Below are 70,444 nucleotides of genomic sequence, written 5' to 3'. Positions count from 1 at the left end.
CCTCATCTGTAAAATGAACTGGAGAAGGAAATGGCAAACCAATCCGGCATCTCTGCAAAGAAAACCCCAAATGGGGTCAAGAAGAATCAGACTCAAGTGAACGACAAACAATTGTCAAATGCCTACTACAGTCAAGGTAGATTACATTCTGCCAAAAGGTATAGCCCTCCTTAACCTTAGTGCCTATCCATCCATCCATCCATCCATCCCTTCTCTACTCTCCAATATCTATCTACCTATCAGCCATCTCTATCATCTACTTAACATCTTTCAACTGGCCTATCATCCATTTTCTGTACCTATATGTATATTATTTGGATATTGTCTCCTGATACCAGGCTCAAAAGTAAGCACTTAATAAATGCTTGTTGACTGATCGACTGACCTACTGACTGACTCTCATTGCCCACATTCTCTGGAAACTTCGTCTCAGTTCTTCCCCCTCTTATATATGCCAGCCTTATCACCAGCTTCTTCTCTGTGTCATCTCCAATTAAGTTGTCTCCCCAATTTTTAACCTCGTAAGACAAAAGCTAACATTGATAAAGCATTTTAAGGTTTGCAAAGCATTTCACATAGGTTATCTCTCCGGGCCTCACAACAACCCAACTAGTATTTCTCCCATTTCACAAATGGGGAAACTGAGGCTAAAGGTTCCCATGGGTAACATGGCTAGTGACTAAAACAGTATTTGAACTCATGTCTCCCTTCAAGTCCAGGACTTTGCATTTGCTATGCCTCGATCTTTAGATCTTTAGTGATTTTAAAGGCTGTCTTCTTCAACCCCTTCATTTTATAAATGAGAAAACTGAGGCTCATGGAGGTTGTGTTGAAGAAACATTTAAAACCTCTTTTTTTTTAATAAAGCTAAATATATATATGTGTGTATATATATATATATACATATATTTTATATATGTATATATTATAAATATATTATATATTATATTATATAAATATATTATATAAAATATGTCATATATTATAAAATATATATACATATATTTTAATTTCCCCTATAGCCTTTTCCAGAAGGTAGAGAAAGAACAAAAAGGTGTTTCCTCAGGGAAACAACTGTTCAGGGCAGTGAATATTTAAGCTTTTATCTAGGTAAAGTCTCTTCTGCTGGTTTGGGCCAGGGATACACCTAAGGGTAAGTAGCTTGCTTTTGCATTCAAGGTTTTAATACCTGCTTCTAGGACGAATTCTTTTCAATCATTTAGTGGAGTGAAACTAAGTGGTGAATATTCTCCAATGCTAAATCCAGACAATATTTTAATCATTTCCTTATCTTCTTGGGGCCCAGAGTCTAGTTGGAAGGCCTGGGGCTGGGGGGAGGGGACTGGGCCACTTTGGACCTACTGCTGCCTGGGGAAACAGTGACATTAAATACAACTTTTTTCGAACACTCTCATTTCAGTGACACAGTCCCATATCAGTATTCATTTTTCTGCAGTGATTTTCCCAATATGACACAGATCATATTAGCAAACAAGCATTTATTGAGTGCTTATGCTGAGGGTGCAAAGAAGGACAAAACCCAATTCTTGTCTCTGGGAGCTCGAAGTCTGATTTGGGAAGCTGTGTGTAAATAATTAAATACGTACAAGAGTTGTGCAAAAAACATGGAAGGAGGAAGGCTCTGGGGGGAGGGAGGGAGGGGAAACAGCAGTAACCACTGCAGCCAAGTGAACAAGTTGGGTCTGGAGCTTAGTCTCAAGGATTCCAACCCAGTTCTTATGCCTCTGGGGGAGCTAGGTGGCCAAGTATTGTTGGGAGTAACTGACTAGGAGGGCCAGGCTAGGCCAAGGGCAATGGACTTGAATATGAAAGGTCAGATTAAGTGGGAAAATTCCAGAGAACCAGGCTATAAATTTGAGTATGAAAGGCCAGGTTAAGTGGGGAGATTCTCAGGGAGTTCAGGGAGGTTCCCAGAGTCTGAACCCCATCACTACCAAGATCAGACTCTTCTGGTTCTCCGCTGCCCCACCCTCCAGTGTCCTGATCTTTTGGATGGCCTGTCCCCTCCCCACTTCTCTTTGTTTCCACCTCACCCCTCACTTCCTTCTCTGGGATGCTGGGATTCCCTCCTCCTCCCATTTCTTGGTTTTGTGGATTAGAATCCAGAACCACTGGGCGGGTGCTCATTAACCTAAGGACTCGACCATAAAGCTTTCTCTGGTCACAGGGGCGGGGGGCTGCCTTCACCTCAGATAAAAGCCACCTGGGAGTTCTTGGAAAGGAGACAAGAGGAAGAGACCTTCTCCTGGACCAGTCCTTCTGCCCTTTCTCCCTGTGGGGACTTCTGGCTCTCGACCACCTCTTATCTGCTTGTACTTCCTTCTTCATTCAGCCTCCACATCCTCTGTCCTGTTAGGGGCACTGTCTGTCTGCCTGTGGTACTCTGTCTATCTCACTCCATCGATTTCTGTATCTGCATTTCTGAATAGAATTGTTTCTGTTAGCCAATTTTTTTTTTAACTACTTGTCCTCGGACCTTCCCAACCCCAATTAGACAACTCTTAAGAAATGTTCTTTTTCTTCTTAACACTGCCTCTTCTGTGGGTCACTGGTAAGTGGTTAAGATGGCATGGTGCAGGAGGCTGTAGAGGGGTGGCAGTGGTGGAGAGGAGAGAAGGAGACATGAGGTGGGGTCCTTGTGAGGAAGAGGAGAATCTGGTGGATGTGTGTGTGTGGGGGGGGTAATATTTAGAAGGGAATAAGCATTCATTATCTACATTATAAACATAATATCTGTTATATCATAATAGATAATATTGTAAGCACCTACTATGTCCCAGATGATATACTAGGTGTTTTGTTAAACAAGTATTTCCTCATTTGATCTTCAAAGAAACCCTCTGAGGCATCTGGAGAGATTATGCGGGAATGTTTAGAACAAGGAAGTTCAGGAGGGGAGGACAAATGATTTCAGTTGTGCAAACTAGGGGGAGGGAGCTGTATGAGACTGATGAGGGGTGACAGGAAGGCAGATGAGCCAGTTGGTTTTAGGAGAATGTTGTAGAAAGATCCTTTCAGATGGGGGCCATCAAAGATTACAAGGATTGGATGTTCAAAGAGATTGTGCAGCGTTAGGAAGTCTCAGAAAGCAGATGAGTGATACAGGGGGCCGGGAGAATGGTGATAGGAGGGTGAGGACAGTTTTGTAGGAGTCTGGAATGGGGTGTGTGTGTTTGTGTGTTGGGGGGAGGAATGATAGGCGTTGTTAGAAGACACTGCAGTTAGGTGATTACAATCCAGGACAAGTCACTTAAACCTCACTAGGTCTCAGTTTTCTCCTGTAAAATGGGTTTACAAAAGGACCAAGTTATGGAAAGCTCTCTTCTAATCAAGGTTCCATTTAGTCATCAACCATAGTTTATGGAAAAGAAGTTATCAGGTCCACACGCTCATCCACACGCATGAGCAAGTGGACCAGAAGAGATTGGGACTCTGGAGTTTGAGAGATTACCTCCAATTCCCTGTCCCCACATACTTCCTTCTCTAGCCACAGCCAATGCAGAGAGGAATGAAGAAAAAATCATTGGTGGTTATACGTGTATTCCCAACTCCCAACCCTGGCAGGCGGCACTCTTAGCCAATCGGCAATTCCGCTGCGGGGGTGTCCTGCTGTCCAATCGTTGGGTCCTCACAGCAGCTCACTGTAACCACTGGTGAGTACTCTCCCTTCCCCCACTGCTAGGTTAGCATCTAACCTCGTGCCCCACCAGACTAGAAATTGGACCAGATCCTGACCTCTCTCAGCCCAGGCCAGCCCACTGACCTGGGTCTAGATAAAACTCAGTTCCAGGCTTGTACCAGAAAGATAGAAAATTGAGTGGAAAGAACTCTTAGGCTTGGGTCAGGATATCTGTAGTCTGAATCTTGGTTCTTCACCTTATTGGCTGCCTGGGCCTCAGTTTTCCCATCAGCCAGCTGAGAAGGGTTGGACTGGATTCTTCCTGAGGGTCTGTCCCTGTTAAGCTTCTCTATGGATTAGGCTATGGATAGCATAAGTGTGAAGAGTTGGTGGGGAGGGGGTTGAGAATTGGGATTGGGAGGGGCTAACTGGAGTGAGACTGAGGAGAACTTATCTCCTTCTACCAGGAACCTTCGAGTGGTCTTGGGAAAGCACAATATTAGACTCCTGGAGCCCTCTCAGCAGTCAGTTGGGGTGGAGCGTCGAGTTCCCCACCCCTCCTATAGCCCCAGAACCAGCAACAATGACCTCATGCTCCTCTATCTGGAGAAGCCAGTGAAGTTGACCAACCAAGTAAAACCCATTCAGCTGGCAAAAAATTGTGCCAATCCTGGCACAGACTGCCTGGTGTCCGGCTGGGGTACTGTGTCCAGTCCTTTCGGTAAGGGTACTAATAGGTCACATGTGGCAGGGACAGGGGGTGCATCAAATGGCTGGGTGGTGGAGGAGGAACAAAGCTCAGACTGGGTGTCAGAATGTCTGGTTAAAAGGGCTGGGTCTGAGCTGGTCCGCCTCTCCTTCTCTGACTATAGCCAGATATCCCAGCACCCTCCAGTGTCTAAAGATCAGTATCTTTTCTGAGGAAAGCTGCAAAAATGCTTACTACGGAAAAGCCATCACTCCTGGTATGGTGTGTGCTGGGGACAAGAAAGGTGGCAAGGATTCCTGCCAGGTAAGCCTCAGTCCCTGGGGCTGATGGGAGTGGGGGTGGACTCTGGGAGCCTCTGTCCTACTTGGGTTTGGAGTCCATTGGAGGTAGGGAGGTGGATTGGGTTGGAAAAATTCTTCCTCATGATTCTATTCTCTGAAATTGCTGTCTCCTCTTTCTCTTGCCTGTGTCTCTATTTGCTCCTTGTCCTCTCTGCCCTGGTCTCCATAGGGTGACTCTGGAGGCCCCTTGGTGTGCAATGGGGTCCTGCAGGGTCTGGTATCTTGGGGCATGGAACATTGCGCCCTGCCTGGGTATCCTGGTGTTTATACCAACTTGTGCCGTTACCGGACCTGGATCTTAAATGAAATGCAGAAGAATTGACGAGCTGCCTCAGCCCCACACCCCTACAAAGTAACCTCCCCCTCCCCCAAGGACAGGACTTAGCCCACCTGATTTCCCTACCATGGGCCTCTAGAAGACCCAGATTTCCTAGACCCATTTCTAGTCTAGATTTGGATGGATGGGAAGAGAATCAAAAGGATTTAGAGATGTAAAGGACTTTAAACCCTGAAATAGCAGGTCTGAAAAGGACCTTTTAGAAAAACCATATACTTGAACTTTTACAAATGGGGAAACTGAGGGTAAGAGTGACTTCCTAATGTCATATAGCTGGGGTGTAACAATTCAAGACTAGTGTTCTCTGCCTGATCCTGGGGTCTGAAGGCAGATCTATCCTCAACTTCCCAGGTATCCTGGCTCCTTTCATGAATCCGCTGCCTTGCTCAGGTATCGAGAGTGATAGGTAACTTAGCAGGTCCCTCTTGGTCACTCCTCCCCCAACAATTTTAGATTAATAAAACCTATGAGACTTTCGTGATTGGAATGTGCAGGTTTTTCCTTTGTAACTGGGGTGTCCTGTATGATTGGGGGGGGGGGAGGGTGAAGGAAGCAGGCTGGGAGAAGGGACAGCCCAGAGTCCCTTGGGCTAGGACCTGGAGAAGTAAGAGCCTGATCCCAACTGTCCAGGGAGGACTCCTCCCCGCCCAATCCCTGTGTCACTTTCCACTTCCCTATGACCTCTCCCAGCTTCTGTCCCTCTGTCCTCACTTCTGCATCACTGTCCCCCAGTCACCTTCATTTTGCTATCATGTCAATTTCACTGCTGTCCCCATTGGAATCTGGCCTTCGTTGTCCCCCATCTCGATCCTCCCTGTCATCGCCCCATTACCGAGTTTTCCAGCCACATCTCACCATGGCTTGTGTTGCTGTCCTCATTTCTTGACCTTCCCCTCCCTATCCCTGCAACTCTAGATACTCCAGGCCTCATGGGCCCATTCCCATGGTGTTCTGTCCCTTCAGCCTTCATGCTTAAATAATCTGCTAGATCTCAATCCCTGCTTCAGGTCCCCATGTTTTCAGAGCCTGCGCAGGAACAGGTGGTGTTTGTTTCTCTTGGTGTCTCTTGCTGTATCTCTTCCTACGTATAGGTTTCTGGTTTCCTGTCCGTTCTGAGCCTCAATGTATGTATCATGGTAACCTCCATTGGAATGCTGGCACTGGGAAAGGCCTAGGATTCAGATCCCGGCTGTAGTCCAAGCTGCCTGGGTACCCAAAGTCACAAGGGCTATAGAGCCCCTTCTAACTCTGCTCCCTCCCCATGTCTTGCCTCTCCAGGGCCCCAGGGGCTGAGAATGGGCAGACAGCAACACCCCCTACTGACCAGTCCTTCCAGTTGCTCAGAGAATGGGCTCTTAATTGTCGAGGAAATTAAAGAGGCCTCGTTAACCCCTGAAGGACTGTGGTGAGTGGGAAGGCCTTGGGCTCTCCAAGCTGAGCCAGGGGCCCAGAAGTTCTGGGCTCTGCCTCTCCTTGCCCTTGCTGACTTCATCCTAGTTTTAGTGATATCTGTCGATCCCTCCGGCTTCGGCCCTCCTCAGTCTTGCCAGCAGACAACTAGGATTTATCAAGCACTTACCATGGGCCAGGCTACATCCTAGGCAATGGGCATGCAAAGTAAGGCACAAATAGCCCCTTCCTCCAAGATTCTTACAGCCTAGTGGAGAGAGCGCAGAAACAGCCATGTACTTAGGAAAAAGGGGGTTTTCTTCATTTTCAGACACTCTGTGACCCCATTTGGAGTTTTCTTGGCAGAGATACAGGAAAGGTTCACCATTTCCTTCTCCAGCTTATTTTACAGAGGAGGAAACTGAGGCAAATGGGTAAAGTGACTCACCCAGGGTCACATAACTAGTAACTGTCTGAGGTCACATTTGAACTCCTGATTCCAGGACCAATCCTCTGCACTATGGTGTCACCTGGCTGTCCATGGAGGTTGCCTTAGAAGTAACCCACAGAGGGAAGGCACTGGCTTTGAGGGGCATCAGGAAAGGCAGGGGAGAGCTTTGCTAGCTGAGGGGACAAGAGAGGCAGGATCGTGTTGGTGGAACAGGAGGCTTGTATGGCTGGAACCAGTCCATGGGGCAGTGAGGGGAATACAAAGGCTTCGAATGCCAACAGAGGGTATCACATTCGATCCTGGAGGTGACAGAGGCCTCTAAGTATTGAGTAGGGTGTAACACTGTTGTCCCTATGCTTTAGGAAAATCACTTTGGTGGCTGATTGATGGGAGTGGGCAGAGACCCTGCACCCTCCCCAGCAGCTACTCATAAGTGAGGTGATACAGCCTGCATCAAGGGCTGTTGTCATATGTCCTTGGTTCTGGAAGAGGACCATGATGTCAGGGAGGTGATACCAGGACATGCAAGGACTTGGATTGAAATGAGTCAGGGCTGTGCAGTCACCAGCCTCACTTTCTCCTCCGGAGCCATCTGGGTTCTGTGGCCCAGATATGGATCGGGATAACTGATCCATGGCCCAGAATGCAGTGGGGGACCTTGTCCCTTTTAAGCTAAGGACTTTGTGAGGCAGAGAGGGCTGGGTCCCTGAAGGGACTGTCTCCACTTGGTTCCACAGTCTCCGTCTTTCATTACACCAACAGAGTGGAACGTCCTTCAGGTCAAGGACTATTTCTCTTATATTTGTAGTCTCAGCATCAGCTGTAGGGCCTGTGGCCATTAATAAAGGTCTGAATGAGTGGTTGCTCTAAATTCCTCCCTTTCACTCAGTAAACATTTGCTGTGCATGAGGCCACTAGGTGGTGCAGTGGGTAGAGCTGAGTCTGGAAGCTGGTCCATTTACTAGCTGTGTAACCTTGAGGAAATCACTTAAGCACTGCCTGATACAGTTTTCCTTCTCTGTAAAAAAGATGAAAAATAACACAGTCCCAGCTCTCGAGGAGTTTATAATCCATCACCACACAAGTGCGCATAGTGGGAATGGGGAAAGGGGGAATACAGGAAATTCAAAAAGCATTGGAGAAAATGGGGGTGTCAGGAGGATGTGGGAGAAGGAAGAATTCAGGAAGGTAGTGGTGCCTGAGCTGCACTATGAGGGAAGAGGAGGGGGATGCTTCCAATCAATCAGTGCCAGGCACTGCTAAGAGCTGGAGTCACCGAGTCCAAAGTGAAGCATCCCTTACCTCAAGGAGTTTATGTTCTAAATGGGAAGTTGGTATGAATATACATTTGTGGATACTGATAAGCATCTATTAAACTCCTGCTCTGAGCCAAGTACTGTGCTCAATGCTTTACACATGATCTCATTGTATTCCCAACAACCCTGGGACGTGCTGTCATGATCTCCATTTCATAGTTGAGAAAACTGAGGCAGGAAGGGTAAGTAACTTACCCAAGATCACACAGTGGTGGATGACTTTCGTCGGCTCTGCCTCACATCCAAGTCATAAGCAAGTCAAGACATCACACTGGTAATGGCATCTGTCCTCTTTGACGATGAAAAATGCACAGCAACAATAGCTAGGAAGGATCTGATGCTGAATTTGAACTCGGATCTACCTGACTTCAGTACTAGAGAGCTGGAGGGCCATGCATTAACAGCTGAGGATGATAGTAAGGATGTAGGATGATAATGGGGAATGGGGGAGTCATCTGCTATGGTGAGAGGCTCAGCAAAGGAAAGTTCTTCCTGGAGCCTCCATTTTGGCGAAGGGTCCCAGAGTATCCTTCATTCTCAGGATTTAGCTACCAAGTAGTGCAGAGGAACCTCTCCTTCTGAGGTCCCCTTTGTATACACTGGCCCTCCCCAGTGGAATGCAAGCTTCTTCAGGGCATGGACTAAACCTTTTTTGCTTGTATTTTTATTTCTGGCTCATAGCACTTGCTGACGCTTCTGACAAGTCTAGAGTGCCAGGTTGGAGCCAGACTGAATGCCAGGCAGAAGGGTTTTTATTTTATCTCAAAACAATAGGAAGAAGCTGGAATATTTTGCTCTGGGGAATGATACGGTCCTTAAATCCTCCATTCTGACCCTTCCTTTTACCCTGATTTTCAACAGCCCTTATATCCACCCCCGTCCCAGATGGAACACTACTCTTATCCAATCACATGCCAAGGATGGAGCCTTTTCTTACATACAGTTGGATAAGAGCAGATGTGATTTCATTGGTCTGGAGAACTCCTGACCACCGTCTCTACAACCGTCAAGGGTGATGAGAATTTAATGGCATGACCACAGGGCTTGGCAATATGTGTCAAAGGCAGGACCTGAACCCAGGTCTTCTGCATTCCACACTTCCCCATGCTGAGTCCTATACATTGGGTAATTGGACTTAAAGTGTAGCCGGCCACTTTTTTTCCCCACGAGGGGGCGCCAAATTCATATATAACTCGTCCTATATCCTCAGCTAAGTTCTTGAATCCCAGAGCTGCAAAGTTCCTGAAAGAGCATCTAATCCAACTCATCCCTGAACAGGAATCCCTTCCACAACTTTCTTGACTTCAGATGCATTCAAAGCCTCATCCTTAACCATTACCACTAACCTCAAGTCCAATTTTAGCTCTAAACTCATTCCCAAAGATCTCCCTGACTCCATAAGCTATGCTCAATCAACAGTATTGAAAAGATTCCACTTGGCAGGCTGTTGTAGTCCCATACTCATCCCCTTTCTTACTTCCTTCAAGTGGACCCTGGGGAATACCAAGAATGTCCTTGGGGAGGACAAAGACTAGGTGGTAAACAGGCATGGAGAAAGCAGTTGATATGGGGTGGGGGAAGGGCAGGTGGGCTGATGAAGGGCATGGGAAGGGAGGAGGAGGAAGCCGGAAAGGGTAGGGTAGGGGGAAGAAGGAAGAGGCGGGGGTTCTAGAGAAGAGTGGGTGGCTCTGGGGAAAGGGGATGGGTGGAGTTTGGAGTTCAAGTGTGGGGGTGGATGGGGCAGGATTCTGGTTGGGTAGGGCTGAGGTCAGGGCTCATGTTATGGGCAGCACTAGGGGTGGGATAGGGACCGGGTGACAATGGAGTGTGGGATTATGTTGTTGGGGTGGCTTGGGGTTGGAGAAAAGGTTAGAATTAAGGTAAATTAATTGGGATAAATTGGAGGTTGGACTAGATTCTGTTTGAGTCAATATCAAATTTGCAGTTAAATTTTGAGCTGATATTGTAGTTAGTAGAGTCAGTGAAGGGTGTGAAACTTAGGCATAGAGTTGATATTCATATGAGATCTGGGTTACTCTGGGTTGTGTATGGGGGATGTGAATGAAAATTAGCATTGAGGCTGAGATTGGAGCATGGGATGGGAAGGAATTGGTCATGGAACTTGGTATTGAGGCAGAATTAGGAAAGAAGGTGGGAATGGGGATGGAGTTGAGAATTAAAACAGGATTTGAGGATGGGTTGATGTTTGCAGTGGGAAAGGGGATATGAATATGAGGTTAGGAGTGTGGTTGTGGATGGAGGTAAGGATATGTGGTGAGTTCCCCATTCTCCAAATTTTCCCCCCTGGATCAGAATATCTTGGGGTTCACCCAGCCCAAGGGGCCCTCAGGCTGAGGCAGGACTCAAAACTGGATACCAGCAAGTATGGGAAACTCCACCCCCTGGGATGCCCAGCCCAGCCTGGGGGCCCTAGATGGGGTTGTCAATGTGGGGATTAGCAAGGGGGTGGAGGGGGAGGACAAGGATAAGGAAAAAGTTGCAAGCTCATGGGGGAGGGAAGTCATGGGTTAAAAGCTTCAGGACAAGGTAGCTGTCAGAGGAGACTCGAACTGAGGAGAACAAGGGAATCCTTAAGGTATTAGGGGCTGAGGAGAGGAGACGGGAGGGGAGAGAAGAAAAAGGAAAACGATAGGAAAGAAGAGAAAGGAAGAGAGAAGAGGACAGTAACAAGAGTCCAATAAATGGGGAGAAGGGAGAGAAGAGAAGACAGGAAGGAGGCAGGGGGAAGAGAAGAGAGGAAGAAACTGGAGGAAAAGGAACTTGTTTTGAGAGAGTGAAGAGAGGACCTGAGGAAAAAGAGGTTATACCCATGAAGGGAAGGAGAAGGAAAAAAGTGGAGCGAGAGGAAAGAGAGAATATGGGATGAGGTGGGGAGACTGAAGGAGCGACTCAGCCTGGCCTGGGGAGGGATAAGGAGAGAATGGATGGGTTGCAGCACTGAGAGAGCCCGTACACATTTCATGGAGCTGGGTAGGGTGGGGGGAAGGAGTTGGGAGGCTGGAGGGGGGTATCTGAAAAGAGATGGGTGGATGGAGATAGAGAAGGAGCTTCGGGGTGGCTTCTTACTCTATATTCCAGGAGGAGGAGCTGGGAATGGCAGGCAGCTAAGCTTCCCCCGTACCCTTCTCCCCCTACCTCCAGTTCCAACAGCGCCACCCTGGCCCAGCTTCTGCCCCTCCATGCCATGAGGCTGCTGCCTCTGGCCCTGGTCCTGGCCTTGTCACACGGTAAGAATGCAGCGGGGGCGAGGTCAATTCAGAGCCCGTGGGGCCAGGCCTGGGAGGGGGTGTGGGAATTAGGACCTCTGGTCCCTTTTCCCCTCTGCTGCCTGGGAGCTACTGGAGCGGGGACAAGAGGGGCGGGGGCTGGCTGAAGGTGCTCCAGCTCTCTGTGTGACCTGGTTTCTCTTCACCCCACCTACCTTCAAGTTCTGCTTGTGCCCTTTTCCTGACCCCCTGGTTCCTGCTCAGTCTCTCATTCTACCCTTAGTCCCCAGAGCCCCGTGTCAACCCCCAACTGTCCTCTTGAGACCCTGTCATATTCTCCCTTAGTATCTCAAGCCTCACCCTCATTCTCTAATGTAACCCCTTTCCTTCCAGACCCTTTGATCCCCCTAGGCTAAAGATGGACCCTCAAACATCCCTTAGTCTGATTCCCCAGAATCATTTGTTATCCCCACAAACCTCTTTTGATCTCCGGTCTCCTGGAATCTACAGTACTGTTCTGCCTACTCGCATTCATCCAGACTTCCTCTTTCACCTAAATTCTAACTTTCCTCCTTCGATCTCACAAATCCTCCCCGCCCCACCCACTCTGAGCCCCCTTCCATTCCTCTGATCTAATCCATCTCCCTTTGATTCCCAGGTTCTCCTTCCCTGACACCTCCCCCTAAACCTCAGATTTCATTGACATTCTTCCCCTGATGCCTTGATAATATATCATTGAATTCCAGACTTTCCCTTTCTAATCTTCTCTTCCCCCAACCCCTAACTCTCTCCTGCCTCCTGCCTTTAAAATGTATAATTAAAGAATTTATCAATCACCTACAGTATGAAAGATGCCATCAATCCTCCCCAGACCCCAAGATCTCTCTTCTTCTGACTCTACTGATGATCCTTTTATGAACCACCTCTCCCCGAACCAAACTCTCTCCAGAGGGATCTCTGGCCCCTAAATCTTTCTCCTCTCTCCCTCCCATCTTTTTCCACTACCCACTCCATCTTTGATCTATCCCTGACTGCTGTCTCCCTTGCTTCCCAGCCATCTCCCAGGAACTCCCCAAGATTATCAACAGCTCTCATGGCAAACAGGGTGCCCTTCCTGGAGTCAGGGAATGTGCCCCCCATTCCCAGCCCTGGCAGGTTGCTCTGCTTGTGAATCGACGGCTGCTCTGTGGGGGCATCCTTATCCACCCCAGCTGGGTGCTGACTGCAGCTCATTGCCTGAAGGAGTATGTGCCATGTGACTGGGGCTGGCTATGGGCTCGGGGACAACCCTTGGGTTGGGAATAAGACACAGACAAAGATGAGGATCGCTATAGGAATGGAATGGGAAGAGTATAGGGATATAGATAGGGTTGGAGAGACCAACGGGGAAGGGATAAAAAAGGCTATGGGTTGGGGAGCAGAATGGGGTGGGTATGGAAATGGAGATGGAGAATTGGTTGAATTTACCTCTTTAATCTGCTCCCTTTTGTCTTCAGCCAGTACACAGTGCTCCTGGGTAAACATGCCCTGGGGCCCAGAGAGGATGGAGAGCAAATCCGAAGGGTCTTCCGCTCTATCCCACACCCACTCTACCAGAGCAGCCCAACCCACCACAACCATGACCATGACATTATGCTCCTGTACCTTCAGAAGCCAGCCCAGCTGAATGACCATGTCCAGGTCCTCCAATTGCCCTCCCAGAACTGCCTGCCTCCTGGCACCTGCTGTGTAGTTTCCGGCTGGGGCACCACCACGAGCCCTCAGAGTATGCTTTCCTCCCATGGTTGATCAGAGAAAGCATCAGCCCAGCTCACAAAGGGTTAAAGTCATCAAAATGTGTGGCAAGGGGCAAGGATTAAGGCTCAATTATAGAGCGTTATCCCTTTATTCTTCTGTTTCCTTGTCTCTTTTCATCACTACCCCTATGCTTCAGCTTCACTCTGTCTGCATTATTCCTCATCTCTTCTAGACTTGCCTTTCCCATTTTCATCACATTCCCAACGAGGGGCAGCTAGGTGGTGCAGTGGATAGAGCACCAGTGTAGGAGTCAGGAGGACCTGAGTTCAAATCTCACCTCAGACATTAGATGCTCACTAGCTGTGTGACCTTGGGCAAGTCACTTAACCCCAATTGCCTCATCCTGGGTCATCTCCAGTCATCCTGATGAATATCTGGTCACTGGATTCAGATGGATCTGGAGGAGAAGTGAGGCTAGTGACCTGCACAGCCCTCCCTCACTCAAAACGAAGTCAAGTGCAAGTCATGTCATTATTTCTCTGATGGCATGGTCTTCTTGGGCATTGAAGGACGAACACACATTCCCAACTCCTGCCATCTCTTTCCATCACCCCAGTTCTCTAAATCTCTCTCCATCCTGTCCACATTTTCACACTTTCCATTTCTCCCTATCTGCATCTGACTTCCCTCAATCTTCTACCTCCTCCCCTTCTTTCCTCAATCCCAATTTCTCCATACCTCCCTTATCACTCCTTAATAAAAATCTGTCAGCTCTTTCTAAATCCCCTATTTCTCTCATCCAAAATGATCATTTTTGTCCAATTTCTATCAACTTCATCATTCTCCCTTTCTTTCTATCTCCCCTATCTCCTTTCCCCCAAACCTTTCTATTTCCCCCACCTCTTCTGTCTCCCTCTAGTTTCCTCCAATCTTCTCCACTTTCATTCTTTCCCATCTCTCTCCACCACCTTTCTCTCCCCTGTATTTGCCTTTCCTCTTCTCTTCTCTTCCTAATGTCTCCTCAGCTTCTACCTTTCCCCATCTCCTTCACCTCCCTCCCTTCTCCCACTACATGCCCCATGTTTCCATCTGAGCCAATTCTTTTAAAAATTTCATTTCTCCATTTCCTCCATCTCCCCATCTCTCCTACCTTTCCACATATACCTAATATCTTTCCATCTCCATCTATCCTTGATTTGCACATCTCTCTCCATCTTCACTTCTTTCCTCAATTTCTCCCTGTCCCTCCCATTTTCTCCCACCTTCCTTCCATCACCATTTCTTCCTATCTTCTTTCATTTCCCCATCTCCTTCCAGTCACCCCTACTATCCCTTCTTCCCACAGTTTCCCTATCTCTTTCCATCTTCACCATATCTCTAAACTCTTGTTTCCCCCTTCACCATTTCTCTCAATCTCTCTCCATATCCCCATCTTCATATGCCATCTTTCCTCATCAAATTCCTTCTCTCCCATCTCCCTTCATCTTTTTCACTGTTCTCCATTTCTCATGTTTCTCCATCTCCCACTTAACCTCTCTGTCTCCCTATTTCTTCCCATCTCTCTCTACCTCCCTATCTTTCCTTTTCCTATGTCTCTCCAGGATTTAACAACACCTCATCTCTCCTCATGTCCCCCACTTCTTTCTCTCTCTCCCATCTCTCCCCTTCTAGGTAGGGACATGACAGTTTTCTTCAAGGATTTAAAAGTCTGCCTGCTGGGAGAAGCCTTCTGTATATTCTATTTGGCCCTAGACAACAGAATTAGATGCAATGTATAGAAGCTATGAAGAGTTGACTTTGACTTGAGATAAGGAAAATTCAACAATGACAGCTGTCCAGACATGGAATAGGCAACCTCAGGAGGTGGTGGATTCCTCTTTCATAGAAGTCTATAACCAAAGACTGGGTGCCAATTGGTTGGGTAGGTTGTAGAGAAGATCATTGCCTGGGTACAAGTTAAGTTAGAGTTCTATCACATCTTCCCCATGTCCCCACCTCCCTATCTTTCTACATCTCCATATCACTACATCTCCTTTCTTCTATTTCCATCTGCCTCACCTTTCTTCTCTCATTGTCTTTTCTTACCCCCATCTCTCTTCCCTACTTGTCCTACTTCCCTCCATCTCCTGCTCTTTCTTATCTTTTCACACCTCTTCTCTCCCCTGTTCCTTATTCCCCCCCCCCCCATTTCTTCATGTTTCAGGAGATGCAGCCCTCACTTTTCTTATCTCCCAACAGTAAGTTACCCCAAAACCCTACAGTGTGCTGAAATTCAACTTAGTTCAGATGAGGAATGTCATCAAAGCTACCCCGGGAAGATTACACCCAACATGCTGTGTGCTGGATCCAAAGAAGGTGGCAAAGATTCTTGTGAGGTAAGACAGAGTCATGGGAAAAGCAGGCACAGAGTCCCAGAGGGCAGAGGGAGAGAAAGTCACGTGAAACTCATGAACTGTGTTTCTCATAGAACCTAGACAATTAGAGTCAAAATGAGATTTAGAAAAGACTTCATGCAACCCTTTTCTAATACAGATGGGGAAATTCAAGCCTTATTATGTGAAATGACTATCTCCTGTTCCAGGTCATATCAGTGGTGAGTGGAAGAGCTCCTTCTCTGCCTCGCACTTAAGAAAGAGGAATGGGATGGACACAGACATTTAAAGAGACAGAGAAGAGAGGCATTAAAGATGCAAAGTAGACATAAAGGAAATGATAATAACCATGCAGATATAGAGATTTACATGCAACTAGACATGGAAAGTCACAGAAGCAGGCACAGAGCCAGAGGAGAGGGTGAGATAGAAAGGCAGAAACAGGAGAGAGACACAGAGACAAAGAGACATTCATTTGGGCATAGAATGACATACAGGGAAAAGAGAGACAAAATAAGGGAAACATGGAGTCAAAGACTGAGATTTGCAGAAAATAGACACAATTTTTGAGAAAGACACAAAGAACTAGAGTGGTGGCCAAAAGAGAAGAGGAGGGACAGAAGACAGTGGTGAGATAAAGAGCAAGCCAGAAGGACAGAGAGAAAAGAGACAATATGAGAGTTGCAGAAAGAAATAGAAGTACACAGAGGGATAAAAAAAAAAAGAGAATGAGACATGAAAAGAAATACAGAGATCCCATTCCTAAGAGGTGGCCAAAGAAACACATTAAAAGGCAGAGATAGAAGAGATGTGAAGAGACAAAAAGAAATAGAAGAGGACGAGAGGTGCACTTGGCAGAATTATAAAGAGAAAGCAAAGAGAAAAAGAAAGACACAAATAAAGAGTGTTAATTGTAAAAAAAAAAAAAAAGTAATTGGGGACTTCCAGCATTGAAACTGAGAATAAGACATAGAAAAAATTCCCAAGACAAAGGAGACACATATAGAGGTGAGAAAAGAGACTAGAGAGTCAGAGGGACTCCCAAATAAAGGGTGAAGTGAGTTGCCCAAGGTCACAGAGTTAGTAAGTATCTGAGAATGAATTTGAATATAGGAAGATAAGTCTTTCTGACTCCAGGCCTGGTGCTCTGTGCACTATGGCACCACCTAGCAACCCCTGATTCAAGATACCACCCTTTAATTCCCTCTACCTTTCTTTTACCCCTTTCTGTGTACATCTCTGCCTCTGTTTCCACCACCATCTCTTTCTTCCTGGGCTGGATATGTCACTGAGCTTGTGTTTTCCTCTCTCTCCAGGGTGATTCAGGGGGCCCACTGGTCTGTAATGGGACCCTGCAAGGTGTGATCTCCTGGGGGGACTTCCCCTGTGGCCAACCCAACCGGCCAGGTGTCTACACTCGAGTCTCCCGTTATGTGAACTGGATCCAGAATACAATCCAGGCTGGGGATCCCCGCAGGAAGAAGGGGAAGGAATAAGGTCATAGTCTTGAGAGCAACTGAGCCACCCCTTTCCTCCCACAAGCTTTGCCAGTCTTTCCCTAGCAGTTCTCTGATACTCAAGCAAGCATCCTGAGCTCCTCCAAGACAATATTCTGGATTGTTCTGACTCTGTTCCAGGTCCTTCAAAATTCTGGTGTTCTGGGTTCATTCCTGACTGTCCAAAAGCCAAGGACAATTTTCTGTGTCAATCTATGAGATTCTGGTCCCTCAAGATGGAATTTTTCCTGCCTGTTCCTGACATTTTAGTCCCCTCAGATCTCCTTGTCCCTGGTCCTGATTTCTCGAGCCCCTAAGATTCTCCACTTACATCCACAAACATGCCATAAGAGGTAGCAACGGGCATCTCTAGCCTTGTGCCAAGAGGTGGGGCAGAGGCAGAATTTAGACAAGAAATGACCCCTGCCCTCATGGAGCTCAAGGTTTAGTGGAGAGGAAGAGAGGGGAGGGACAGGACACAAGTCCAAGAAGTCAAATCCATCCCCATTCATTGTGTGAGAGTCTGAATCCTGCCTCAAACACTAACTGGTTGTGTGACCTTAGGAACATCACTTAGTGTGTATGTCTCAGATTCCTCATCTGTAAAATGGGGATAATAATACCTCTTACCTCTCAGGATTTTGATGCAGATCAAATGAGATAATATATGTAAAAGTGTTTTACAAACCATAAAACATTATATAGATACTATTCTCCTTCATCATTATTATGGAGGCAGAAAGCAAGGGCTTTGTGAGTTACATCAAGAGAAAGCGTGTTCTAGGCCAGAAGTGGCTGAGAAAGCTTCCTGGAGAGGTGGGTAGGATCAAGCAGCGATTAGAAGGGCAGTCCAGGCACAGGCAACTGCCTGAGAAGAGGCTTGGAGGCAGGAATTTGTGTGAAGGGGACAGAGAGCAGACCAGCCCAGATGGAGTCTAGGGATCCAGGACCATATCCCTAAGGCTGGAAAGGCCCTCAGAGGACATCTGATGCACACCCTGCATATTACAGGTGAAGAAACTGAGGCCCTGGAATGTTAGTCACAGGTTACTAGTAAGCAATGGAGGTGGAACTTGAATTTAGGTCTTCAGGTTCTAAACTCAGTGCTTGCTCCATTCTGAATGATTTGCATGAGAAGAAAGGATATGATATAAGGCTTTGTATACAAAAGTTTTGGGGGTGGTAATACTGAATTGTTGAGAGCCTTGATTGCCAGGCAAAGGAGATGGACGTTACTTGGAGAACAATAGTGGTTTTGGAGCATGCATGAAGAAGAGGTGTGTGTTTTCTTCCTTATCCCATAGTCCTTCAATGTTCTGTGTCTGTAGGCAATGCCTTTGACAGGGCTGTATTTCTTAGGCTTGTAAATCCCAGGCTAGTTAGTGAGGTCCTTAAATTTCACCCCCAAGATTCCAAGGGATGACCGATCCAAAAGCACATTAACAACATTGGGTACATAGAATGATAGGAATGTGGAATGTGAGAGCTGGAAGAGACATCAGAGCAGAGAACACAGAATGTCAGAACCTGATGTGGCATTAGAATCTGGGAGGTCCCATAGGACAGAGGATGTAAGAGCTGGGAGGATCCTTGGAACAGGGAATGTCAGAATTTGGAGGGCCCTTAGAACAGGGGATGGCAGATTTTAAAATTTCCTTAGAGATCATCTAATCCAACCTTTCATTTTTCAAGGGAATAAACTTGGTCCCAAAGAGGATCAGGGACTTGTCCCAGATCTCACAGAAATGAATATAGTACAGCCTTGACAGCAGGATTCTGGACTCCCAATTCCAAGTGCTTCCCCCCATGAGATTGTATTTCTCTAGTCTAGAGCTTCTAGGCCTGGTTCAATTTTAATTTATTTTCCTCCTTAATTATTTGGCATAATGCATGACCCTAGCTGTATATGCATTGACTTAATAAAGGAGGCTCTTCTGATATGGAACAAAGTTGTAAATTTCCAAAGGTGAGCATTCCCATCCATATCAAAGCAGAAATCTCTTTTGCAGTGTCTTAACAAGTAGCCACCTGGAAAGTTTCCAGTGAGGGAGAACTCACTAGCTACCCCTAAGTCAGTCCATATGGAACAATTTCCCTCCCATTCAGCTGAAATAGTCCTCTGTATTGGCTCCGCTCATGCCCCTAGTTCTGCTCTTCAGGGTCAAACAGGACATATCTGACCCCTCTTCAAAATGTAGTTATTCAGTCATTTTTCAGTCATATCTGACTCTTCTTGACCCCATTTGGGGTTTTCTTGGCAGAGATACTAGAGTCATTTGCCCTTTCCTTCTCTAGCTCATTTTACAGATGAGGAAACTGAGGCAAACAAGTTAGGTGATTTGCCCAGGATCACACAGACAGTAAATGTCTGAGGTCAGATTTGAATTTAGATCTTCCTGACTCCAGGTCCAGAGTTCTATCTACTATACCATCTAGCCACCCATATAGAAAAGGATAAATTGGAGGGAATCTCAGAGGGAAGGCATTAAGATTAAGGCAGATTAGGAAAGTCTCTTGGAGAAGGTGAGATTTTAGCTGAGATTTGAAGGAAGTCATCGAGTTGGAGTTGAGGAGGGAAAGAGTTCCAGGTATAGAGAACAGCCAGGACAATTTCCCCAAATTTGGAGTGTCTTGTTCAAGAAAGAAGTCAAATACAAACAGAAAGAATAGATAGTGATAACTTTTCTTAGACTTTCCAATTATTTTACTAGTCCCATAGGATAGGAGTTGGGACTGAATGCCAGTAAGCCTAAGGAAATCCCTGCTATATCCCCCTTCATCTCAGTGGCATCTCCCTGAAGGATGAAGAGAAAAAAATTGCAAAATTCCCAAACAGAATGTCCTCTGTCTAGAAGGAATTTGCCACCCATAGGGCCTTGGGTACTAAGGCCCAAGCGATCCAATCAAGCCTTCTAGGTGCTTGAAGGACCTCCCAGCTAAGAGAAGGGAAAAAGATAGGCTTACCTTTGGATTAGAGGGAGTCTGATTCAGGGACTCTGCTCCACGTGGAGAGGGAGGTCAGAGTCTGAGACTCGAGCCCACCCAGGGACACCAAAAACAGAGTTAAGGATGTTTTCTCCTGCCATATCTGAGATGTCTCTGCCTTCTCCTTTATAGCAAATTTCTCTAATTAGAGCAAGTAGTCAGTAAAAGATACAAGTAAAATTCAGCTATGCGAAATTTTTTCTGTTTTCCATCTGAATGTGTCTTCATTCTCTATTTCAAACAACTGGGTAAATTAGTACCCAGGCTTGTCATCTGCCTGCCTTCATACTCAAGTGAAAAAAGTCTGTGCAACAAAGGTACAAACACATTATTAATCATTATGTACTAAGGCTGGGATACATGTGAGCTATTAAAATCTTTGTTAGATCTGAGCTATTCAGCCTAAAATTATATTTCTTTCTACAGTCTAAATAATTTGGTAAATGTGTATTTGGTCTAGTCAACTGCCTGTCACTAGATATATCTGTCTTTCTCCTCATATCTGGGGCCCTGCAGATTAAACTTGCCTGTCAGATTTGTATCTCTCAGACTACAGGCCAATTCACCTATAGTTAGCACCAAACAGTGGATATCAGCCTATACTCACCCATAATCTCCATCACATTTATGTGATCTGTTTTCCATTCCAGTCAATTTCTTTCCCCAGAACCACCAGGACAGGAACAGCTCCACACCTCTTTTCAGCCTGAAAAAGCTTCTGAAACAGAGACCTTCGTTCCTTTTTCCAAATGAATTTGGGTCCTAGCTCTCTGAGGGGAGAATGATGGAGCCCTAATAGAGCTCTCCTCAACCCTGATAGTCTAACTTCATTACAGGCCCACTGTACCTACCTTACCCCCACCCAATGCCCTATATACCTCACTACTCACTAGAACAACAGGTGCGTCTCTGAAACTCATAGCTCTTACAGAAACAGCAGGCTTGGGAACCCAGACGCTGCCTCTACCCAGCCATGACCCCCAGACCCATTCCCACAGAAATAGGTGTTTTCTTGTAGTCAGTCACAATCACATGATCCATCTAACCCAAGACAGGACCACAATACCTAACTATCTTAACCAGACAGGACCACAGTAGCTAGCCAACTGGAGGGCAGCATGGCTAGAATGTTTAACCACCAAACCGTAGATAGGACCCCTCCTCCATTACTTAATCTCTTAATAAACTCCTCCTGCCTTTTTAATATTAATCATATTCCTATATTCTATGTAAATTTCAGTTATCTAACTGCATCTTCACCTTGTAAAAATCCATCTTGCTTTCTCTGAAGTTGCTGGTTCCTCTTGGAACTTAGTCTGCTCTATGAGAGGTGTCAATCTCAATAAATGCCTGTACTTGAATTAGATGTGGTCTGACTCTGAATTCTTTGAGATGGTTCCACGCCAGTGTTTCTCAGGAAACCACAGCAGTTTTTGGCATCCCTGGATTTAAACTTCAACAGGTTTGGTGTCACCCTCTACACCTCAACAGTCAGATCTCTGTTTTTTGGAAGCTCACTTTGGCCGCAGAGTGGAGAACTGACTAAAGTTGGGGGAGCAGCTGGAAAGTTATTCTAATACCCCACTCAATGCCACCACCAGGTATGATGTGATAAAAGCCTGTACCAAAATGGTGGCAGTTTCAGAGTAGACATGATACAATGTACAAAGGAGATAATATGGCAACTGGTTCGATGGAGTTTGTGTGAGAGAGAACGAGGAGGTTAGGATGATACCAAAGTTGAAACTACTATTCAATTTGAATTCTTGATAAAACTCAGTGGGAAGAACTCCACTGATTTCTGGAGGAGAGAGATCCGGGACAAAGGGGGTTAGAGATATGGTTTTTCAGTTCTGGAGTATTAACCCAAACACCATTCTAAGATATCTTTTCCTTCTTCAAAATTGCTGTGTTATCTGAAATCTTGGGACAGAGGGCTATTTCAAAGAGCCTTCTTTATTCTGTTGGAGGGAAAATAGACTCTCATGCCATGGTCAGCTTTAGGATGGAGAAAACTTAAGGAATAGAGGTTAAGCTTTGATACATATACTAAGCTAAGAGTCTAGCAGTGAGGTGTAACAATAGGAATGAGTTAACAGTAACAACATTGCAAATTTGTCTAAAGATAAAAGTGTATTCATAGCAGGGTTTCATGACTGGGCCATGGTCCCTGCAGGTCCTTATTCAAGCTCAGGGACCACCAGTTCTGTGATTTAGCTGCAGCAGAGATCATCCAGAGGCTGAGTACCAAGCTCAGGGTATAGTCTGTTGGCTGGTTTTTATCCTTGGAAAATAAGGTGTCTCTTAATAATAAGAAAAGAGAGGAGTGGTCTTGGGGTGGAGACCCTGACAAAGCTATGCCCTGCATCTGGGTGGCATAGTAACTCATCCATCACTGAAACCATGTTCTGAATCAAACTTTAGAAAAGACCTCCAGAAAAAGAAATGACATTGAGGCCCAATAGCCCTGGAGTTATGGGCTTTCTTGGACAAGTATATTCCCTATACATGTACCTCATTATGTTTACATTATGTTAGTATTTCCAATTAATTCTCACCCTATCCTCATGAGTGCTGAGTGTATTTATGGGAAAGTGCAAACCTGATTTTGATAGAAGTGCTTTGTAACTAATGCTTTTGACACCATTTGAGTAAATGCCTTTGGCCTAAAAAATCAACTGAGTCTACTGACTAATTATTAAGGGAAGTACACCAATGGGGACTTTTATGTCCATGCTGTTATTTTCCCTACTTCCATTTCCTTCGTCTAGTATTTACACACCCCAATAATTTCTTCATTAACAGCAACAGGAAGAAGCCAGAGGAAACCAGTGACCAGAGGGCTGTGTGTGGGCTTCAGCTGGGAGGAGAGAGTTGGGGAAGAAGAAGGAGGGGAGGAGCTAGGAGTCAAGTCCTCATCTGAACACAATAGCGTCCTGGACAACTGCTGTTTCCAATGTTTCCCATACAGAAACTTTGTGAAGAAGGTAGTGGGAGTGATATTATACCCATTTAACAGATGAGGAAATAGAATATCAGAGAGGCAATGTGGCTTGTCCAATGTCATTCAGCAGGTCGACAGTGGGACTGGACTTCAAGCCCACATCTGATAGAATGTAATCTCTTAAAGCAAAAAAAAAAAAAGTGACTATATTTTGTCTATCCCCAGTTCCTTGCGCAATATTTTACCATTTTTTAAAATGATACCTGCCATTTTCATCAGGGTAAAGAGCTCCTATGAGAAACTTTTTCTACTAATCCAGAGTGGCAGCTTCTTTCAGAGAACTGTCTTCTGGCATTGAACAGTTGAGTGTCTTGCCCAGGGTCACACCCCCAGTATTTTTCAGAGACCAGCTGAGAGCCAAAGTCTTCCTTACTCTAAGGCTGGACCTGTTTCCACTCTACCACAATGTCTCTTGGACAAATAAATGCCCACTAAGTGGAAACAGATCTTGTGTCTCCAGGACTGGTACTCTTTCCAAATGTTTCTCATTCTAGATACAAAAGAGGGACAGATGTGAGTTGGGGCCGCAAGTGAGAACAAAGTCAGTTTTATCTCCACTTTAGCAAAATGCTTGACAAAATGTCCATGATGTTCTTATTGATAGGATGAAAAAAAATAATGATTGTTACTGCTAATAATAGCTAACACTTAAAGACACATAGTAGGTACTTAATAAATGTTCATTGACTTTTGCAAAGTTCACAAACATCTTATTTCACTGGATCTTGCCAGCAGTCCTGTGACATATGAGTACCAGTATTCTCTTTATTTTACAGATGAAGAAACTGAGTCTGAGAGTGGCCAGGTAGCTTCCCCAAGGTCCTACAATGAGTGAATATGTATGGCTGAATCGGGGCTCAGCTGTTTCTGGCTCCAGTGCAGATCTCCATTCACCATGTGACCCAGCTACCCTGAAGAGATTCTTATTGCAGGATAGCAGAAAGTGACGCAGTCTAAAAAGCCAATGGAACTTCAGGTGGTGAACTATGAGTATGGAATGTCACATTCGCAATCACATACAGTTAATATACTGATTTTTTTTTCTTAGAAGGGAATTTTTTTTTCTTCTTGGAAGTTTCTCCATTGGCAAGGAAAGAAAGGAAGGAGACTTATGCCGCATGAGTAAAAATTCAAGGAACTTGGGAGACTTAGCCTGGAAAAGGGAGGACTTGGGGCATATTCAAGTGTTTGAAGGGGAAATCATGTGAAAGAGAGAACAGACTTGTTCTTGTTGAAATGAAAGTGGTAAAGAGACCAAGTTCTCTTCATTGTCCAGGAGAATGTCCCAAGAATTGGAGCTAGCCTCAAATGACCTGGGCTGCCTGGGGAAGGGATGGGTTCCCCATTACTGGAGGCTGTTGGGTGGAGTTGCTGAGCCTTTGGCAGAAGGGACTCCTACTTAGATACAGGTTAGACTAGCTGGCCTCCTGGGCCCCTTCCTTCTCCAAATGAAATTCAGGATTCTATGATTCAGGGAAAGCTCCAAGGTTTGCCTTCTTCACCAAGGACAACTCCCTGCAGCGTTTCCTCATGCCTTTACCAACATGAAGCTGGGAGGGGTGATGTGAAGTCAGAGGAGTTTCAGAAGGCAAAGGGCTCAGACAGTCAGTCATAGGATCAGAGATCTGGAGACGGAAGGAACCTGGGAGGCTAGTGGGTTCAACCCATTTTTGATGGATGGGGAAACCAGGACATCGAGGTTAGGTGTCTTGCTCAGGGTCATTTAGTTAGTAAATATCTGGGGTGGAATTTGAACCCAGATTTAGTGGCTTCTCTATACCACAGTCATCTGGAGAGCTGGGAAGATGTTTGACGTGGAAAGGTTTGAGAATATTGGCTCTTCCCTCTCCCTGCCAGTCTCTGTCCCACCCTTTCTCTCTTCCCCCAAGATTTCCTGCTCATATATAATTTAAATTAATTCAAGAAGCATTTATTATGAACCCACAATAGCAATTGTTGATGTTTATAAAGCACTTTGAGGTTTGAACTCTATGTACATTTTCTCCTTTGAGCCCCTAGACATTCTCTTAGGTAGAAGGGTCAGATATCCCTGTCCCCCATTAAAAAACAAAGCAAAACAATTAAATTTGTAGTAATATCTTTGCTTACCACCTGTATTTCTCGGTGTGAAATTCCCTCTTTCTTTTCCCAGAGATCCACCTTGTATAATAAAGACTAAGAGGAGAAAAAACATTTTAGCAAAATTAATATAGTGAAAAAGACTGAGTGACTATCTCCATTTTACAGATGAATATACTGAGGCAAGAGAGTTGTTTAAGGGCATACACAATTAGTGGGGTATGAGTCAGCATTCAAATGTAGGCCTTCTGACTTCGGACTTTCTTTTTTTCCCTATACTAGGCAGCCCCTGAAACCTCTCATCTGTGATGTGCTCACTATGGAAATAAAGATGAAAACAGACACATTTTTCACTTCCTTTGCTTTCCCCAGGGCTTATATTCTAATGAAGGAATGTGGGGTATACACAAATAATTATGATACAAGATAGTATGTATAAAAGGAGAGATCAAGACAAAATCTTGGAGAAAATGTTGAAGGAGAAGAGATCACTTTCTTCTGGGAAATCTGATGAAATCCAGGAAGGCTTCTTGAAGGAGGTGTTGCCTGAGAGGAATGTCTAAGTTCCTTCAAACCACAGGCTAGATAGCACATACAGGATTCTCCCAGCTTACCCTATTGAAACTACCTTGAATTACTCTGACTTTGCTTACTTATGCTCATGGAGCATTCCTCCAAAGAAAGTAAATTATTTGTACGCAGGGACTCATTCATACTGGTCTCTGTATGTCCCCAGTACCTAACATAGGGCCCTGACACAGAGTAGGCTTGTATTCCATTCTTGCAGAATTGAAATAAAGTAAAGGCTGAGAGATGGGCCAGTTCTAGGCAAGGGGGATGGTGTGAACAGAAGGACAGTGTTAGCAAAAGAGAGGATGAAACCCGGGAACTGATGGTTGGCACTAGCTGAAGTGGGCTCAGTAAGTAGGATCGGGCTAGTGAGGTAGGCCTGGGATGCTGGGATCTGGAATTTGTCTATTTATCCATAGGCACTGGGGAGTCACAAGAGATTTTTTTTAAGCAGAGGGCTGCCATCCTCAGACCTGGGCATTAGGAAGGTCATTCAAATAATGGCACAAAGATGGCTTAGCAGGGGAAAGATTGGTTAGAAGGCTATTGACCTAATTCTAGTGAGAGGTGATAAGGACCAGGGGCTGTGCCAATGGGAACAGAGAGGAGATAGATGGTACTTTGCCACTGATGGCTCGAGGGATGCAAGAGAAGGAGTCAAAGATGACACATGTGTTCCCCTAGTCCCATGCTTTCTAACTTCCAAAGCACATTCTCATCTGGTATCTCATCTGATCCTCACAGCAACCTCAAGAGGTCAGCAGAACATGGATTGTTTTGCAAACTGAAGCCCAGAGTGGGCAGATTACATACTCAAGGTCATACTTCAAGCAAGAAACTGAACTAGGATTCATTTCTAGGTCCCTGGATAACTTGCTCAGGCCTTCACTCACTGGGCACACAAAGATCCTTCCTGACTCTGCCCAGCCCACTCCTTATCTATCTCTCTCCTTCCCCCCTCACACACATCCCTGTTTTCATCTTCTGTCACACTCAGCCTCTCTGCTCAGCCCTTCATCCAATGCACCCCTAATTCTCTTTACCTAGATTCCTGTTTCTGTGTGATAGGTAGCTAATAATTATAATAGCTAACATTTAATAAGAATAATAAATTAAATGGTAATAACATTTAATAATAGCTAACATCTAATAATAATAAATTAAATAGTAGCATTAAATAATAATTGTTAACATCTATATAGTGTCTACTATGTGTGTTTTACAATCTCACTTGATCCCCTTAACAACCCTATTATTTATACCCATTTTACAGATGCGTAAACTGAGACAAGCAGAATTTAAGTGATTTGCACAGGGTCACACAGCCAGTAAGTATCTGAGGCTGGATTTTTGAACTCAGGTCTTCCTGGTTCCAGGCCTGACACTCTACCCACTATGCCACCTCAATGGTGAAAGGGAAAAAATGACAGGAAAAACAACAACAGCTTAGGAATGAAACAATCTGAGTTTAAATCTCATCTCTGCCACTGACTGACACACTGAAGGACCTTGGGCAAGTCACCTTCCCTCACTGGGTCTCAGTTTCTCTATCTGTAAAACAGGGAGGTTGGATTGAACCATCTTAGAGGTTTTCTGACTCTGTGGGTTTTTAATCCAGAAATAGACTGAGAAATCAAAGTTAGAGAAATTCAGAGACTAGAGGATGTATGGAGAGATACTGGCCTTTCAGTAAAAGCAGTAACTTGGCCCTTTGGGTCTCCATCTCTGTCCTCTTGCTCTGACTTGGTCTCAGGGTACCTACCTCACTGCCTCCTTTGGGCTCTGTCTGGGGCTCTCTGTCAGGTTTCAGGTTTTTGCATTATGTCTATGTTTTTGCCTGGCTCCAGATTTTTCTTCTCCCCTCTCTTCTTTAATCTCTTTCTCCTTCCTCCTCTTTTTGTCTCTCCTTCCCATGCTTTCTGCCTTTTAGCAAGTGTGGGCTTCTCACTTTGTATTTTCTTTGTCAGTTTCTTTTCCTTCTAAGCCTTCAGTGAGAACAAGCCTTAAATGACTGCGCTCCATGCCTGGCCAAAGTCAGGATTAAAACTGGGATCCATTTCTTTCATCATTCACTGCCTCAGGAGAATCCAAAGGAAACAAAAGTAGGTGGTGTGTGTGTGTGGGGGGGGGGGGGGGTATGTGTATGTGTGTGTGAGAGAGAGAGAGAGAGAGAGAGAGAGAGAGAGAGAGAGGCAGGGAGGGAGAGAGAAAGAGACAGACAGATAGACAGATGGAAATGGGGCAGAGAGACAAAGATGCAGACACCTGGGTAGTCCAGGTAGAAGGAGGCTCTAGGTGGGGTAAGGGGAAAGTTCAAGTTTGGAATGTTAAACTGCACTTGGGCCCCTTACCCTCCCCTCTTTAGCCCTGAATTACAATTAACTGCTATTATCCAGGTGGAGCGTGGTAAGACTGGGGGGACCCCACCCCCATGCCACCACCGCCCTCACCAACTCCCACTGCCACCCAACTCGGAAATTCACCGACCTAGGGCAGTGAGAGTTAAAAGCCCAGGCTGAATGGGCTGAGGAGAGAGCAGAGAATGAAGTGATTCTAGGACAAAGGGTGACTGTCAAGATCAAATGTAGAGGTTTGAGCAGGGCTTGTGGCAGGAGACCAGAACGATAATTGTATAGAGTTATACAGAAAGGCAGAAACATAGGTGGCCAAAGGAACAGTTAGTCAGAGGGAAAATGAGTGGACAGAGACTTAGGTAGAGAGACAGGTGAACAAACAGACAGAGGAACAGATTAAGAGAGAGGGCTGTACAAAGGAGGCAGATAAAAGAAGAAATAGACCAGAGGGGGAAAAGAAAACCAGACTGAGGGACAGGTGGAAACAGAGACAAGTGAACCATCCCATTAGGGATGGGATGGGAAGGTTTGACACTGGGCTGAAGAGGAAGTTGGAGGACCAGAGTGTAAAGGGCTAAGGATAGCAATATATCCCTGAATTTTCTAATTTTCCTTCTCCTCAGACCTTGGTGCTAGATTCCAATGAAGCCCAGCATCCTTCTGCTCCTGGGTCTGCTAGGTAAGATTTTCCATTCCCTACCCACCTGAAGTGTAGAGTGGGAACTTTGAGCGGTGATGAGTGTCCTCAAAACCCATACATTATCTAATCTAGCTGAAAAAAAAAAGTTTCCCCGAAACCATGAATGTCTACCTGCCCTGCTCCTTCATTAGGTGCTGGATTTGCCTGGGGTCAATCACTGTCTTTGTGTCTGGTGCTTTCTCTTTTTGAAATTCTCTCCCTGTTTCTTTGTGTTCCTGATTGCCCAGGGTTCTCTCTCTGCCCATCCCTTTCTCCCTTTCTGGTATTCTTTATTTCTAATCATCCATCTTCATCTCTTTGTCTCTATCTCTTTTCCTTCTCTGTCACAGTTATTTCTGTTTGTCTGCTACATAATCTCTCCATCCCTCCGTCTGCTTCTAATGGTCTGTTTTGTCTTTATCTTTCTCTGGATCTTTGATTCTGTCTTTGTGTCTATTCCTCTCTCTGTTTCCCCTTGTTTCCATCTATTTTTCTTTCTTTCTTTCTTCAAAAGGATTGAGCCAGCCCATTGACATCAATGGTACCACCTGCATCCCTAACTCCCAGCCATGGCAAGTGGGATTGTTTGAAGGCAACCAACTTCTGTGTGGGGGTGTCCTAATTTCCTCCCACTAGGTCCTCACAGCAGCCCACTGCAACCACAAGTAAGCCCTACTCCCTACCTTCCCCAGAGTTTGAAGGAGTCCTGACATACTAAGCTCCAAGACTCCCCCCCGCCCCAGTTCTGACATTCTATGTTCTAACATCCTTCCTAGTCCTGACATCCTATAGTCTCAGGTTCCTTCCAGCTCCCACATTCCCTATCCCTCCCATCTGTGGCACTCTTTTCTTAGGGCCAAGAGTCTGTCCTCCCTGCTCCCTTTCCCCTTCCTGCTTGAGTAGGACATGAAAAGAGCCCTAGCTCAAAGTCAGGAATCCTGAAGGACCCAGACAGTGCTGAAGAGATAGAAGGAGGAATATTAGGATAGTCAGGAGAGGACTCTTAGGAGAGAAGATCAAAGAGTTATTGTGATGAGTGTCCAAAGTCCCCTGTGACCTTGGGCAAGTCTCTTTCTCTTTTGATGTCTCAGTTAAACTATCCGTGAAATGAGTCTATATTGACTTTTTGAGAGTTTATGTTTCTCTCATTCCTGTAGCAAATACTGGGTGCGCCTTGGGGACCACAGTCTTCAGAATGTGGATGGGACAGAGCAGATCCGACGGACTGGGCGCTCTGTGACCCATCCTGGCTTCCGTGCCCAACCAGGAAGCCTCGACCATGACCTGTGTCTACTGTACCTACTCTTCCCCGCCCGTATCACACGTGCTGTCCAGCCTCTGGCTCTGCCTACTCCGGTGTCACACCTGGGACACTGTGTCGAGTGTCTGGCTGGGGCATAACCAATTCATTCAAATGTGAGAAGGGGGAAGGGGAGGTGGACTGCAAGAATTGATGAGTCTGGGCTTGGAGCTCCAGGCATGCAGAGAGAGGAAGATTAGGAAGTCTAGCCTTGGGGCACGTAGGTTCTGCAGTCAAAAGTCTGGAGATGAGAATGTCTCTTAGACCAGAGTCTCTCCTTTCTGAGAGCCTGGGGGTGGGTCAATTGTTACAGGCTCTACAATCACAGTGTCTGAAGTCAGAGGATTGTGGGGAATGGGGAGGTCAAAAGTGCAAAGTCTGGAAAAGTTTAATGTCAAAGATCAAGAGACTGTGGTGTATAGGTTTCCTCAAATGTCTAAAGAAGGGGTTGGAGAAGGTCTCTGAGAAGCCAGGTCTAAGCCTATGGTCTTATGATTTAGGATCTGGATTTCTAGGGCAGTCAGTCAAGGAGCATCTATTAAGCTCTTACCATCAGCAGCATTATGTTAAGAGTTGAGGGTACAAAGGGAGACAAAAACCTTGCCTTCGGGGAGCTCACAGACTAGAGGAGAAAATAGGCAAATAATAGATGGATGGCAATCTGAGAGGGAAAGGCTCTAGCAGCTGGGGAGATTGGTGAAGGCCCCCAACTGATATGGTGGTGGTGGTGGGGACTGAGTCTTGAAGGAAATCAGGTTATTATTAATTCCATTATAAATTATTATTACATTATAAATTAATGAGGAGGGCAGAACATTCCACACTTGGGGGACAGCCAGGAGACAAGTGTCACTGAAAGGTAGAGGGCATAGAGGGAGTGAAGCTTCAGAAGAGTGGAAAAGCAGGTGGGAGCCAAGGTGCAAAGAACTTTCAACGCCAAATAGAAGACTTTCTATTGGTCCTGGAGGAAAGTGGAAGCCACTGGTACTTACCGGAGTAGTGGACATGGCCAGATACAGGCTTTAAAAAAACTCTTGTGATAGTTGAGTGGAAGATGAACGGGAGTGAGGAGAGACAAGAGGCAGAGACACCAATGAGAAACCTACTGCAATAGCCCAGGTGAGAGACAACGAGGGCCAGGACAGACAGGATGTGTGAGTGGAGAGAAGAGGATGTATTGATGTTGAGAAGGTGAAAATGACAAAAGTTGGTCTTCCTGACTCCAGGTCCAGTGCTCCATCCACTATGCAACCTAACTGCCCTATCTATATTATATATTCTTAAAATAACTCTCGATTTATATATTTCTATCTATATATCTACACCTCTCTCTCTAATCTCATTGGTGACTTTGAAAAAGGCAGTTTGAATTGAATAATGAAATGTAAATAAGTATTGAAAGTCAGGGGTTGAAGGATGTTAAGAACAGGGGTTGAGGCTCCAGAAATATAGCTTTGAGGCCTTTGGAATACAAGGCAGAAATTAAGGGGCTGGGGATCTTGGGATCAGAGGATCATTATAGGCTTGTGGTCTGGGGACTTAGGGAATCTGAGCTAAAGCCTGGAGGGGAAAGGCCAGGGGTGCAAGAGTGAAGGAGAGGGGGGAAGGAGTCAGTATCACCTGGAACATGTGCCCCCACACCTTTCTTCCTTACCCAGACTCAGAGAAACTCCAGTGCCTATCCCTAAGGATCACCCCAGATAACAAGTGCCAGACTGTGTTTCCTGGGATGATTACAGAGAATATGATGTGTGCTGGAGGTGATAATGGGAAGGATGCTTGTCAGGTGAGTGACTGGACCAAGGGAGACTAAAAGAGGGAGAGAGAGACTGAGATGATGAGAGGAAAAAAGAGAGAGGGAGACAGTGACAGAGATCATGAGGGAAAAAGAGGCAGAGATAAAGAGAGTCCAAGATTTTGAGTCCATATCCTTCCTTTGCTCTAATTATCCACACAGCTTTAGATAAGTCATTTTCTTTGTTGTCCTTGGTTTCCTACTCTGTAAAATGAGCCTGTTGGACTAGACTGAGACTGATTCTTCCCATCTCAAAATCTATGAGTTTATGAAACCTATATGAAACAGAGAAAAAGATAGTGACAGGATATCAAAGACAGAAAAGTGGAAAGAGATGTGGTGAGAGAGAGAGATCAAAAATGAGAGAAGAGAGACACAAAGAGTATACAGAGAGACAGAGATATATAGAGAAAAACAGAGACAGAAACAGAGATAGAGAAACCAAGAGAGAAAGATAGAAAAATGGAGAGATTAAAAAAATGAGAGAGATGAGATGGAAAGACAGAGAAATAGACAGAGACAGAGATACACAGAGAAAAATAGAGAGAAACAAAGAGACAGATTTAGAGAAACAGAGACAGAAACAGAAAAAATGGAAAGAGGTATGTAGAGAAAGCTCAAAAATGAGAGAACCAGAGATGCAAAGAGATATACAGAGAGACAGAAATACACTGAGAAAAAGAGACAGATAGAAAAACAAAGACACAGAGAGACAAAGAATAAATGGAAAGAGATATGTGGAGACTGATAAAAATGAGAGAGGTGAGACAGAGACACAGAGAAATAGACAACAGAGACATACACAGAGAAAAACAGCTACAGAGAAACAGACATACAGACACAGTAATGGAGAATGAGTTAAGGGATAGATAGCATAGAGGGGAGAGGGGAACCTTGCATTTGGGTCCTAGGATCAGGTCCATGTCTCTGTCTTTCTTGTTACAGGGGGACTCAGGAGGACCACTGGTGTGTGACAACATCTTGCAGGGCCTGGTGTCATGGGGTGCTGTGGGTCCCTGCAACCAATCAGGTATCCCTGGAGTTTACACCAAGATATGCAAGTATATGGACTGGTTACGGGAAACAATAAAGAAGAAATGAGCCGGTCTTTTCCTGGCCATCATCTCACCTTCTACTCCCACCCGTCACCCTCCTCTTAAATAAACCCATGTGCAGCTAGAGGAGCTGTGTCTGCCTTTGTTGAAAGAAGTCAGAGTGGGTTTTTTGCCAGTAATCCACAGAGTCCTGGATTCCTAGTGTGGGGGTGAATGGATCACTGAGTCCTCCTTCCAGACATTAGGACACTGAACCCAGAAGGTACATGAGCAATTCTCCCAAAGGTACATAGCAAAGAAACAGGAATGGGAACGTCAAGGTTCATTGTGCACCAAGCTTTGTAATACCTATAAATTCTGGAAGGGGAAGGGGAGAGTATAGACCAGAAAAAGAAGGGAGGGGAAAGGGAGGGAAAAAGGAGGGGAGGAGAGAAGAGTAAGAAAGGGGGTGATGGGAAGGAGAAAAGAAATTTGAGAGAGGGAGCATAGGAAAGGAGGGTGTAGGCAGTAGGGGAAAGAAGGGGGGAAATGAAGAGAGGAAAAAGGAGAGAGGAGGAAAAGGAGAATGGAGATAAGAAAGACTATCACCAAGCATTTGTTAAGTACCTACTATGTGTCAGAGACTATTCTGAGGCAGTAGAGATACAAAATGAAAGTGAGAGAAGGAAAATAGTGTGAGAGAGTAAAGGAACTTGAGAAAGAAGAGGGGAGAGAGAACAGAATGGAAAGAAATAAAGTGGAAGAAAGAGAACAGATGAGTGAAAGAAAAAGAAAGGAAGAAAGGGGGGAAAGAAAAAATAGAAAAAAGAGAGAAGGAAACAAGGTGGGAGGAAGATGGGTGGATAGGAAAAGGGAGGAGAGGAAAGAGGGGATGAAAAGAGGAGAAAAGCAAGAGGAGAAGAAGGAGGATAGTACCTGGGCTAGGGAGAGGAGAATTGACAGGAGAAGTCATCCCCAAGCCCTTAAAGTTGTCTTTTCCCCATAAGCAGCAGCCTGGCTCGAAGAGGTCCCTTGTGCACCTTCCACACACACACACACACACACACACACACACACACACACACACACACACACACACCCTTCACAAGCCCAGTCAAGTCAAAGATTTCAGGCCTCTAGGGAGGTGCCAATCCTCCTAATCCTTACCTCCCACTAACCTCCTGGGTGGGCCCTGGCTCACAGAGGGGCCTGAACTGAGAAGGCACAAGGTCAGAAAGAGAACAGAGGGATCCACAGCTAAAGGGACAGAGAAGACAAAAAACTTGGGGACGGTAGAGCAGCTTTGCTACCACCTCATTAAATTATATAGATTTTACATGGATACTTTAGTGTGATGTAATAATATATTTTGTATTGTCTTCTACATTTATGTCTGTGATTCTTCTAAAATAGACAGCGCTTAGCAGCACTCTCTCCTCTAAGGACCTTTCTGGTTCTTTGGGTATTGAAATGTTTTTATTTGTTGATTATTGTTAAGTTCCCCCTCCCCCAAAAACAGATATTTTATGTGAGAGACAGAGAGAGAGAGAGAGAGAGAGAGAGAGAGAGAGAGAGAGAGAGAGAGATGTGAGGAGACAGACAAAAGTGTAGCACAGAGCGACGAAGACAGAGACGCTGAGACTAGGACTGAGACAAATGCAAAGACTGAGACAGAAGGAAGAGAGGATGAGTAGAAGAGATGGAGACATAAGTGCAGAGACTGAGACGGAGACAAACAACAGACTTCGAGAGATGGACAGAAAGCCAAAGAGAGCTAAAATAGAGAGAAATAAAGCTACAAAGAAGCAGAGACAGAGGCAGAGAGACAGAGAGGGAAGGAGAGACGAAGACAGAGAAAGACAAAGAGAGACACAGAGACACCCAGAGAGAACACAGAAAAAGGGAAGGAGAGAAAGAAGCCAGAGGCAGAGAGACAGACTGACAGAGGAAAAGAGACAGACACAAAGACAGAGAGACAGAGAGAGATAGAGAGATCTATCTGTCAGTCTATAGGGGCAGACCCTCGGACAGACGACGGAAAAAGAAGAGGTGATACAAACGAACGAAAGGGAGCCGGAGATCCAACCCAGGCCTGAGAGCTGGGAGGATGGGGGGTGGAGGGGGCGAGATGCTTCCCTCAGGACCTAAGCCGGGGCTGCCGGGCCTGCGGATGCAGAGGGAGGCCCAAGGGTGGGCCGGCGGGACCAAGGGGAGGCGGGCCCCAGCACACTCCGCCCCCTGGGGCTCCCCACCACAGATAAGGTTGCCGGGCGGGCTCAGTCTTCTCCGGGCCCGCCCGCCGGCCCGACCCGGCCCGGCCTCCCCTCCGCCGGCAAAGTGCACTCGCTCCCGAACTCGTCCCAGCCCCAGCCCCAGCCCCAGGCCCAGCCCGAACCTGAGGCAGAGCCCTAGCCGCCCCAGCTGCAGCCGCCGCCGCCTTGGGAGCCCGGCCGCCCCCCGCCCCAAGCCCCTCCCCAGGCTGTCGGCAGGCCCACTCCCATCCCAGGTGAGCACAACCGAGGGGATGGGGGGATGGCCCCGTTCCGCGCCTCGAATTCCGCCTCCTAAACCCCAGCGTCCGAGAGCCCAGCCTCGACTGTGCCTTCGCGATCTCTGGTCTCTCTGTCTCTGAGCTCTTGGTCTCCGGAGCTTCTGGTCTTTCCCTTTCTTTGAATCTCTGTGGCCTCTGCCTCGGTCTCCCGCGGTCTGTGTGCCCCTCCAGAGGTCCAGCAGCATCGCCTTTTCTTGCATCCCGTGACTGTTTCCCTCCGACTTTGCCCTGTCTCTACTGTCACTTCCTGCGTGGGGCTCCCTATGGCTATGTTTCTTCCTCCTCAGGTGCCCAGGGTCCAGCTGCCCCCAATCTCCCTGACCCCCTGACCCCGGAGCGCCTGGCCCGGGCCGCCCCCGAAAGTGCAAATTGGGACACGGTCCCGCCCTCTCCAGGTGGTACTGCCAGCAACGAGACCCCGCCCACCTGGGGCCGGGAGACCGGGAAGGCAGAGAGAACGTGCCTAGGCCCGAGGATGTGGGGCAAGACCGAGGGTCCTGGGAGGGAAAGGGGCCAGGGCTGGGCACCGGGTCAGGAGAGGGGTTGGAACAGAGCAGACAGAGGGCTCCTGTGATTGTGTGGGGGTGGGGAAGGAAGAGGCGAGAGGGCGCTCTGGTGATGGAGCAAGGCCCAGGGGAAGGGAAAGGGGGGTAAAAGGAGCCTGAAGAGGGATAAAATAGGATAAAGGGGAGCCTATGGCCTTTACTAACAGCCTGCTATGGAACGCTGGGCGAAATGAACCCGACCAGTTCTAAGAATGAAAGAGACCAAAGCTCGTTCCTAAGCCGAGACGTGACAGTGTCCTCAGTAGATACAAAGTAACCTTCGGTGGGGGATGGGATGGGGAACAGATTAGGGGATGGAATCGTTGAGTGACACAGGGATTGGCTCGGGAAGGGGTATAGGGAAGGAATCAGAAAGAGGTGAGGGGGGTGCGGGGATGGGATGGTTAAGTGATATCGAGATAGGATCTGAAGAGACTCGGGGATAGGCTAGGGAAGGATAAAGAAAATTTGATTTATTCTGCTCGGCCCCAGACCGGAGGTCCAGAGGAGCAATGGTCAGAGCCTCAGAGGTGTTGACCCAATGAATGGAGGAGCTTTCTAAGAATCTGAACTGTCCGGGAATGGAACTCCTTAGACTGTCTATGTGTAGGGAGTCTTCTGTCGCCAGAAATCTTCAGCGGGAGGCTGGGGTGATTACTTGTCAATCATGTTGTAGACTACTGGATGTCCAAGGTGCGTTAGATGGTTTTTGAGGTCCCTTGTGATTCAGATTCTCACATGTGAGAGGTGGGGAGGGAAAGTAGGAAACTTCTAGAAGAGCTAGCATTCCTATCCCCTTCTCAGACTGGATAGAACACCGGGGCCTGGAATCATTTCCCTGAGTTCAAATCTGACCTCAGACGCTAGCTGTGTGACCCTGAGCAAGTCACTTAATCCTGCCTCAGTTTGCTCATCTGTAAAATGAGCTGGAGAAGGAAATGTCAAACTACTCTGGTATCTTCGCCAAGAATACCTGAAATGGGATCACAAAGAATTGAGAGTTGACTTAACAGTAACAACAACGCATTTATATAGAATTTTAAAATGCTTTGAGGGATGGAGAAAGGTTCAGAATAGAGGTGGTGTTGATGGAGGTAAAGGGGAAAATAGAGTGAGAAGATAGAGGAGAGAAGGTGATAGAAGGAAGCAAGGAGCCATGGATGGATTTAGAGGGACATAAATTGGGAGGTGATAAGGAGAGTAATGGAAATCAAGGTGGGGGAAAAAAAGAACTGTAAGAATCATCAGGGTGGTAAGAAGATCTCTTAACCAGGAGAAGCCCAGGACCTTTCACAAGGCATTGCTGGATTTCTGAACTCTCAGTACATTCACAGTCTTGAGAGAGGAAGAGCTACCACCAATCTGCTCTCCCACTTGTAATTTTCCTGCTTTGATTCTTTTTTCTAATCTAGAGGAAAACAGAGAGAGAATTGAGGGGAAAAATTCAGCATCCCTAGTTAAAAAAAAATGGAATCAGTAACCGAATACATGTGTTAGCTGAATGGCTGGTTACCAAAGACCAGTACAATTATAATTTCCAAACGTCCTGACCCAGTGAGAGCTGTCAGAAGTATGTCTTTCTACATCATCCTGTTAGTCAATGGAATGAGTACATCTCCAAAGTTAAGTGTCTGGACCCACTTTCAAAGGGTAATTTTATGAAGCAATGATTAAGAGAAGAGTTCAAGATGGTTCTAGGGTTCTTGAATGGTGCAATTACAGATCTTTGAAGGTCTATTTGTTGACCAGAATTAATGGGGAATGATGGGGCGGGGGGGAGAGAGAGAGAGAGAGAGAGAGAGAGAGAGAGAGAGAGAGAGAGAGAGAGAGAGAGAGAGAGAGAGAGAGAGAGGAATGATATATTGGACCAACTATAGTTCCACTATACATGACCAGAACTGAACAGAGCAAGCAGTTTGGCAGGAGGTAGAGAGGCCAGAATTGGGAAGAGGGGTTATTTCGATATAGAGCATAGAAAAGTGAAGAGTAGAAAACAGAGGGAGGGACAGAATGTCTTCTAGGCTGAATCCTGCTTAAACATACACCCAACCAATATATTGTAGAGAAATCCCGGAATCAGAGGAAAGAAGCTTGGCAGAGAGAATCTGGGTGACAATCGATGGAGTCCACATTGTCCATATATTCTTTATTATCCTTGGAGGACACAAAGTACTGCTTACAAAAGCAGAACTAAGAAATTCCTTAGTAATAAATTCTAAAGATGAACTAAAGAAGTGACAAGGGGAACTTTTCTTGTATATCTGATCCCACCCCACCCCCCAGAGCAAAGCTAGTGGGTGAGGTGGAAAAGATAGAAGCCTTGATGGGAAGTGACCACCTAATCTTAGAATATGATAGAAAAAGGGAAGAAATACAGACTCAATCTGACATAGACTGTAGATGTAGAGAAAACAGATCTCAAAAAGCTTAGAGAAGGGTCATACAGAATTTAGTGCATTTAAGTTCCAAGAGAAAAAACATCCCAAGAAATAGGAAACTTGCAAGTGTGAAAATCATCAAAGTTTAAAGAGGAAGTTATTAAAGGGAATAATGAGGATGCATAGTGAGCTCATCTCAATTTGATTTTTATAGGACGTCTTGTGGAAGACAAACCAAGGACAGGTAACCAGACAGGTAACATACAGAAGTTAGGTATGGTCCTATGTGAATAGAATCAGGAGTGCTAAAACTTGGAAGGAGATGAGGTTGCCAAGTAATTATTAGGACAAAAAAAAAGATTTTTTTAAAAAAATTCTTTTTTAAAGCCATATTAGGGAAAATAGAAGGGTTAAAATTGCTTAGGTTATATAAGATGATAGAAGGCAGGGCTACTCAAAATTTACCATGCTTTTATTTTCTGCCAAAGCCATGAACTTTGGACCAGAAAGACCAGAAAAGAAATGGCAAACTGAATTAATACTCAATATGAGTATGAAAGTGAGGGGAGATTTCTGGGTGACCATGGATGAGTTAATATTATTAGGAATAGATAAATTTAAATTGCATTTTTGAGAATTGAAAGACCTGGCATAAGGAATTGCCAAGCCATTGTCAGTGACCTTTGAAAGAGATGGAACATGGAAAAAGTAGCATATCTCGAAGAACACACATTGTCCTGATTTTCAAATAAAAAGAAGAGGCAGTGGAGTCTGAAAACTGTTAGCCAGTCCACGTATTATTAAAAGGATGGTAATGAGCATCTAGAAAAGGAAGCAGTGGTCAGTATATCATGCCTTCCTCAAGAACAGATTATACCAATTCATTTCCTTTTTTGACAGGATTTCTAAACTCATCAAAGAATGGGATACTATAGCAAAGCTTTTAATAATGTATCTCATACTTTTTCCTTGCAAAGGACTTGGAGATGTGAGTAGGATGATCATACACTTTAATAGATTCAGAACTGTTTGGCTGGCCAGGTCCACAGAGTTTGTTACTTGTTGTTCAGTTGGGTCACACTCTCCTTGACCTCTTCTGGGGTCTTCTTGGCAAGGATATTGGAGTGGTTTGCCATTTCCTTCTCCAGCTCATTTTACAGATGAGGAAACTGAGGCAAACAGGTGAAGGAACTTGTCCAGGGTCACACAGCTAGTGAGCGTCTGAGACTAGATTTGAACTTAGGTCTTCCTCACTTCAGGGCTGGTGCTTCATCCACTGCGCCACCTAGAGTACTTGTCTGTAATTCAATGTGAATAAGGCAAGACGTCTCCAGTGGAGAAAGCAGAAGTCTTGGTTTAGTTGTGTTCTATTTAACATGTTTATCAAAAACATGGAGAGACAGAGATGGACCACACATGAGCTTTGCTGATGACCCCCCCCCCCATAGGTAGGACAGTAATGTTATGCTTGTCAGAAGCAGGAACTAAGAAGTTCTTTGCATGTTCAAATGTTGAATGAAGACTAATCAGATGAAATTTACTAGGAACAAATGTAAAATTGTACTTCCTAGTTCATGAATCAACTTCACCAGCACAAGGTGGAGGGAGATGATTAGATGAGAGTTGATTTGAAATAAAAAAATTGGGATTTTTAGAATGTAAACTTCTTGATGTCAGGGGATGTTTTTCCTTTTTTTTTTCTCTATGTCTCTTGGGCTTAGCACAGTACCTGTTCTATAAGAAGGGCTTAATCAATATTTACAGATTTTTTTTTTTTTTTATAAACTGCAAGGTTACCATTACTCCATGGTAGGCTGCTATAAGAAAATCAGAAGCTAGGTCTAGGTTGTTGATTAGCCCTCTGTCTTGGGTGCTGGTCAGAAAATTGGAGTGTTGTGCCTAGAACTGGGTACCACCTTTTAGGATAAACAAAACAAAACAAAATTAATCCAAGCTGGAATATTTCTAAAGAAAAAGAGGACCAGAGTGCAGGAAAACTAGAGATACAAGGAAGTACAAGGATCAGTTGAAGGAACCTGAGATATTTAGCCTTGAGAAGAGAAGATTTAAGGGAGTAGAAGACAGAAGAATTTAAGATACATTAAGAATTTAAAATTTAAGGATTTAATATTCTTTAAGAATTTAGGATTCTTTAACTCTTCTGAAATTTAAGATTTAAGGATTTAAGATTCTTCAAGATTTTAGGATTCTTTAATTCTTCTGAAATTTAAGATTTAAAGATTTAAGATTCTTTAAGATTTAAGAATTTAATATTCTTCAAGAACTGAAGATTTAAGGACTTAAGATTCTTTAAGATTTTAGCATTCTTCTGAAATTTAAGATTTAAGGATTTAAGATTCTTTAAGATTTAAGAATTTAATATTCTTTAAGAATTTTGGATTCTTTAATTCTTCTGAAACTTAAGATTGAATGGCATGGTATCTCTCTTCAGGTATCCGAAGGGCTATCACCCAAGAGAGGGATTGGATATGTTCAACTTGGCCCCAAAGGACAGAGACAGTTCAGAGGGGCAGATAAAGGTTTCTCATAAAGAAGAATCCTTTCACCCTTGGAGTCAGCCAACGTGGGAGTGGGCTTCTCTTGGATGTAGCATGTCCTCTCTTACTTACCTCTTGTCTAGAGACAAAGGTTGGGTTACTGGTCTGATATTATTTAATGGTGCGCCTCTTCACTGATGTAAAGGACTTGAATATCAGTGTCTCAATGTCTCAATATCTGAGGTCCCTTCCAACTCTGAAATCCTGTTATTCAATGAAACGGAAGAGTCAGTGACCCCTCCCACATTCAGCTCTACTCTTCTAGCAGAGCAATGAGAATGGTTTCCCTCTCCAATGCTTCCATATGTCTTCATAATGGCTGAATCTTCCTGAAGGGGGAATAGTTGTGATTTCTGGGCTAACTTCCTGGCATATGTGCTGGGGACCAGAGGCAGATATTTTGAAGAGTATAAGGTTTTGTGGGAGGGGACAGGAGCCTTCCATGCCTCTACAGTATCCCTGCCTGTATTTCTCCAGACAGGATTTGGGGTCTGGCCCTCTCCTCTGACACCTCAGATCATGCCTCTCCTTACCCTAATGGTGTTTGCTCTGGTGACAGGTGAGACATGGAGTGAGCAGTATGGTGAGGGGTAGGACTGTCCATAACTTCATCCTTACCCTCTCCCCAGTCCTTACATATCCCTGCATCTTTTCTCATTGTCATTCCCATTCCCATCCCCCAACAAGTCCTTGTGTCCATTTGCCCCTTCCCAAGACCATGCTTAACTTCCTGTTCTCCACTTCCTTTCACTTAATTCCCCAGTGCCCACATTCCCTCCCTCCCTCTCTACCTTCCAGTCTTGTCTCCAGATGGCTGACCCCCGTCTTCTTCCTAGGTCATGGCCAAGCAGAGACGAGAATTATAAAGGGATATGAGTGTCCAGCCCATTCCCAGCCTTGGCAGGTTGCACTGTTTCAGAAATCTCGCCTACACTGTGGGGCTACCCTCATCAACCGGCAATGGCTACTCACAGCAGCTCACTGCAAGAAGCCGTGGGTGCGGGGGGTGGGAGGAGAAGGCTGGGGCTCCAGGGTGGAGGGGACACTTGAATCAGGGATGGTGTTAGGAATGGGTTGGAAGAAAGGGGTCATTCAGAGATAGGAAGGAGGAAGGAGGCAGAGTTGGAGGTGGGGTTGGGAACGGAGCCTGGGAATGAGGATAGAGAAGGGCTATTTTTCTTCCATCTCGTGATTCAACCAACATATATGTGTGTATGTGTATATATATATTATATATATGTATATGTATACACACATATGTAGATATATGTACATATGTATATAGATACAGATAGATATAGAGATAGATGTACACGCACAACATATGTGTATATATGTCTCTTTTTCTCACATGTCCCCTATATTTCTTCCTTCACTGTTTCCCTGTCTTTCCTCTTTCTGTTTCTGTATTTCACCTCTGATCACCATCCCTCTCACATCCCATCATCTCTTCCTTTCTTCTTCTTCCAACTTTTTCCCTGCTGTAACTTCCAGTCTTTCTTCCCCATTTCCAAGCCTACGTCTCTTCATCTCTTTGTCCTCCATCTTTCATCCCACTATCTCTTCCTTTTCCTACTCTGTCCCCCTTGGCTTTCTTCCCCATATTCCTATCTCTAACCCAGTCTCTCCCATTTTTTTCCTAGTATCTCTCCTCCATTTTTACTTCTGATTCTTCATTTCCATCTCTCTCCCTTCTCATCTCTTCCTCTGTCATCTCTCTTTCTTCCCCTTATCTCTGATCTCTCCTATTCCATTTCTTTCTCTATCCCTTCTCCCTATTTTGTCATTCTCTATAACTCAGTCTTTCATATTTCTTCCTCACCAGCATCATAGAATTTCAGAGCTGAAAGGAACCTTAGAAGTCATTCAGTCCAACCCATCCCTAAAAAAGGGTCCCTGTTACAACCTACCCAGCATGTGGTCATTCAGGCTCCCTCTGCCTGACAGCTTCCTCTCCCAATACTCTCGAGGCTACCCATCTCACTTTGGGATAGTTTTAATATGAGCGAGTCTTCCCTGACCTTGAACCTAAATTTGGCTCTTTGTGACTTCTATCCATTGGTCCTAGTTTGGCCTTTAGGCAAACAAAATAAGTCTGTCCTGCTTACATTGTAGTCTTCAAAGACATGTAGACAGCTGTCATGTCTCCTTCCTTTCCTCTTTACACTCTCTTCTCCTCCCCATTTCATTCAACTGATCTTTACCATGGTATGGACTCAAGAGCTTTTATCATTCTAATTTCTCTCCTCTAAACATCATTTAGCTTAAGAGTATCCTGAAACTGTGGCACCCAGAATCAAACATAATGAAGTCTGACTAGGGCAGAGAATAATGGGATTAGCACCTTCCTATTGCTGAAAGCTTTGTCTCTCTTAAGGTAGTCCCCAAAAATCACACCAGCTTTTTTGGCTGTCCCATCCCCATGCTGACTCATCCTGAGCTTGTGGTGCACTAAGACCCTCAGATCGTGTTCAGATAAATTGCTCTCCAACTATGCCCCTCCCCTCGTCTTGTACTTGTGAGGTTGATTGTATGAATAGATGTAAGACTTTCCTCTTATCTCACTTAAATTTCACCTGATTAGATTTGGCCCAAGATTCTAGATTATCAAGATTTTTTTTTGGATCCTCATACTGCCATCCAGTGTACTGGTCATCCTTCCTAGTTTTGAGTCATCTGCTTGGGTCTTCCTTGCAAAGTGACATGGAGCCAGTAAGGATTCCACTTCACCAGCTCTTAGGTCACCCAATTGTGTTACTGTCTAGTCTAGATTTCTCTCCTTCTTTGTTAAATGCTTTGCCAAGCTCTAGGTAAACCACATTGATAGCATTCCCTTGGTTTCCTATGCTGGTATCTTGCACACAAAGATTAGAATGGTATGATCTGGTTTGGGATAAAACCGTGTTGGTTTTTTGAGATGATGACTTATTTTTTCTATGTGTTTATTAACCATCCCTGTAATTTTGGTATTTTCCAGAACTCATGGCCCTATAGTTTTCCAATTCTGCCCATTTCCCTTGGAATAATATCTTTTCTTCAGGCTTACTATGTCTTTCCATTTTTACTCCTTCCTTCCACTATTTCTTTGTCTCCCTCCTCACCTCTGATACTTTCCTTTCTCTCTCTCATTCTCGGGTCTTCTCTAACTTTTCCCTCTTCCTTTCCTTTCTTCTCTGTTCCTCTCTCTCAGCTCTAACCATTTGCTCCCATTCTACCCCACTTCTCCCACCCCCATGCCTTCTAATTTTGTCTCTCCAGTGCTAATCTCATCTTCTCCAATTTTCCTTCCTCCTCTCCACCCATAGCCAGTACTGGGCACACCTGGGGGTGCATAACCTTCAGCAGCCAGATAACTGTGAGCAGAGAAGGGTGGCAACCATCTCCATCCCCCACCCAGACTTCAATGGCAGTCTCCCCAACAAGGACCATCGGAATGATATCATGCTGGTGAAGCTGAAAGCCCCCGTGAGGCTGACGAGGGCGGTTCAGCCCTTACCCCTGACTGAGCGTTGCGTCACTCCTGGCTCCCAATGCCTCATCTCCGGCTGGGGAACCACCACCAGCCCCCAGTGTAGGGGTCCTTGGAGGGTTGGGGACACCCTGAAAGGGGAAATGAGTGGACTTTAAATATCTGGGGAGATAGCTAGTGGTGCAAGTGGGCATACCGAGACACAGAGACAATGAGAGATATTAGGGAGATACATGCAGAGACACAGGGACATGTGGAGAGACAGTGAGAGATATTAGGGACATATATGTAGAGACACTGGGATCTATGCAGAGACAAGAAGTCACTAGGGGATACAAAAAGACACATGGGGAAGCAGAGAAAGACAGAGGGATGAGCAACATGGACAAACCAGGGAACACATAGAAGGAAACCTAGGGAGACATGAGGCATAGGGGAGAAACAAGGGGTGAGATATGGGAAGACACCTCAAGGTTTCAGTGAGGGTAGTACTGGGGGAGGGTTGGTGGAGAAAGAAGGTGATAAAAAGAAGGAAGATTGATAAATATCTCAAACTGGAGATGCCCATCATAAAAAGGGCAGGAGCCATCCTCCAGACAAATGTATTCCCTTTGGGAATGTAGGCACACTGCTGAGGGTTCGGTGTAGTGTAGGAGGGGCCCTAGTGAGAGAGGGCTGCTTGACTCATGCCTAGCCTCTCTGCCTCCACAGTGACTCTCCCCCATACCCTTCGATGTGCCAACATAACCATCATTGATCACAGGGAGTGTGAAGGGGCCTATCCGGGGAATATCACAGATACCATGGTGTGTGCCAGTGTCAAGGAGGCGGGCAAGGACTCCTGCCAGGTCTGCTGGAAACATCAGCCCAATTCGTAACTTTTTGCTTTCCCCACCCCATTCCACTGCATACTCCTATCCCCATTCCCACACCCTTCCTACCCGCTTCATTCCTATCCCTTCCTCCATCCCCATGGTCATCCTTAGGTCAGTTTCCCTGAGATCAACTTTCTTGGTCTCTTCCCACAGGGTGATTCAGGGGGACCTTTGGTGTGCAATGGAACACTTCAAGGCATCATTTCCTGGGGCCAAGACCCCTGTGCTGTCACCAGGAAGCCAGGTGTCTATACTAAGGTCTGCAAATATGTGGATTGGGTCCAACAAACCATCAAGGACAATTAACCCTAACCAAAGAATATTTCCATCCACCTCCATCCTGCATGCCTCCCCTTCTTGTCTACTTTATTCACAATAAATGGCCCTCGAAAATCCTTGGTCATTTTTTTAATGCAAATCCATGGCTCCCCCATCTTGCACAGGAAGGTAATAGTAGCTCAGTGACCTGATAGGCATCCTGGCTTAGTGGGTAAAGCTCAATGTGAAGGCAGGAAGACCTGGGTTGGAATGCTGTTGTGGACTTTTGCCACCTTCATATTCTTGAGCACCTGACATATATAAGCCTCTATAAAAATGAGGGAGTAGGGGGTGTCAGAACTGATGTTCTCTGAAGTCTTTTCAGTTCTAACTCTGGAATTCTAAGATTCAGTGATTTTATTTCCTTACAAGGGAAAGGTAACTTGGGCCCCTGTCTCCTTAAAATAAGGGGAGTTTAGAACAAGGAAAGGACAGATGGAAGGGTGCTCTTAGGACCCAGAATGTCAGAGCCTCAGATTAGGGAACGTCAGAGCTGGGAAGACCCTTAGAACAGAGAATGTCAGAGTTGGGAGGGGCCTGGGAACAGGAGATGTCAGAGGTAGGGGAAATCTAAATGGAGGAATAGTGAGCCAAATAAGAGTTCTATTCCCACATTAGTTGACCTTGACCAAATCACATCTGGTCTGGTTCTTGGTGCCATGTCAATTGATCAGTCAAATACACACACACACACACACAATATATATATGTATACACACACATATTTGTACATATATAGTGTTTCTACACATAATACATATATACACACATACATCAATATAGTGTTTCTACATACACACATACATACATACATATATATGTATATATATGTATGTATGTATAATTATTATGATTATGTGCCAGGCACTGGGTTAAGTGCTGGAGATGAAGCAAAGGGCAAAGGACAGCCCTTGCCCTCAAAGTCCAATGTGTCAGGAAGGGCACCTGGACTCAGGTGCTTTTAGAACTGGGTGTAAGCTGATGGAAAGTGGGATATTTAGCCTAGAGAAAAGAAGTATTAAGGAAGACCTGAGAGCAGTTCCATGGACAAGTTGGCTGTTATTATGACTACTTGTTGGGTATGTGCAGAAGGGATGGTTGTTCAAAGATGGGCTAGACTAGTTAGCCAGGGCAGCTAAGTGGTGCAATGGATAGAGCACCTGAGTTCAAATCTCACCTCAGACACTTGACACTCACTAGCTGTGTGACCTTGGGCAAGTCACTTAACCCCAATTGCCTCATCCTGGGTCATCTCCAGTCATCCTGATGAATATCTGGTCACTGGATTGAGATGGCTCTGGAGGAGAAGTGAGGCTGGTGACCTGCACAGCCCTCCCTCACTGAAAACAAAGTCAAGTGCAAGTCATGTCATCATTTCTCTAATGGCATGGGCTTCCACAATGAAGGACAAACACACACAGAGTAGTTAACCCCTTAAAGTCCTTTCTAACTCAGACATTTTTGATCCTTTGCTCACTTGTATTGTCAGAGGGATCAGACAGGAGGAATGAATTGGAAGGTGGGGAGGAAGCGTGGGATAGCAGAAAGAATGCTAGCTTGGAGGCCAGAGAGTCTGAGACCAAATCCCATCTCTATCATGTACCCCCGGGCAATCTTGGGTAAGTGCCTTTCCCTTCCTCTGTCTCAGTGTTTTCATCTGTAGAATGAACCCATTGATCTCAGGGCTTTTGAGATCCCTTGGGGCTCTAGATCTGGGATCCTGAGACCAGTAAAGAGCGACCCCAACAAAGGCTGAAGGATTTGAGTCCTCCTCAAGGCATTATGGCAGCCGGCTGGGCACAGGGTTCAGACTGAAGAGAAGCCAGAGCTGCTGGCCTGGATGCCTACAGCTCTAGCCCAGTGCCAGGAAGATGGGCAGCTGGGTCAGATCCCAGGAGTGGTTAATAAGTGTGAATAATTACCAGAGTCAGGTGCTAAGAAGAGGGGCCTATTAGGCACAGAACATGGGAAAACCAGGAACCCCAGGCAGCTTGGGAAGGGAGTCCTATCAGACTAACATGGTTCTTAGAGCCTAGGAGATACTGACGACAAAAACTGACAAACCACAGACCATACAGCTCCCAAGTTCCCTTATTTATAGGGGCAACTTCTCCTCTCTCCTATTATGATCCTAAAAGTACAAAATGTAGAACAGCCAAGGTCAGGGCTGAGAGGGGCCTTAGAACAGGGGATATCAGAGCTGGGAGAGGTCTTAGAACAGGGGATGTCAGTCAGAGCTGGGGGGTTCTTCCAAAGAATAACCAGTCAAGAAATATTTATTAAGCTTCTATTATCTGTCAGGCACTGTGGTAAGGGCTGGAGATACAAATATGAAAAAGAATTTCAGTTCCTGTCCTTGAGGAGCTTATAATATGATGATACAATCCAAAAGGTAGCTGAAAGGGGGGAGAGCAGATGGTAGAGGTGGGATGGCCCTTCTAATATATACTATTTGAGCTAGAAAGGACCTTAGAACCTCAAGCTGAGAAAGAACTTTTGAACAAAGATCATTCCAGAAGGGCACATCCTTGCAACCTGGAGCACTGGGAAAATTTGGGGGCAGTTTGTCACTATATAAACCTCAGTGAATCATTGAATGTGTCTTGACCTTAATTTCCTTCCCTTAAAAATGAAAGTATCTTATTAGATTATCTCGGATTTTCTATATTTTGCATTGCAAGGTCCCTTGTAACTCTGATGGTCTGAACATTGTGTTCTAAGGTCCTTTCTCATTTTAACCTTCAATGTGTCTTTGCCATGACATCAAGTCTCAGATCTCAGTGAATAGGAACAGTTGCCACAGTCACACTCAGCTAACTACTGGCATTATTAATAACACACAAACCCCTGTGATGGTCAACTAACTCCTCCAAAAAGAATACAAGGGGACCTGTATCTGCCTCCCCTCTATCCTGGGTCCCAGTCTTGGTCAGTTATTGTTCAGTCATGTCTGACTCTTTGTGACCCTATTTGGGGTTGTCTTGGCAAAGATATTGGAGTAATTTGCCCTTTCTTCTTCCAACTCATTTTACAGATGAGGAAACTGAGGCAAACAGGATGAAGAGACTTGCCCAGGGTCTGAGGGTCTGAGGTCAAATTTGAACTCAGGTCTTTTACAGACCTGGAGCATTATCCAGCCACTGCACCACCTAGTTGCCCTAATCTTGATCTACCTCTGCATAAACAACTTATCCCGGAGAATTGGCTCTGTTCCCGTTAGAAATGGTCTCTAGTTGGCACTCAGTTGTTGTGAGTTCAACTGTTTTTTTTTTTTTCCTATCGAAGTTGATTCCAGAGTGGAACCTTTTGAAAATGTACCAATATAAGCAAACTACTGGGACTTCTGAGCACATAAATCCTGATTAGGTCATATAAGGTGTGGTGCAGTGATTAGACTGCTAGGCTTTCAGTGTGGAAGACCTCACCTCAGATAAGTACCAGCTGTGTGACCCTGGGCCAGTCACCTAAGCCTGTTTGTCTCAGTTTCCTCATCTGTAAAATGAGCTGAAGAAGGAAATGGCAAACCCCTCCAGTATCTCTGCAAGAAAAACCCAAATGGGGTCACCAAGAGTGGGACAGGACTGAACAACAAATCAGGATTTGTTAGGATTCCTTCGGTTGTCAGGGGTCCTCATTTATGAATTCATCAGTCACTCTAGTTTTTTGTTTTGTCTTTCTCTATGTATTCCCTCCTCCCTCTGGAGAAGAGCACCTGGTAATTCTCTTCCTGGTCTGCCATTCTCTAATGCCTAACCAGCCATACAAATATTCAGTTGCACAAGTAGACAAACACCCCCTGGGTAGGGGTGAGAAGGAGAAAGGGGCAGGCTTCATCAGCCCCTTTCCCTGGGGTGAAGGGGTTGCCTCTCATCCCTCCCAACTGGTAGACTTGAAGCTGTCTTGTTCTCAATCCTGGAGGACTTCTTAGAGGAAGTGGTCATTGTGAACTCTCCCATTTGTGGGAGGGAAAGGTGCTTTGTTAGAAAACAGAGGATACAAAGGCACAAGAAGCCTTTTTAATTTTTTTTTTTTTAAATCAGGGCCTCTCCCTGGGCAGGAATCTGGTAACAGGCTTGGTGCCAGCCCCACCCAGAAAGTCTAATTAGGAAGGGTGGGGTAGTGGGGGCTTGATCCCCTAGGGGCTGGGTAGGGCAGCTTCCGGAGGCTGGGGGTTAAAAGAGGAGTCTTGGACTAAGGACCAGGAGCAGAGGACCTGATTGCCCATACGGGACTAGGCAGCGATCCAGCTACCCAGAGACACTCCCTGAGACACTGTCAATGACCCCATGGTAAGACTGGGGGCTCTCCCTTCTCAGGGTTGGGGGGGAGGAGGAGGCTCAGGGCCCCTCCGGGCCAAAGAGCAGCAGTGGGTATGGAGGTGGGGGTAACTGAATTTCTTGGTTTCACTCTATGACTTTGAGAAAGTCACTCTCTATGATCCTCCTATTGGAAACCCCTTGGGCTGACGTCTGGGAAGAGCTACCCACCATAACCGACCCTGAGAAAGTGGGGGGAAATGGCTAGTTGTTGCAGACTTTCCAGAATAGACTTCCTCTCTCTGGACTCCAATCTCCCTCGGTGGAAACTGGGGAGAGATCTGCTAAGCTTGGTTTTAGGATATCCAGGGAGATGCTAAAAGGGGCTGTTATTATTTTAATTATTGCTGTTATTACCACAATTAGCGTATTCTCCAATCCTGCCTGGGGGCCCCACTTAGCGAGTTATCTGATGGGGCGGCCGTTTAATCAGCGGGTTAGGGTGGGAGGTGGGGCCAGGGACTGGGAGGTTCTACAGTTTCTGGAAGTGAGCTGGGCTGGGCAGAGCTGGGGGAGTCACTGGACTTCCTAGATGGGAAAGGACCTCTTTCTCCCTCTCCAACCACAGCTTCCAAGAATGAGGAGTCGAGGTTCCATCCACATCGCCCTGTGGTGCTTGATACTTGCTTCCTGCAGGGGTAAGGGAAGATATGAGCGGACTGGGTGGGAGAGGAGACAGGGCTCCCCAGCGATGGCTTTCCATCACAACCACCCTGTCACTATATTGAATCCAGTCCCAACCTCTCCTCCCCCTGGAACCTCATCCTCGAATTCATCCTCCCCTTAATACATCACTTAACCTCATTCCCTCTCCATCCCTCACGCATCCCACACTTTTCTCATCTTTCCTGCCCCCAAATCCAGCCCTACCATGATTTCTGTCCCCAGTCTTTACTCTCTCCTTCTAAACCGTTTCCAGCAGCCCCTCCCAGCGGCAAGCTGACCCCTTCCCCTCAACTCCACCTTTCATAATCTGCATCTGTGCGAAGTAGAGAGTCCTGGCTTTTGGAGTCAGATAAGCTCGTGGATAATGACTAGCTGAGCGTGGTTGTTCAAGTCCTTCAACCTAGCTGCCTCAGTTTACCCATTATTAAAACAGAGGGGTTATACCTGAACTGCTCACCCCAGCGTGTAGTTGGGATGTAAGAATGGACTGGGCAAACCTCACAGCTTTATAAAAATATAAGTTAATACTTCACAACACTGGTAGAATCCAGAGCTAATGGATGGAAAGCTCTACGGACCAGAGAGATATCTTCGCTGCTGCTGTAGTTACGCTCCTACTGTCTGGTACCATTCCCTTTCTTGTCCCTCTCCCATCAATCTCCCCCCAACTCTTTCCGAGACCCTCTCTTCTATTTCCCCTCCTTCTTTGGATAGCTTCTTGCTTCTCCGTCCTCCTCTTTCCTAGGCCCAGCCCTCCACCCTCAGGACTTCTCACTCCTCTCTCTCTTCCAGCTGCTCCTGGAACCTCAGTTTCCCCAGTCCCGGAGGCATTGGAGGACCCGAGGGCCAGGATTACCCAGTGCTCCCGGGGCTCTCAGCCTTGGCATGTCTCGCTCTTCAAAGACCTCTCATTCCGCTGTGCGGGAGTCCTGGTGGACCGTGAATGGGTATTAACCGCAGCCCATTGCGCTGAAAGGTATAATCCAAAAAAAAAGGAGCGGCAGGTTCTGATCATTTTAGTGTTTTCAGGGTAAATCTAGATCTGGGATCTTAAAGCCGGCTGTGAACAGGGAAGGCAAAAGGTAGTGTGGGGATTTAGTTGGAGGTGGGGGCAGAAAGGGGAGACCTCCAAGATGAGGAAGTCCCACTGCATACAGAAAAACTGAGTCCCCGCAGAGGACAACGACTTGCCTAGTGTCACAGTCATAAGCTGAAGAGGCCGGGATAGACTTCAGAATCACAGAATTTCAAATTAGGAGGGACTCCAGGAAGTTCCATTAGTTCAGACCTCTCATTTTGTTAATGGTATCCCAGAGACCTTGACTCACAAACCTGGGCCTCTCCTACTACTACTTTCTCAGAGGACTGTGGGAAGGAAGGAGGGATGAGGAAAGGCTGACTGAGCTGGTTCAGTACGTCAGGGAAGGGGAAGGGAATGGAGTGGAGTCAGGCAAGGCATGAGGGCTTCCCAGAAAGTGGTTGTACCTAGAGCTTCCCTTCTGTCTTCTGGCCTGGATAGTTGGCTTTGGGCCAAACTTGGTGACTACCATCTGCTACTTCCTGATGGAGGAGAACAACTCAAGATCAGCTCTGTTATGATCCCCCACCCCAAGTACAAGGCCGGTTCTGGTCCTTCCCTCCCTGCGCGAACTGATGAGCATGACCTCCTTCTGATGAAACTTCGTCGTCCAGCCATCCTGGGACCCCGGGTCCAGGTCTTACCTCTGGCCAGGAGCTGTGCTGCCCCAGGGACTCGATGTCAGGCTGCAGGCTGGGGGACTACCAGCCAACCCCGAGGTACAGGGTGCTTAGCAGCCCCATGTTGGAGTGGTCAGAAACCTGGGTCCAGGATGGGGTGGTGGCTGTCAGCCCAAAGGCAGTATGATCACCAAGGGGAGTAGGGGCAGGCAGCCAAGCCACCTCGAACTCCAGCTTTGATTTCTCCCACTAGTGAAATACAGCAAGAGCTTGTCCTGCTCGGAGGTCACTGTCTTGTCTCCCAAAGAGTGTTCGCTGTCCTACCCTGGGGTGCTTACAAACAATATGGTATGTGCTGGCTTGGACAACGGCCAGGACGCCTGTCAGGTGAGCATTTCAATTTATCCAACACTAATGAAGGGTCTGTTGTAAGCCAGGCACTGGGCCAGGTGTTGGAAATACAAAAACCAAACAGAAACAGTGACTGTGATCCAGGAACTCATATGTTATTGGAGTGGGTGGGTGGGAGCATACAAAGTAATTTAAGGGAGGGAGAGAGAGACAGAGAAAGAGGTAGGGAAACAGGGACAGAGAGAGAGGGAAGGAGACAGAGAGATAGATGGAGACAGACACAGAGACAGAGAAAGAGGGAAGGAAGGGAGCGGCAACACTTTGGGGGTCAGGAAGTCAATCTGGAAGCATTAATTAAGGTACATCTGAAAGTGTTCATATAAAGACAAAAATGAGCTAGTGCTAGCCCTGAAGGAATTCACATTTTATAGGAAAGATTTGGTTTAGAAAGCCATATATCTGAGTATGGGGGCATCTAGGTGGCACTACAGTGGATAGAGCACTGGATCTGGAGACAGGAAAACCTGAGTTCAAATGAGGCCCCAGACACTTAGTAGCTGGGTGGCCCTGGGCAAGTCACTTAACCCTTTTTGCCTCAGTTTCCTCATCTGTCAAATGAGCTGGAGAAGGAAATAGCAAACCACTCTAGTATCTCTGCCAAGAAAATCTCAAATGGGGTCATGGAGAGTTGGACACAACTGAAAACAACAAGAACACCTGAGTGTATTTTGAAGGAAGCTATGGATGAGCTGAGGAGGGATTATACATATCAGACAAGGAGGACCCTATTCCCTTCTGCAGAGACTTCAGAGATGGGTGATGGAGGGGAGGGGACAGCTAGTGGGCCAGTTTTACCAAGATGGTTATGCCAGTGGGGAGGGACTCCAGGGCATTATTTAAGAGGTGATGAAACTTGTTCTGTCCTCTCCTAGAGTGATTCTGGAGGCCCCTTGGTTTGCAATGGGACTCTCGAGGGCATCCTCTCCTGGGGTGATTACCCCTGTGGTTCAGCGCATCGACCAGCAGTTTATACTTGGATCTGTAAATACAGCTCCTGGATTGAGAGGATCATTCGGACCCACTGACACCACTGGAACCCCTACAATCTTCCCAGTATCTTGTGACCCTCATGTCTTTTGTTCTTCCCACCCAGACCCTGAGTGTTTGACCCTATCGTTTCCTACCCCCTCTAGGACCTAGCTCCTGCCTGCTTCAGGATGCAGGCATCCCCCAGCTCCTCAGGCTCACAGTTTCCATCACCTCAAAGAAGTAGGCATCTGGGCCACCGTCTGTGACCCACCTCCCTGGGACCCAAAGGTCTGTTCTCCTAGATCCCAGGCCCTTGAAGGACTGGGGCATCCAAGCTCTCTCACTTTACTTCAGTGAAATGATCAGCAGTACCAGTCTGTTGAAGAGAGCTGTCCTGAGCTTCTACCTACCTAGGACTTCAGAGGCAACTCCACCCCTCTTTTTGGAGCTTTGGGGCAGGCCCCTTACCTCCAAATGCTCCCATTACTGCTACTACTCCAACTACTCTCCCCACATTTCCTGTTTCCTGGTCCTGCTCTGTAAACCATTCCACCTGTCAGGGCAGAGTTCTGAATCACTTAGAGGCCTAAATTTTTCTGCCCTGCCCTCTTTAATCTCCGAATACTCTTTACTTCCCCTACTCTATGGGTCAGTTGGAACACTCACTGCTTGTGGACACTTGGAGACTTTTGAAACAAACATCTTCCAAGACATTTTTGAGATTCTTAGGAATTAAGAGGAGAGATCTGGAAAAGTCAAATTTTCCTACAGATTCTTCATGTTTTGGAGCTTCAGTCTTCTAATACATTCTTGAGATACTCTAGTGAGAGTACCTAATGCTCTAAAATGAGTTGGTTTTTTGTCTCATTAAGCTTTGGAATGTGATGGGTAAAATCTGGAATAATGGGTGAAGCAAATGTTTGAATTCCTGAGCATAGCAATTCATTAAGCATTGCAAAACATATCAAGACCAGGTCTCCTCAGCTTGGCGCTGGACCCCAAAGCCGGGGGTGGGTGAGCATTTCTATTCATGAAGGAAACAACAGGATATAAACTAGGGTACAAGATTAAATAACTGGATTTGGGGACAGCTAAGTGACACAGTGGATAGAACGCCACACCTGGGGTCTGGAAGACTCGAGTTCAATTCCAGTCTCAGACACTGGCTGTGTGACCCTGAGTAAGTCACCTAATTCTCTTTGCCTCAGTTTCCTCATCTGTAAAATGAACCGAAGAAGAAAATGATATACCAGTATCTGCCAAGAAAATCTACAAGGTATTACAAAGAGTCAGACATGAAATGACCAACAAAAATCTTTACCAATTACTGTGCTAAGCACTGGGGATTAGGAAAAAGTGAATATCCCTCTCTCCCGCAAGGAACTTACATTTGAATGAGGGAGAGAGCATACACATATATTAGTATACAAGTTACATACAAAGTAATATAAGAAATAACTCGAGAAGGGGAAGGCACAAGCTATGTTTATTGGCAATAATAAGTGGTACTCCCATAGGCTCTGTTGGTATTTCCTAGGGGAAAAGTGGAGAGACATCCTAGATCTGGACATGAAAATCACCTCAGAGGTGATCTATTCCAGTCCCCCAGTTAAAGTGACTTCCCCAAGGTCATTCAGCACAAGAACTGAATTTAATCAGAGTTCTGGTTTCAAGTAGAACCCTTCCATTGGTGCCATACTGCAGATTGGAGGATCCTTGGTAGCAGAAATGGAGAGATGCAGGATATGAGGATTACAGGGTACAGATGAACACAGAAAGGGAATCTTAGAGGGAGATGGGAACAGGAGGTGAGATGGAAAAATGAGACCTCAGAATCTTAAGAGGTGGATGGGAACCCTGTTTATGAGAAGCAGAATGCCACAGTGAAAAGAATTCTGGACATGACTCAGGAAGGCCTGGGTTCTAATCCTGCTTCAGGAATTTAGTAGCTCTGTCATCCTGGACACTTAACCTGAGTCTCAGTTTCCCCATCTATAAAATGAATGGATTGTACTTGACGTCTGAGGTGTCTTCCATCTCTAAATCTATGCCACTGAGATCAACACCTTTAAGAGAAATCATATATTGATGTAGGCAGGTTAGGTTAGCCCCTTCTGGGGAAAGAAATAGGGAAGCATAAAGATCAGGGGATGAATATCCCTAAATATAGGCCCTGACTCCAAAGGAAAGATACCCTTTATATGGTATGTGACCCAGAGATACAACAAAAAATTCTCACTTGGGAGAATTCAGTTTGGTCATTAAAAAAAAAAAGTATGTGTGTGTATGGGGGTGTCATAGTGCAGAGTCCTAGCCCTGGAGACAGGAGGACTTGAGTTCAAATGTGACCCCAGACACTTACCAGCTGTGTGACCCTAGGCAAGTCATTTAAACCTGATTGCCTCCCCCAAAAAACAATGCAATATGTAGAGTAGTTTAGAAGATAGTCCCTCCTCCAGTAAGGCAGGAGAGGGTTGCCCATCCCAGTGATTCCAACTCTTATCCCCAAGGGCAAGGGGAAAAGATAGTCACTGTGAGAAAGGCCTGTACAATGGAAGAGACTGAAAGTTGAGTTTCAGCAGCAGCAGTCACCAGGGAAAAGAAGCACTCACACCCATGTTCGCACCCTTGGAACACCCTGAGTTAGTTACCTTTCTGATCTGACCTAATGAATGGAGTTCACCCTTGATTGGAGTCTAGCACTTCTTGTCTAGTTTATTACAAAACTCAATAGCCTCTAACATCTGCAGGTCATTCCGAAACAACGGGTTAGGCTAGTGATCGAGGATTCCCAGATCATCCAAGGTGGCGTCCCAAGTTGACTTTGAGGCAGGGGCACACATGTATGTGGGAGTAGACTCTTATGGGAGTTAGTGTGTTCACTTGGTTTCTATATTCTTCAATGTACTCTGTAGTTAACTGGTAGGTGTGACTGAATCCCTCTTGGAAATCTCTGACCCTAACACAGATGCTATTTTTCTTTAAAATCTTCTGGACAGATCCATATTTTCATTGGTTGAAGGAAACTCCGTCTACTCGTGCAGGTCTGAACCGACTTCCCAATTTTTAGTGTTACACTGTTGCCTGGGACATTGAAAAGTTGTAGTCACACATCCAGTCTGTGTCCAGGGCTGTGGTCTTCCTAACTCCAAATCCAACTTTCCAGCCATGATTCACTTATATACCATGGTACTTCCCCAAAACAAGATATAATCAAGTGAACCAATGCATGTAAAGTATTTTACAAACCATACATCCCTTTGTATGCCATTATAAATGCCAGCCATTGTAATCTAAAAATTGTAGCTTATACAATCACAGATAAACTCTGCTGCTCAGATAAATCTGACCGTTCAGTTTCAGTTCCCTCAAATGAAGAATGAGGAGAGGGAGGTTGGTGGACTAGATACCTTCCCAAGTCTCTCATGATGTAGGCCACTTCAGATGAGGTAAAAACCATCAATATTTCACAAATAAATAACAGGAAACAATGGTTAATTTTAAAAAGCTATCATTCCAATCATTCTGTAGAGTAATTTGGAACTATGGATGAAGGGCCATAAAACTGGGCATACTCTTTGATTCAATAATACCACTGCTAGGTCTCTATCCCAAAGACATCAAAAAAAGGGGAGGAGAAAGGACCTACTTGTACAAAAATATTTCTAGTAGCTCTTTTTGTGGTAGCTAAGAATTGGAAATTGAAGGGATACCCATCATTTGGAGAATGGCTAAGCAAGCTGTGCTATACGATTGTGTTAGAATATCATTGTGCTATAAGAAATGACAAGCACGATGATTTCAGAAAAACTTGGACTTGCATGAGCTGATACAAAGTAAATTGAACAGAACAAGGAGAACATTGCACCCAGCAACAGCAATATTATTCGATGAAGAATTGTGAACCATTAGCTATTCTCAGTAATACAGTCATTCAAGACAATCCTAAAGGACAATCTGCCTTCAAAGAAAGAGCTGATATCCTTTGAATAAAGACCAAAGCATGCTAGTTTTCACTTTCTTTCTTTTGTTTTCTTTTATTTGAATCTTCTTGTACAAAGTGACTAATATGGAAATGTTCTACATGATTGTACATGTATAAATTATGTCTGATTGCTCACCATCTCCGGGAAGGGGGGAGAGACAGAAAGGGAGGGAGACATAGAATTCAGAACTCAAAATTTAAAAAAAATACAAATGTTGAAAAATTGTTTTAACATATAATTGGGTAGAAAATTTCATATATGTGTACATATGTATGTTATATGTGTATATATACACCTATATTTCCACACACATACACATACACACACACACACACACACATACATACACTCACAGTACGCATTTGAAGGCAGATCTTCCTGTCTACAGGCTCACTTCCCCACCTAGCTGCCTTAGATACTTACTATGTGTGACCCAGGACAAGTCATTCCACCTCTAATCTCAGTTTTCTGAAAGTTCATTTCACCTCAATTTTGTCATTTGTGAAATGAGGACAATAACAGTATTATCTGGGTTACTGTGAAAGCCAAATAAGATATTTGTAAAGCACTTTGTAAACCTTAAAATACCATATAAATGTTATCTTTTATCTTATATCTACTTATCTATTTTATGGCATGGTACGTGCCAATAGAATGTTAGTAAGCTCTTTAGAGCAGAGAATACTGGTCATCCTTGTATCCCTAGAGCCTTGTCCAAAGCATCGTTTATAGTAGATGGTGAATGAATGCTTTCTGAGTTGATAAAAGTAGGAAAACTCCCTGAGCTTCCAGGAGCCTAGCAGCGATTCTTAGGATGATCCCTTAGAAAGTTTCTTCCACATTGACATCAAGTCATTATTGGCTTCTCTGTGGGTCTGGTAACTCAACCAGCTCTGACTCCACCCAACTGTGATCATGCTGCCCACATCTCTCCAACTTGTTCAGGAGATGACAAGCGCTTGAGTTTGAGGAAGCATTACCCACTCTACTTGTTGACTCATTCATTTAGCCAGAAGGGAAATGGTTTGGTCTGGCATGGCCTCATGAGGGAGACAATGCAGCATGGTTGGAATGAGTGCTGACTTTAGTCACGATTCCTGGATTCTGATCCTGGTCTGTTGAGTGTAAGCAATGGGATCTTCAGTAAGTCTTCGAAGGATTCTCAAATTCCTTATCCCAGTCCAGGCATAGGACAGGATGATTGCAGCTGCAAATCTGCAATTCTAACCTTTGTACATAGAGTTAGGAATCTTAGAGACGATCCAGCCAATCCTTGATTTGACTTGAGGAAACAGGTATAGAGGTTTAATGACTTGCCTAGAGCCACTCAGTTATTGTCTGATGGTAATTTGAACCCAAGTTTATTTTTTTATTTTAAATTTATGACCTGTGTTTCTTCCACTACACCAATGGCTCCCAACATTATCTGTTTCTTGAACTCTTTTCAAAAACAACAAAAGTGTTCTGTGAAACTCCAGAGTAATTTAAGATACTATTCACAGTATCTAAAACAGATTTATTTATTAGATGCTTACAATACCTATATTGATAACTTTTGCCCCCAAAACTCCAAATTAAAATTTACATTATATATTCTTATAAAATTTAAAATATCCTATCTATCTATAACAAGAGCTTTTACAAAGGAATATATACTTCAAAAATAATTTTAAAAAACCTACAATCTTACTCCCCTTAATAAGTGGGAGGAATAATTCTTGTCCCCTCTTATACCAGCTCAGTCTCTGTGGAGGGAAAGGGGATTAAGTTCATAATTTAGCTTGGTTCCCCTAGAGGAGAGTCCCAATTCCAAATCCAAAATTTACCTCACAGTAGAGTCCCAGGCACCTTGCCTTCTCAGGACTTCCGTGCTGGGCTGGTTGATGCACTATCTCACCTGCTATATTGGCCCCAAGGTTTCCACGGCTCAAACTCCCGTGTACGTGAGGATTACTTCTGGCACCTGAAGCAGAGGATAAACAACACAGAACAGAAATAAACACTCCAAAGCCAATTCCTCAGAGACAGGATAAAAGAGAGGGAACAGGAAATGGAGAGTCCCTCCCTTCTCACCCATTCTATTCAAGATATCTATGTTTGGCTGTCATAGATAGGAGTTGTGAAAAAGAACAGAGCTTAAAAGATGGTGGAGAAGAGTGAATGGCTAAGCTTTTCTGTGTTTTAAAGTTGCAGGCAATCAATGGAGGAGATCATCACCCATGTGATAGGTGAAGCAATGAGCTCCATGCTAGGTAGACATGGTCAAAACATACTTGGAGAAGCCCGGGTAGCATGTAATTATGAAAACTCTAAATATCACATTATACAACTCTAATTACAAAAATAATTATAAATATTTTATGAGGGACCTTCTGCAACAATCAAAAGAAGTAATTTGGCAAGACCACATATGCTTATTATTATCTGCATGAATTTATAGTAATGTTTTTATTGGATAAATTTTGTTGAAAATAATTATCATGCTTTAAAATAAATGAAAAACAAGATATAATTTGTGGAATGTTTGATATAATAATCATATATAAACTTAATTTTTATGGTGTATTTTTTTATTTGAACAAAAGGTTTGCAACATCTGACTAAACGCCAGAGAAACACAATTGAAAATTTGGTTTTGCCTTGAGTTTACTTCTGCATTTTGACTTGAAACAAGAATGAAGTGAAAATACTCACCCACAAATGTTTGGTAGAATATGGTAGGAGAATTTTCTAAGCCCTCTTGCTGAGAGATGGAAATATACTTAAAAATTTTTAGCCACCCATGATCAGTAAAAATGAATACCTAGTTAAGATATAAAACATCAGCATGTCTACAGGCTAATGACAAGCATTGCATTAAAGGGTTTTTGTTGCTGTTCAATTGTGTCTGACTCTTCATGATCTCATTTAGGGTTTTCCTTTGCAAAGATACTGATGTAGCTTGCTATTTCCTACTCCAGCTCATTTTACAAACGAGCAACTGAGGCACAGGGTTACATGGCTAGTTAGTGTCAGAGGCTAGATTTGATCTCAGGAAGCTGAATCTTCCTGACTCCAGGCCTGGCACCTTATCCACTGATACCTTCCCTGCATTAAAGGATATGATATTTAAATTCCACATATTGCTTCATTTTAAACCATATTTATACATAAACTAATTTTTGTAGGGAAAGAATCTCTTAGACATGATTTTCTTCTTTTCTGCCATTGACACACTGTCTATGTTCTCACTAAAAAAAACCAAAAAAACAAAAAAATAAACTGCCGAATGACTAAGTGATGTTGCCAAACAGTTCATGTGAAATTCTGCCAAAAGACTAGTAACTTGAGCAGATGCTAATTTAAATTGGAAAACAGTCTTAATAATCCAAGAAGAGATAATACACATTCCTGAAGAATGTTCAAGGTGGTCTGTCAGGATTTGAAGATGGTTTATAATATACATAACCAGCTATCCCTGCTTTTTCCCCTAACAACCTCACATTTACAGTGACAGAATGTGAATATTAACATCTTGATCATGTGATTATGTTACTGTTAAAGTGTGAAATACAGGGCAACAGAGAGGAACTAAAGAGCCACCCATTGCTGTGCACAGACTAGAAATGAGAGTATGTACATACATCTGATCATCTTTTGGGATCAAATATAAAACCCTTGTGGAAGTTTGGAAACAATTTCATGACAGGTTGAAAAACTGCAAGAACAGGTTGCATTTAGTCAGAAGTAGTCAGAGTCTAACGTCACTTCTGCCGGAACGTGATGGCTTTGAATCATTGCAAAAAAACCTATAATGTTTAAAATGCAAACATGCTTGTTGTCAAAGAGGACAAGTGGTTGACCAAAATGACATCACCATGATAAAGTCAAGTTTCAATGTGTCCAACTGCGGCTGATCAGACCAACATGAGCTCGAAATGTTCTGCCACAGATTGGTCACAAATATTCTGAGTGAGCATTTGGGGTGGATACTTCAAATTTGCGCATCCTACGTTTCCTTTGAGCCATTTCAATTCTGCAGTTGCTCATAGAGCCCAGTCCCCTTTCTGATGTGGGCATGCCATGCTGAACAGTCCTGTGCCAGTGTCTCCCATGATGCACAAACTTCTTCAGAGAGACCTTAAGAGTGTCTTTGTATCGCTTCTTCTGACCACCATGTGATCGCCTGCTCCATAGGAGTTCTCCATAAAACAGTCTTTTTGGCAAGTGTACATTTTGCATTCGAACAACGTGGCCAGCCCATCAGAGTTGTACTCTCTGCAGCATAGTTTGAATGCTTGGCAGGTTAGTTTGAGTAAGGATCTCAGTGTCTGGTACCCAGTCCTGCCAGGTGATCCTCAGAATCTTCCTAAGACAGTTTAGATGGAAGCGATTCAATTTCCTGGCATGACACTGGTAGACTGTACATGTTTCACAGGCATACAACAATGAGGTCAGCACAACAGCTCCGTAGACCTTCAGTTTGGTAGTCAGTCTAATACCTCTTCTCTCCCATACTTACTGCTTAAGTTACTAGTAAAGAATTTTTAGCATGAACCCCTTGGATCATTGTCTCAGATTCCAAGGGGTTTGAGAACTACTAAATGCTGAATTACTCCACACTCTCACCTGTTGTCAAAGAAACCAGACTAGCTTCTAGAGGATGCCTAAACATCACAGGATTTAAGCCAATCTCACTAGATTAAAACTTGCAGATTGTATTCTCTTCCCTGTTTTGAAATTTGGGACATATTTTTTTTCTTCTATTGATTTCGTTTTAAATTTATGGGATAAAACAAGCATTTCCATAGCATAGTATAATTAAATAAGATTGCAGATAAAACTGTAACTCTATTATGGACAACTTGCTATTTCTCTTAAATACATAATAAAGTTATCATATAAATTTGTTTTTTCTTTTTTTCTTCCTTCTTCCCCTCCCTAGAGATGGTACCATTAGACACACATACGTGTGTGTATGTGTGTGTGTATATATATATATATACATATATATATACACATATATATGTGTGAATAAAACTTATTCTATATGGACTTCTATTAATCTGTTCTTTCTCCAAATGCAGATAACATCTTTCTTGACATGTGTTTTTTGTCCCCTAATTCTGAAGGATCTTCCCCATTCTTCAAAATTTTTCAAAAAACACTTACAATGGCTCAACAATTTCATCTGCCATTTCTTTGATTATCTTGGATCTAATGGCTCTAATTCTTCAAGGCATTTAGGATCTCTCTTATTATATCCCTACTTGCCTTATAATGCCCTAATCAGACCACATCCAGAATATGAGGTTCAGGTATGGATTCTACAGTTTAGGATGGTGGTTAAAATGCTATAGAATTATCAGAGAAGGGTAACTAGAATGCTGAAGTGTCATATGTACAAGGATTCTTTGAATTAACTGGGAATGCTTAAGTTGGAGTAGAGAAGATTCAGGAATAATTGGGAGCAGTCTTCAAGGATCTGATAGGATCATATGAAAAATGTGTTTGACTTATCCTTCTTAGGTCTAGAGTACAGAATTATGACCAAAGGTAGAATTTATAGAGGTAGATCATTCCTTTGCTCTAAGTAAAAACTGACATTCCCTCCTGGAGTAGGAGGTGAATTGGGAGAGATGGAGGGTAAATATAGAGAAAATAGAGTAATATGGAGGATATAGAATTGAGAAAAGATAGTGGAAAATGGTGAGATATAGGAGATACAGGGAGAAATAAGAAGATATAGAATGAGATAATGAGATGAAGGAGATGGAGGAAGATGGGAAGAGAAAGGGATATAGAAAAAATTCTAAAACATTGGGTTTAAAAGTTTTTTTGTTTGTAACAACAGTCATTTCCAAATGTATAACTGACTTACAGAATATCTCCTCTCATTTTGGGAAAGGGAAAAATATGTAGTGTAAAGGAGACTAAGGGAAAAGATGGTAAAATTGGAGAAGGTGGGAAATGATATTAAAGACAGAAGAAATGGAAAGGTTAAAAGAGGGAGTAGATAGGGAGTAGTAGATGTGTTCAACTGTAGTTGATCAAAACAGTAGAAGATTGAACTCAGAATGCTCTACCACAAGTTGGGCACAAATCGGCCATATGAACATTTGGGGTGGCTTATCTAAATGTGTGCATCTCACATTTCTTTTGAATCACCTCAATTCTGGTTTCTGATAGTGAACAGTACCTTTTAAAATTAATTAATTAATTTTTAGTTTTTAGTATTCACTTCCATAAGATTTTGAGTTCTAAATTTTCTCCCCCTTCTCCAAGGTGCCATGTTATAGTCTCTACATATGCTTTCATATTAAACATATTTTCACATTAGTCATGTTGTAAAGAAGAATTAGAACCAATGGGAGAAACAACGAAAAAGAAGGTCAAACAAACAAAAAAGAGAGAGCAAATGATGTGCTTCTATCTAGATTCAGACTCCATAGTTCTTTTTCTGGATGCGGATAGCATTTTCCATCGTGTGTCTTTTGGAGTTGTCCTAGATCCTTGCTTTGCTGAAAAGAGCTGTCTTTCAAAGTTAGTCATCACACAATGTTGCTGTTATGTGTACAATGTTCTCCTTGTTCTGCTCACTTCACTCAGCATCAGTTCATGTAAATCTTTCTAGGTTTTTCTGAAGTCCACCTGCTCATTCTTTCTTATGGAACAATAATACATTCATATATCACAACTTGTTCAGTCATTCCCCAGTTGATAGGTATCCTCTCAATTTGCAGTTCTTGGCCACCACAAAAAGATCTGGAACAACACCTTCTTTGATATAGGCATGCCATGCTGGGCAGTTCTGTGCCAGTGTTTCCCATGTTCCATAATCAATTCCAAAGTTCTTCAGAGAGACCTTGAAAGTGTCCTTGTATTACATCTGACCACCATGTGAACATTTGCCTTGTATGAGTTCTCTGTAAAATAGTCTTTTGGGCAAGTGTATTTTTGGCATTCAAAAAATGTCACCAGACCATCAGAGTTAGAATTTACATTCTAAAGGTGGGGGGTGGGGTGGGAGAACGGCATGATAAAATATAAGTGAAGGAGAGTGAGGCTGCTCCTGAATCAAAGATGGAGAAGTATGGAGAGTGAGGAGTGGAACCGGGTGAAGTGAACTTGTGCTAGACCCTTCATGAAATAATAAAGCAGGATAGAGTCTCACCAAGCAAGGGAGTTAAACCTCAGGGTCAAGGCATCAAGGTTAGGAAGGCTGCTAGTGAAAGTGTGAAGAAGTGGGAAGGGTCTGGAGTAGATCAGGAAGTGAAGTGAATATGTAAAAGATAAGGAGAAATGAGAGGGTAGAAATAAGGAGAAGTGGAAAGAATGGAGATGGAGGGGTGTGGCGGAGAGTAAGAGCGATGCCTAGATTAGAGGACATGGAGAGAAATGATGGGAGAGGCTAGAACATTGGGCTAAATCTTATAGGATAAAATTTAATAGGGAATAATAGTGCTCTTTTTGAGACTTTAAAATTAAATTCACTTGCCAGTTAGTTGTATCAAGGTGGCAGTTCATTTAAAAAAGAAGTGGAGGTTCCAAGAGATGACAAGCTCAAGGTAAATAAAAATTCTTCTACGACAGCTGGAAAATCAAATGCACTCTTGCCATACCAAGAAAAGCATAGAGAGCTGAATGGTGTCCCTGCTGCATGTACTCCATCCTGTTCAGATTATTATCTGGAACACCTTGTTAAGTTATGAATGCTTTCTACGTTGGCTCAAAGGCCATAATGTATGAAAGGTGTTCCACAAACTTCAAAGCATTATATAAATGCCAGTTTTTGCTACCTCAACTTCTACTACAACGTTGCCACCACCACTACTCCCACTACTGTTACCATTACTACTGCTACCACCACCACCACCACTACTCCCACTACCGTTACCATTACTACTGCCACCACCACCACCACCACCACCACTACTCCCACTACCGTTACCATTACTACTGCCACCACCACCACCACCACCACCACTACTCCCACTACCGTTACCATTACTACTGCCACCACCACCACCACCACCACCACTACTCCCACTACCGTTACCATTACTACTGCCACCACCACCACCACCACCACCACTACTCCCACTACCGTTACCATTACTACTGCCACCACCACCACCACCACCACCACCACTACTCCCACTACCGTTACCATTACTACTGCCACCACCACCACCACCACCACCACTACTCCCACTACCGTTACCATTACTACTGCCACCACCACCACCACCACCACCACTACTCCCACTACCGTTACCATTACTACTGCCACCACCACCACCACCACCACCACTACTCCCACTACCGTAACCATTACTACTGCTACCACCACCACCACCACCAATACTCCCACTACCGTTACCATTACTACTGCCACCACCATCACCACCACCACTACTCCCACTACCGTTACCATTACTACTGCCACCACCACCACCACCACTACTCCCACTACCGTTACCATTACTACTGCCACCACCACCACCACCACCACCACTACTCCCACTACCGTTACCATTACTACTGCCACCACCACCACCACCACTACTCCCACTACCGTTACCATTACTACTGCTACCACCACCACCACCACTACTCCCACTACCGTTACCATTACTACTGCTACCACCACCACCACCACTACTCCCACTACCGTTACCATTACTACTGCCACCACCACCACCACCACCACCACTACTCCCACTACCGTTACCATTACTACTGCCACCACCACCACCACCACCACCACTACTCCCACTACCGTTACCATTACTACTGCCACCACCACCACCACCACCACCACTACTCCCACTACCGTAACCATTACTACTGCTACCACCACCACCACCACCACCAATACTCCCACTACCGTTACCATTACTACTGCCACCACCACCACCACCACCACTACTCCCACTACCGTTACCATTACTACTGCCACCACCACCACCACCACCACCACTACTCCCACTACCGTTACCATTACTACTGCCACCACCACCACCACCACCACCACTACTCCCACTACCGTAACCATTACTACTGCTACCACCACCACCACCACCACCAATACTCCCACTACCATTACCATTACTACTGCCACCACCATCACCACCACCACTACTCCCACTACCGTTACCATTACTACTGCTACCACCACCACCACCACTACTCCCACTACCGTTACCATTACTACTGCTACCACCACCACCACCACTACTCCCACTACCGTTACCATTACTACTGCTACCACCACCACCACCACCACCACTACTCCCACTACCGTTACCATTACTACTGCTACCACCACCACCACCACTACCGTTACCATTACTACTGCTACCACTACCATCACCATCACCACTACTCACTACTACCATCAGGCAGCTTTTCATTTTTGGATAGCTCCTATCCTACCCTATCCAAAAGCTTTCCTGAAGTCAAGCTTCAGTCTGCCTTTCTCAAATTTCACTAATTGTTTCTAGTTCTGACACCTGGAATCAAACAGAGAAGAAAAAGAATCCATCCCTCTGCCAAAGTGAAAACCCTTCAGATAGATGGAGACAGGTTATGGTTGGTCTAAGTCTATAGCTTTTGCCTTTTAGAATATCTACTCATATTCTTCCTATCTCTTCTCCTTTTCAGACTAAACACCCCTTTTCCTTTGACTGATTCTCAAGTGACAAGATCTCAGCCTCATTCTGATTGTTTTCTTCTGGAATGCTTTCTTCTGGATACTCTTCGGCTTAATAGGTTTCTCCAAACTGTGAATCTCAGACCTTAACCCTATATATCAGATGATATTGGAACAGATTAACTTTTGGCTAAGATTATTGTACTACTAACTCACATTGAACTTCCCATTCATTGAACTTTCCATAGCTTTCTCAATATGTTGCTGGCTGATGGTGCCTTCAGCACCTTGTACTTGGAAAGATTTTTTTTTTTTGAACTGATATAAAAATCATCCATTGACATGTTTTTCTTTTTTCATTGTATTTAATTTTTCAATCAGTAAGAATTTTTTTTCTCCCTTCCACCCTTTCCAATTTAAAAGGGAGAAAAAAACAAACCTTTGTACAACAGATATACATACTCCAGTTAATCAAATTCACATGTTATCTAAGTCCAAAAATATATGTTTCGTTCTCGAATTCATCAGTTTTCTGTCAGGAGGTGGGTAACTGCAGTTTTCATTTACAGTCCTCTGAAATCAAGGTTGGTCACTGTGATGATCAGAGTTCTTAGTTAAGCTAAACCACTCCACATACTGGTCATGGACACAAACATGAGAAAGACATAGATATAGGTGTCTTTCTGCATTTTGAAACTCCTCCCTCTCTGTTAGAAGGTGAATAACATACTTCTCATCATTCTCCTTTCTCCCTCCCTCCCCTGCCCAAATCATAGATGGTCACTGCATGGATCATTGTTTTTCAAAGTTATTTTCTTTACAATGTTATAGTCGAATGTAAATAATTTTCTAGTTCTGATCACTTCATTCTGCATCAGTGCATAAATCCTCTTATGTTTCTCTGTATCCATTCCTTTTGTAATTTTTTCTGGCACAATAATATTCCTCTACATTCATATGTCATAATTTGTTCAGCCATTCCCTAAATAATAGGTCGTTGAACATTTTCTGGTTCTTTCTCCAACAAAAACTGCTGTTATAATATATATATATGTATATATTTGCACATGTGGGCCATTTTCTTTTTTTCTTTAATTTCCCTTGGGGTATAGGCCTAATTGTGACACACTGGGACAAAGGACATGCACAGTTTATTGACTTTTTCAGACAGATCCAAATTATTTTCTTGACTCCTTAGGCTGAGTCATAGCTCCACCAACATTGCATTGAGATATTTGTCTTCCCATAAATCAGATCCTTCAACAATTGTGGGATGGTTGCCTTTTTCTGTCCTGTTTATCAATCTGTTAAGTGTGAAGTGGAAAATCAGAGTTGTTTCAATTGCATTCCTCTTATTATTAGTGATTTGGAGCCTTTTTAATATGCTTGTTAATTCATTTCTTTTTTTTCCCCTCATAAACCACTTCCTTATTTCCTCTAACCAGCTGGGTCCTTGTCCTATGTATATTGTTAGCTGAGAAGAAAACCTAAAACTGAAATAATTTAGAAAGAAGTTTATTAAGTCATCCAGCAGAGGAGAGAGGTGACAGATCATTTGCCTACTCCTCCAGTATCTATAAGTTACACATTATATAGGATTCAAACAAAAGATAAGACATATGGGTTGTTTGAGATGTATTTGTTGTTCAGTCATGTCCTATTCTTCATGACCCCCTTGGCAAAGATACTGGAATGTTTGCCATTTCCTTTTCATTTTATCAATGAGGAAACTTAGGCAAATAGCATTAAGTGACTTGCCCAGGGCCATGTAGCTTCTAAGTTTAAATCTGAGACCAGGTTTAAACTGAGGTCTTCCTGACTCCAGGTCTGGTGTTCTACCTACTGTGCCACCTAGCTGCCCATTGAGATGCATATAAAGAAAAAAAAATCTTCCTATTCCTCACATCAACCTTTGGATCTGACTTAGTTTTTGGTTAGTGCCACCTAAGTTCTGAATTAAGTATTAAACATATCTCAACTCAAAGTATTAGGTCTGGTTTCTCAGCCACAGAGGTCTAGGTTCAAACAACGCCATAAAGTTTCCCTACAATTCCCACCTTTGGGGCCTAGAACCCAACATTCATATAATAGCAGAAGGACATTTATGGAAATGGTATCTAGGTTAAGGTTTGAAATACCCTGGCTCAATGGAAGTATCTCCTTCTCTACTGATTTTATCAAAAGTTTGATAGAATTTCTTTAAAGAGTGATAGGGACCAGACTGGTAGCAACTCATAGTCAGAGGGATCAAATTGAGCAAACATTGGGGAGTGTAAGTCAGAGGACTTAGATGTATACTGGGAAACAAATACAATATAGGGAGCTATTCCAGACATTGATAGAACACATATGGCCACAAGTATCACAAAGAAAAAAATGTAAAAAAAAAAAAAGACATTAATAATCCCAGGCTTCTTTCGATGTCATAAAAGTTGAACAACCTTAATTGATAAGTATCATTATCTCAAACATCTCCTAAGAAAACAAATTTAGTTAAACCATGTTTGTAGATAAACTAAGTCAGATTATAGATTAAACTGCATTTAATCTACTTACCTCATCTTTAGTTTTAGCTGTTCCATGTAGCCTTTTGATATTTGGAAGCATTTTTTCCTTGGAAATTCTTTAATAGACCTCATTCCCAAGACATTTGTAGAGGGATATTCCTCTTAAATTTTGTTTTCCCATATACTAGGTCATGTGGTAAAAACCAGTTCAAACCTGAAATGCCCTTTACATATCCTTTTGTCATTGTTCTAAAAGGAAACATGAAAATCAATTAGACACACAAATATATATCTTAAAGAAAACAATCTAATCTTGTTATTTTATCAGAGTAAAGTTTACTACTTCATTAAAATGTAAAACTTTCACATATTTGTCACATCACATTTTTGTTCTAATTGTCCTATCTCCCCTTCAAAGATATATTATCCTCAAGTAACCCAGAAAGAATGAAACACTTTAAGGCACCGATCTTATCCACAAATATATAATTCTTAGAGACTACAAATTCAGAATAGTAAAATTAAAAACAGTAAGAACTTTCACACTTCCATTCTATCATAGTAACTAAGAGTGTTTTTTAGTATTGCAACAGAATTTATTATACATGTAAAATTTTCCAGTTTATCTGTCCTTGTTATAGAAATTTGCTATGAAAAAAACCAGGGGCATGTTTACAGTAATATTAAGAGGACAGACTGACCTGACATAAGCATTCTTAACTCTGTTTGATTCCAGGTAAGGCTCATA

The 70,444-nt window shown here is 44.4% G+C and overlaps 5 protein-coding genes across 6 annotated transcripts; all 5 read left to right on the top strand.

The window, feature by feature from the left end:
* Positions 1-1,687: 1,687 nt before the first annotated feature.
* Positions 1,688-5,514, top strand: LOC140503606 (kallikrein-14-like). Its single transcript, XM_072607741.1, has 5 exons — positions 1,688-2,572; positions 3,509-3,674; positions 4,108-4,361; positions 4,513-4,652; positions 4,860-5,514. Exons 1-5 carry the CDS (start codon positions 2,530-2,532, stop codon positions 5,010-5,012), a joined length of 756 nt encoding a protein of 251 aa, XP_072463842.1. The 5' UTR covers positions 1,688-2,529; the 3' UTR covers positions 5,013-5,514.
* A 5,149-nt stretch (positions 5,515-10,663) lies between these two features.
* On the top strand, positions 10,664-21,366 carry LOC140503605 (kallikrein-13-like). 2 transcript variants are annotated; one of them, XM_072607739.1, is made up of 6 exons: positions 10,664-10,779; positions 11,283-11,431; positions 12,465-12,654; positions 12,907-13,175; positions 15,386-15,522; positions 16,836-21,366. In XM_072607739.1, the coding sequence occupies exons 1-6, from the start codon at positions 10,691-10,693 to the stop codon at positions 17,013-17,015; spliced, it is 1,014 nt and encodes a 337-aa protein (XP_072463840.1). In that variant the 5' UTR covers positions 10,664-10,690; the 3' UTR covers positions 17,016-21,366. The 2 variants fall into 2 exon arrangements, with proteins under 2 accessions (XP_072463840.1, XP_072463841.1); XM_072607740.1 differs by having other exon boundaries at positions 10,666-10,779; positions 11,346-11,431.
* A 3,443-nt stretch (positions 21,367-24,809) lies between these two features.
* LOC140507413 (kallikrein-12-like) lies at positions 24,810-33,068 on the top strand. The gene is given in 7 exon segments (XM_072615510.1): positions 24,810-24,826; positions 28,019-28,148; positions 28,631-28,686; positions 29,844-30,040; positions 30,043-30,102; positions 31,645-31,772; positions 32,727-33,068. Coding segments are annotated over 7 exon segments (744 nt in total). The 3' UTR covers positions 32,883-33,068.
* A 1,860-nt stretch (positions 33,069-34,928) lies between these two features.
* Positions 34,929-45,586, top strand: KLK11 (kallikrein related peptidase 11). Its single transcript, XM_072607737.1, has 6 exons — positions 34,929-35,321; positions 41,325-41,406; positions 41,684-41,840; positions 44,153-44,418; positions 45,028-45,164; positions 45,345-45,586. Exons 1-6 carry the CDS (start codon positions 34,944-34,946, stop codon positions 45,495-45,497), a joined length of 1,173 nt encoding a protein of 390 aa, XP_072463838.1. The 5' UTR covers positions 34,929-34,943; the 3' UTR covers positions 45,498-45,586.
* Positions 45,587-49,597: 4,011 nt separating this feature from the next.
* Positions 49,598-54,416, top strand: KLK10 (kallikrein related peptidase 10). Its single transcript, XM_072607738.1, has 6 exons — positions 49,598-49,798; positions 50,394-50,463; positions 51,284-51,467; positions 52,011-52,288; positions 52,443-52,576; positions 53,473-54,416. Exons 1-6 carry the CDS (start codon positions 49,796-49,798, stop codon positions 53,623-53,625), a joined length of 822 nt encoding a protein of 273 aa, XP_072463839.1. The 5' UTR covers positions 49,598-49,795; the 3' UTR covers positions 53,626-54,416.
* Positions 54,417-70,444: the final 16,028 nt, after the last annotated feature.

The sequence above is a fragment of the Notamacropus eugenii genome, chromosome 5, assembly GCF_028372415.1.
Source record: "Notamacropus eugenii isolate mMacEug1 chromosome 5, mMacEug1.pri_v2, whole genome shotgun sequence".
Taxonomy (NCBI): domain Eukaryota; kingdom Metazoa; phylum Chordata; class Mammalia; order Diprotodontia; family Macropodidae; genus Notamacropus; species Notamacropus eugenii.
This window is presented reverse-complemented; position numbering and strand designations above follow the sequence as displayed.

Coding starts and splice junctions, on each gene's coding strand:
- LOC140503606 (XM_072607741.1), top strand. CDS start 2,530: ATGTTCTTTTTCTTCTTAACACTGCCTCTTCTGTGGGTCACTG. Junction 2,573..3,508: donor GCCTCTTCTGTGGGTCACTG/GTAAGTGGTTAA, acceptor TTCCTTCTCTAG/CCACAGCCAATGCAGAGAGG. Junction 4,362..4,512: donor TACTGTGTCCAGTCCTTTCG/GTAAGGGTACTA, acceptor CTCTGACTATAG/CCAGATATCCCAGCACCCTC.
- LOC140503605 (XM_072607739.1), top strand. CDS start 10,691: ATGGGGGAGGGAAGTCATGGGTTAAAAGCTTCAGGACAAGGTAGCTGT. Junction 10,780..11,282: donor AGAACAAGGGAATCCTTAAG/GTATTAGGGGCT, acceptor TCTATATTCCAG/GAGGAGGAGCTGGGAATGGC. Junction 15,523..16,835: donor GTGGCAAAGATTCTTGTGAG/GTAAGACAGAGT, acceptor CTCTCTCTCCAG/GGTGATTCAGGGGGCCCACT.
- KLK11 (XM_072607737.1), top strand. CDS start 34,944: ATGCTTCCCTCAGGACCTAAGCCGGGGCTGCCGGGCCTGCGGATGCAG. Junction 44,419..45,027: donor AACCACCACCAGCCCCCAGT/GTAGGGGTCCTT, acceptor CTGCCTCCACAG/TGACTCTCCCCCATACCCTT. Junction 45,165..45,344: donor CGGGCAAGGACTCCTGCCAG/GTCTGCTGGAAA, acceptor CTCTTCCCACAG/GGTGATTCAGGGGGACCTTT.
- KLK10 (XM_072607738.1), top strand. Junction 50,464..51,283: donor GATACTTGCTTCCTGCAGGG/GTAAGGGAAGAT, acceptor TCTCTCTTCCAG/CTGCTCCTGGAACCTCAGTT. Junction 52,577..53,472: donor ACGGCCAGGACGCCTGTCAG/GTGAGCATTTCA, acceptor GTCCTCTCCTAG/AGTGATTCTGGAGGCCCCTT.